General features: G+C 37.5%; 6 protein-coding genes across 7 annotated transcripts; 1 reads left to right on the plus strand and 5 right to left on the minus strand.

Annotated features, from left to right (window-relative positions):
• Positions 1–10,177: 10,177 nt before the first annotated feature.
• Positions 10,178–12,139, minus strand: LOC149381326 (uncharacterized). The gene is made up of 2 exons (XM_089601712.1): positions 11,474–12,139; positions 10,178–10,495 (listed from the first exon to the last, which is right to left on the minus strand). Exons 1-2 carry the CDS (start codon positions 11,880–11,882, stop codon positions 10,317–10,319), a joined length of 588 nt encoding a protein of 195 aa, XP_089457838.1. The 5' UTR covers positions 11,883–12,139; the 3' UTR covers positions 10,178–10,316.
• Positions 12,140–21,765: 9,626 nt separating this feature from the next.
• On the minus strand, positions 21,766–25,797 carry EMB1211 (MORN (Membrane Occupation and Recognition Nexus) repeat-containing protein). Its single transcript, XM_089630579.1, has 11 exons — positions 24,934–25,797; positions 24,797–24,868; positions 24,630–24,719; positions 24,361–24,534; positions 24,174–24,264; positions 24,037–24,099; positions 23,871–23,937; positions 23,670–23,773; positions 23,452–23,578; positions 22,311–23,011; positions 21,766–22,218 (listed from the first exon to the last, which is right to left on the minus strand). Exons 1-11 carry the CDS (start codon positions 25,653–25,655, stop codon positions 21,823–21,825), a joined length of 2,607 nt encoding a protein of 868 aa, XP_089486705.1. The 5' UTR covers positions 25,656–25,797; the 3' UTR covers positions 21,766–21,822.
• A 6,518-nt stretch (positions 25,798–32,315) lies between these two features.
• LOC149381328 (uncharacterized) lies at positions 32,316–43,017 on the minus strand. The gene is made up of 6 exons (XM_089601334.1): positions 42,133–43,017; positions 41,564–42,029; positions 33,081–33,279; positions 32,716–32,859; positions 32,478–32,588; positions 32,316–32,346 (listed from the first exon to the last, which is right to left on the minus strand). The coding sequence occupies exons 1-6, from the start codon at positions 43,015–43,017 to the stop codon at positions 32,316–32,318; spliced, it is 1,836 nt and encodes a 611-aa protein (XP_089457460.1).
• Positions 43,018–45,165: 2,148 nt separating this feature from the next.
• Positions 45,166–51,631, plus strand: LOC149381329 (DNA glycosylase/AP lyase ROS1-like). Its single transcript, XM_089630227.1, has 20 exons — positions 45,166–45,584; positions 45,959–46,501; positions 46,597–46,710; positions 47,131–47,397; positions 47,487–47,577; positions 47,690–48,152; positions 48,378–48,457; positions 48,559–48,643; positions 48,751–48,842; positions 48,919–48,987; positions 49,086–49,122; positions 49,206–49,288; positions 49,371–49,757; positions 49,854–49,890; positions 49,985–50,042; positions 50,229–50,371; positions 50,467–50,532; positions 50,641–50,755; positions 50,910–50,948; positions 51,235–51,631. The coding sequence occupies exons 1-20, from the start codon at positions 45,320–45,322 to the stop codon at positions 51,369–51,371; spliced, it is 3,171 nt and encodes a 1,056-aa protein (XP_089486353.1). The 5' UTR covers positions 45,166–45,319; the 3' UTR covers positions 51,372–51,631.
• An 840-nt stretch (positions 51,632–52,471) lies between these two features.
• Positions 52,472–57,408, minus strand: LOC149381330 (G-type lectin S-receptor-like serine/threonine-protein kinase At4g03230). Of its 2 annotated transcripts, XM_089630230.1 has the most exons (9): positions 57,386–57,408; positions 56,012–57,135; positions 55,504–55,641; positions 55,217–55,324; positions 54,931–55,142; positions 54,645–54,855; positions 54,249–54,486; positions 54,013–54,166; positions 52,472–53,085 (listed from the first exon to the last, which is right to left on the minus strand). In XM_089630230.1, exons 1-9 carry the CDS (start codon positions 57,391–57,393, stop codon positions 52,789–52,791), a joined length of 2,490 nt encoding a protein of 829 aa, XP_089486356.1. In that variant the 5' UTR covers positions 57,394–57,408; the 3' UTR covers positions 52,472–52,788. The 2 variants fall into 2 exon arrangements, with proteins under 2 accessions (XP_089486356.1, XP_089486355.1); XM_089630229.1 differs by lacking the exon at positions 57,386–57,408 and having other exon boundaries at positions 56,012–57,364.
• Positions 57,409–65,712: 8,304 nt separating this feature from the next.
• Positions 65,713–70,816, minus strand: LOC149381331 (G-type lectin S-receptor-like serine/threonine-protein kinase At4g03230). Its single transcript, XM_089630228.1, has 8 exons — positions 69,508–70,816; positions 68,706–69,215; positions 68,438–68,545; positions 68,153–68,364; positions 67,867–68,077; positions 67,471–67,708; positions 67,234–67,387; positions 65,713–66,260 (listed from the first exon to the last, which is right to left on the minus strand). Exons 1-8 carry the CDS (start codon positions 70,709–70,711, stop codon positions 65,964–65,966), a joined length of 2,934 nt encoding a protein of 977 aa, XP_089486354.1. The 5' UTR covers positions 70,712–70,816; the 3' UTR covers positions 65,713–65,963.
• Between the last annotated feature and the right edge of the window lie 275 nt (positions 70,817–71,091).

The following is a 71,091-nucleotide window of genomic DNA, read 5'->3' on the forward strand; positions in this document are numbered from 1 at the left end:
TCTAAAGGTTCTGTGTTTTCTGTATGTGTGGTAAAAAAACTGGGTATTTTGAAGGTTTTATAATCAAAGATCATTATTTGTTGACAATGATGTCAGAAAATGACATTAATTATTGACAACTATTGTCAACAAATAATGAACTTTGTAGGGTTAGCAAATGATGTAATTTATTGACATCTAAAGTCAACAAATAATAATTGTGCCTATGATTTTTTGTTCGCATTGATGTCGGAGATTTATTTATTATTCAAGTACAGTGGTACTTGGGTTGAACCTGGTATGTACGTTGAGGGAGGATCTTTTGAAATTATGGTGTCGTATGCAGTTAAATTCCATAGTTTGACGTAAACCATTTTCGTGAATATACGCAAATCACCATCCACTCATGATCATACCGTTGGTGTTGCATATGCGATGACTATTGCGGTGAAATCTGTTGAGATTACCAATGATGACACATTGAAAGGTTACTTATATTTAAGGAGGATGAAAGATGACACAGATAAATTCCAATTGATATTAGAATTAAATGAAAAACCATGTCAACAACTAAATCTGTCGGGGCTCGATTATCCAGGGGTTGGATCCACTCGCAACATCCGTGATAGTGGTTGTGCTGGAAATCCGCCTAAAATAGTTTCAGACATGTTGTGAGGTCCCAACTCTTAAACCGGTGATTCGTTCTATGTTGGGATTGGATGGCTTGATGTTCGACGAGGAGACACAGCGATAACGATAATGCTCTCCACCACGAAATTTCACTCCACCAAGAAATTCTCCTTGTCACCCCCTGGAAAAAAGGTGTTATTATGAACTATAAATAAACTAATAAAAAATCTACATAAATGTTTCATAGTTCATACTCAGCTGATTACTTTACAAATAAATAAAAAAAACTAAAAAACTTGAAAATGTAAAAAAAAAAAAAAAAAAAAAAAACACATTACGAACCCGCACTTGTTTGTAATGTACACTAGTCTTCAACCAAAACACTGACGACTCTAAACTCCAAGGTCGTCTAACTCCTAACCCTCCTTCACCTTCTTGGATTATCAATGATTTAAAAGAAAACAGGGGTAAGCGAGACGCTCAATAGGTATTATAATATTGGTTTGAGTAAAAAAAAATCAAAAATACTTTGTAATAATAATATTCGTATACAACTAAATCACCATACACGTACAAGTATAATTGCATAAATTTAAATGATAGAAATTTAAATGTGTCACTAGGGTAGCTAAACGTGTACTATTTCTTGAGCCCAAGCCAGATTTCAATTTATTGACAACTATGTCAATAATTTTTGTAATAGTTGACGTCTATGTCAACAAACAGAGAATTATTACTTACACATGTCAACAATTATGAGTATTTGTTTACATAGATGTCAACAATTGATATTAATTATGGACATAGATGTCAACAAATGATATCAATTGTTGACATATTTTGACACAGATGTAAACAAACACCCATAATTGTTGACATGTATGTCAACAAATGACAACTTTTGATACAAGTTTAACACACCAAAATACATACAAAAAAAATACATAATAAGGTTTAACACACCAAAATAGAGTCTGAAATGAGTGCTTAAATATTACATATCAAACAAACCAAAATAAAAAGTTTCCCAATTTTCAAACATCATTAATCTCCATGTCTAATCCCAATTCAATCGCTATTTTCACTGTCCCATGTTGGTTGATGATGAACTTCTGTCGGTACATGGCCATGTCTTCTTGTCTGACCTCCGAGTGATCAAAGTTATGAGTCATAAACTCAATAGTCTTTATCACAAACATGTCATAATCACCACTTGTTTGAAAAAATCGCATTAGAAAACTTGTGTATTAAAATGTTACTAACAACAATAGTCATATACGTACCCATTATCCTGTTGTGGCATGTTGTTAAAAGATTCGACTTTGAGAGGGGCTGAACTCGTATCTTCAATTCCCAGCCGATCAAACGCATGAATAGAATATATGACTAACTGGATGAATTTAGTAAGATGTTGGACATGGAGTCATAGATCGTTCCTGAATATTCACGACTAGAAGAAGCCAATGCAACCTGTATGCAGAACAAACTGTAACATATACACATCGACGATCACCCACGACCAAGAGTGTTTCAGCGATTTATTGGTGGTAGTGATGTAATCAAAGATTCGGGACTGATTGGTCCATCAAATCGATCCTTATTATTTTACTTCATCCAAGCTTCATACCCTAAGACGTAATAACGATGAAAGAAAATGTTCAATATTGTGAGCGATTCTTTCAATTGATCGCACATCATCTTCTTCCTTAGAAAGTAGGAAATGACATCTACATGATGCAAAAACAAATGAAAAAAATTAGGATTTGACATGTAACAAGTACCCACACTTGTTGGAAATTATGTCAACAAATATATATATAATTATTGACAAGTATGTCAACAAAAAGAGACCTATTACTTACATATGTCAACAATTATGAGTAATTATTGACATAAATGTCAACAATTGACATCATTTGTTGACATAGATGTCAACAATTACTCATAATTGTTGACATCATCAATCAGAGATTTATTACTTACAGATGTCAACAATTACTCACAATTGTTGATATCATCAAACACAGAACTATTACCTACAGATGTCAACAATTATGGGTATTTGTTGACATAGGTCAATTGTTGAAATCTATGTCAACTTATACCCATAATTATTGACATCTATTTCAATAAATACCCATAATTGTTGACATTTATGTCAACAGACATAGAACAATTACTTAAAGATGTCAACAAATTTGGGTATTAGTTGACATATTTGTCAATAGATTATAAAAGGGTACAATTTAGAGAGGGAATAAATCAGATTATATGAATGGCAGTCGTACTTGATCGGACCACTCTACCGACGTCCAGAGTGTGAAGAAAAATGTTTTTATTCTAACTTCTAGTTTCGTATATTTTCATGCCCAAGGTAAAGTTTCTTAAGATTTCAAGTACCAAATCCCGTCATCACTCTTCTTCTTCTTCATCACAATTTTAAGCCAAGTTTCCATTATAAGGACATCTATAAGGGACGTTAGAGAGAAATAAGAAGGCAGAGGTATCTTCTGGGGTCGATCAATGTTTTTTTAACTTCATATCTGGCCTCGACACCAGAGTTGGAGTGTATTTCTCTGGAGATCGAGTGATTTTTTGTCTTTTCGGTAAATCCTCTATGTTGATTGGAATATTCTACCATGACTCTCAATTTTCTTTATCCCCTGCATCATTAATCTCCTCATCCATGTTTTACAATGATTCGATCTCCAGAACCATGCCAACATAGATAAGTTGGTTGTCATCATACGCCTCTTCGTCCATTTGTTCCCAATCCAACTGTAACATGTGTGCTCTTGACTATGCTTCAGTGATTTCTTGGCTTTCTTCTACTTGGATGTCTTCAACCGGCCTTTTATTTAGAAGAAGTGTAAGGTAATCCATATAAAAGTATGTATAATTGTTGGCAACTATGTCAACAAAACCCGGAAATTTTTGACATTTATGTTCTTGTTAACTCTTCACATTCTTGTGGGACAGTTCCAACAATTGATCATTGATCTCCATCTTAAATAACATTTATTCTCCCTTCAAAGGGTTGATGTGTCTTCCACAGACTTCAACCGAGCATGTGTAAAAAAATTGATGTTAGACAATGTTATTTTGATGAGGCAGATGTCAACAAAGGTTAACATGTGTTGACATCTATGTCTACAATTGATGGTATTTATTGACATAGATATCAACAATGGATGCCTAAAGTCAACAATGGATAACTCTGAATCGTTGTTGGGGCCTGAATGAAGAGTTCTTGACTGAAGAGATGTGTCTCTAGTAGATTCAAACCGTGCCGGTAATAACATATCAACAATTGATGTTAGATGTCAATAAAAATTAACAGATGTCAACAAAAGATGTCATATGTCAACAAATGATATTAATTGTTGACATCTATGTTAACAAAACCATTAACTAACAAATAAATACCTCTGCTTTGAGCTTTTGGTTTTTCTTCTTTGTTGACTTCACAATGTACTCTTCTCTAATTGGTTTGAACTCTAAATCATCGGATTGAAAATCGATGCTTTGAAACGTGTTTTCAAAGACATGAGTCACCGATTTCCACGAACGCATAAGTGGTAGAGCCGTGTCAAACAATTTCTCGTAGTACGCGAGAGATGTGAACACATGCATGCTCTTAATCACCCAAATTTATAGAGAATACATAAATGAAGGAAGGTTGATCTTTCCGTTTGACTCGGACTTGGAGTCTATCTTCTTGACATACTTGTGCGTGCTTTCAAGGAAAAACTCTCAGACCACATTACCCCACGAATGCGCGTTAAATTGGTCTAAGTCCTCAACCAACCGAACGAATGACCAATATGAAATTCTTTGACCTGCAAGGTCAGCACATCTCGATTCTTCAACGTCCCATTGTTGAAGATGTCTTCATACAAACCACCGGCAATAACCTCAATATAGTTGAGGGTAGTTATCGACGAAGCGAAGACATGTGATCTCCGCAAAGTGTTTTCTTGTGAAAGCCCGTGGTTCACCACCAAGCTCTATATAAAGAGCATCTCCAGGCTCCTTCCCAGCAAAGTTACCAACCCTCATCAACAAATTAATGATAATCTTTGAAGATCGGTTGATTTTAGACAGTTGAAGAAATTGACCAAAATAGGAATTGCTAAAGAGAGCTATCTCCTCTTCGGTCATTCTCATAGCTTCTTCAAACTTCTCGAGCGACCCAAAATAGTGAAATTATGGTAAGCAATGTTCTCTTCATGAACATACCTTATCCATCCCTGCAAAATCATTACAAACCATAAACTCAAATCATGTAAAAAAAACAAGAATGTAATCAGAACAATCATACACTAGCATTTGTTGACAATATACTGTGGGTATTTGTAGACTTAGATATCAACAAAATCTTACTATTGTTGACATAGATGTCAAAAAATACCAACGGTTGACATCTATTATCATCAAAATGTACAGTTTAAGTAGTTGCAGACAGCGACGGACCTACATAGGGCCCAGGGGGGTCACATGACCCCCCTCAATTTTTTTTTGGACATTTTTAGCCCATTTTTTAAAAAAATTTAAAAAAATTGCCCTAAAAATTTACAAATTAGCCTCACTTGAGATTTTTTTTTCAAATTGGCCCCCCTCCCTGATTTTTTTTCTTTCAAATTTGCCCCCCTCTGATAAGTTTTTCTAGATCCGTCACTGGTTGCAGACATAGATGTCAATAATTGATGGTATTTGTAGACATCTATGTCCACAACTGATGGTATTTGTTGACTATTTTAACCAACGCAACGATTTTTTACAAATCTACCAAGAAATCAAATTACCCAAAACTAACCCTAACTCACAATCACAATCGTACAAATCCACCAATAAATCAATAAATTACCAAAAACTAACCCTTAATAAGAATCACAATTGACAAATCCACCAATAAATCGAAAAAATTACCCAAAACTAACTTCACTTTATTTGGAGCTCTTTTACGGGATGATCTATTCACTTTGATTTTGGAGATTTCTTCCTCCCCGGTATTAGACGGAAGCATAGCGGGCTTCAACTTACGACGCGGCTTCTTCGTAGTGGTCTTCGTCTGCAACTTGGGTGACCTGGTGGTTTTTTTTCTTCACGATGGATTGGGCAAAATGGGTGGCGTTGGGCTTTCCGACTATTTCGGAGTTTTATTTTTCGTCCTAAGATTCCTCCCCGCTGCAGATGGTGGATTTGGGTCAATCATTTCTGAAGTTAGGGTTCGCGACAGAGAAATAGAGGGTCAGCAAAAGAGAGAGAGAACATAAATGACGAAGGGTGAAGATGGATTCGTGATTAAAAGGTTGCGAGAGTAAGATTGTGGTGGTTTCATACGGTTTTAGAGAGAGAGAGAGAGAGAGAGAGAGAGAGAGAGAGAGAGAGAGAGAGAGAGAGAGAAAGAGAGAAATTGTAGGCGGTTTTTTTAGAGAGAGAGAACAAACGATTTTGAGCTAAAATTAAAATGGAATTGAATTAAAAGTGGAAAATGTGGTGGTGATGTTTTTGTGTTTGAGAGGGAAATGAATTAAATGACTCAATTGCTAACAATTAAAAAGTTGATGGCAAAATGTATTTATACATTGGGCCTATTAGTAGATTTGTCCAAATTATAGTTTGGTGCAAAATGGTATGAAATAGTAGTAGATTAGTCAATTTTTCATAAGTTTATTCCATATTTCCGAAAGCAAAGAGGCTCGGTTATTAGTTCAAACTTAGAGAAATATAAATTTTGACCTGGAGGATTCTGACATCAAACACTCGCCGTTTTTTCATTTGTTTTTGTCTTTTAACCTTTTTTTTCATTAAGCTTGAGGCAAATTTATTAGGAAAAAAAGCCTAACTCCGAGCCAAAAAAGGAAAAAACAAGAAAAATGGCGTAACACCTAAAGTTATAGACAACAAACATCTTCGAACACTGTTAGGTTATACATCAAATAATAGAAATTTAATCCTAGCACGGATGAAAGCACAACGCGTGTGATTTTCCGACAAGCGAAATATAGTTCACACTGAATTTTGAGCGACTCAAAGACTCTTTTAACATACCCTCTGAGATTAATTGTAAAACCAAAATGCTCGAAGAAGACGTTCAAGAACATGTACTACCATAATACCAACAACGAGCCCGAACTCTTAACCTGAAAGACGACTAACTCATCTTCTCGACACACAAATCAGTTTAAAATAGTGGAACAAACAACAATATTCAAACACATAAAGCTATTATATATCCAAACAGAAATAAAAAGAGCTAAACCTTTAACCTCATTCCCTCCTTTCAGAAGCATCTCTTCAAGCTCAATTCTGACAACTTCTCTCATTCGGTCGTCGAGGTGGAATAAGCCTACAGCCTCTGTTGTCATAAGTCCCCCGAATAAAAGGGCAATCGCCTCCAAAGACAAGGACCACCCGAGGTCGAGGACGAGTACAACCGCCATCTCCGATAATGACCTAAGGACGAGGACGACCGCCATCTCCGAAAACCACCTAAGGACGAGGATGACCGTCATCTTCAACAACTATAACAGACCACGTGACGACGAGGATGACCATCAATTCCGACAGCCACGATCAAATGCATTCCTGTAAGAAGAGCTCAGATCTGCTTCGAATGCGTTCCTGCACAAAGAGCTCATATTTGCTCCGAACGCGTTCATGCACAAAGAGTTTAGATCTGCTCCGAACGCATTTCTGTAGAAAGAACTCGTATCTGTAGGAAAACAATGAAAAACCGAGATCTTCGACAGCCTCAGCAATCTCAAGCAGTGCCTGACCACCACCGGAGAAAGACACCATATCTCTACTCAGAGCAGATGAAGAAAGGTGAAGCTCACACAAGAACTGCGACATGCGGCCGAAAAAGGATTGGAGGAAGAAACGCCAGAGAAGAAAGCAAGGCCCAAGAAAAAGCTAAAACGCCATCCCACCGGATCGTAACTGCGCCTCTGAGAAGTCTAATGGTGGTGTCCGGCTCCCAGGGGGCGGCGCTAATTTGAAAAGTATTTTAAGGTTTACTTTGTTTTTTTAGAGAGAACATATGTTTCGCTAAGAGTCTCTTTAACTCTTTAAATTCGAAAGTTTATTGTCGTATCATTTTAGTTGCATTTAGCCAATTTGTGATTTCAAACTTGTGACGTCAAATAATTATATTGTTTATGACTTTGTTGAACTTTCTATTGTTTATGATCGTTTTTATTCTTCTATTTGAAAATCGTTCATGAATATTTACACTTCTATTCGCCTCGATCATCTAAGTATAAATATTTATAATCATTGTTGAATCAGTAATATGTAATTATTTTAAATCTTAGTAAATTAAGCACATATATGAGTGATTTTTGTGATGGTATATGTGATTTTCGTAAGGAGTATAAACCAAAATGAATTGAATCATACTTGTTGAACTTATATTGTTTTCATAATTTCGCTTTCTAATCAAATTTGCTATTATATAGAGATGGGTGGCATATATGTTTGCTAAGTTGTTTAGCAATTAGCGCTATTTCTCGATTGCCTACATTAATTTTTTTGTAGATGCTGATTTTATATTTAGATTTAAAGGTTTTGTCAAAGACGATATTTGAAATAATTATCATGTATTACAAACAATTTTAATCGTGCATTTTCCCATTTGGAGGTGCTACAGCAATTTGTGTCTTTCACTTTCTATCGCGATTGTTTTGGGTAATTTGTTTTGCGTGTTTTAAATCTCAAATACTCCATCGATCTTACCTCAAGATCTTTAAAAAAATGCATCCAAATTGAATCAAACACATTTTAAAGCAAGTTGTTTAACTCGTTTCTAGATAACTTGTTTTTTGCTCATAACATCACCCACGTGGAATTTTTTTACCTAGGACAGTGAAAAGGCAAGGCGAATATTATTTGTCAACCGTTTAACTAATAGCCTCCAATTACTTTTTTTGTTCCTCGGACAATTAAGGGTAGTCTAGATTTTTTGTTTCGAATTGGTCGAGGCGCAACATGCGATTATGCCAAACTTTTGGAGGATGAATGTGAGAAATAGAAGATAATACCATTACCAGGTTGACCAAGCTTCCTAGATGATGCACTTCATGGAAATCCCAATAGTAAGCATGTGAATATAATTATACTTAGACAATTCAATCTACCTTAGAAAAGTTAATATGCTGATTTTTGGAATTCTCCAAATTCCACTTTAACATCCAAATTTAGGAAAATACTAGAAAAACAACGGGGGACAAGTTCTAGCGCTAAACCAATTGGAAGAGCAGTGCAAAAGAAGCATATACCGAGTTGGTTATATGGAAGAAGGTTTGTTCTGATACTCATTTCATACGTAGAAGTAGCTCAAGCTAAAAAAAATATATTAAATCATTTCTAAAAAAAGGTTTAGACTTTCAAATGTGCTTGTTCAATAAATTCTCTTATTTTGGTCTAGAACTAAGACCTAATTGGCCATATGAAAAATCTTATGAACAAAAGTTTGGACTAAGTCCACAAACCTAAGTTATTATTTCTTTTAACTCTTTCATTGTTTGTAAATAAGGAAAACATTTTTAATGAGATGTACCTAACATGTCACAGTGCTGCAATCAATGAGTTTATTCATTGAGTATCAAACTCATTTATTCATTCACACTATAATAGAACAATGCATGAGATAAAATATATTTCATTTAAGCAATCTTATAGACGAATTCCATATATGCAAGTCTCAGAAGTCCGACGTAAGTGATTCCTTACACCAACCACCGATATGCTAGTTCATCACTATGAATATGAAGTGTCACAATTAGTTGTGTCTCATTTCATAATTGAAACAATCAAGAATGTATCCTTACGTTTGTGACATTAAAACTTCTTATATTGCAACATAGTCTCCTTTGATGAAGACGATATGAGCTGGTCGAGTGTCTCCTCGACTTACAGACAAGACTTGAGATCTTTAGTCGAGATTTAGCGGGACTTTGAGGTCGAAATTAGTTCTTATCGGTTGATTACTTGATAAATATTAGTCCTCGTCGGTTGACTACTTGATAAATATTTCATTGAACATGTTTTGGATGACCTCACCTAAAATTACCGAACAACTCTTGACTCCACGGCGGATGCGCTGTATCCTTTTCATATTTGTCGAGTTATGATTATAGGAATCAACAATTGGCCTATAATCAATAGCCAATTTTCTTTATTTTTATTTTAATGGATCAATTAAAAGCCAATTCTTATGCATGCATGTACATGTAAAACTGTAGATTAATGTTAACTGATCAATTGTTGCACCAATTATTGATGCGTAAGTCACAAATCTGTTTACATACGACACGCTTTGTCCACGAGTTATAATAATACGAAGAAAGAAAGCCCCAATTATTATGGTCCTTCTGTTGTGCCAAACGAAGTTTCCCTTGTCAATTTTAGAAGAGTGGACAAAAATATTACTCTTTATTATAATTGATTATAAACAACCACTTCATTCGTGGGACCAGTTCGTCACTTTGGATTTCACATCCATTTACATCTTGTAATTTCTAGCTATTGTCTGCCGTCTACTATTTTTCTTTGAACATCGAAAAGGTCCAAGAGAAAATAAAATAAAAGAAGAAAAAAATGAAATCTTAACAAACTCGTATGATTAAACACTACATATATAGAACTAATTATTGACGTACCATACTTGAAATAATAATAATTTTAATAATAAAGAATGAAAATCAAAGCATGAAGTCCATGAATTTGAGCCAAGTGAAGCTAGACTTGGAAACAATTGAATCTGCCTGAGTGGAGCATGAAGACGACGTCGTTGCAACACTATCCGACGTGGCAGTATTCGTTGGGCACATAAAATAATTTCTGGATCCTAATCCCATCAGCTTCTCTTCTCTATCCAAACCTGAGCCCACCACAAACGACAACCAATCAGTCACTCTCCTAATAATAAACATGCGTATTAATCGTTGCAACTGATCAATACACGTAACATCATTTATTCAATTGGAGAGATAAGTTTCGCCGGTGTTTCAAGTTTCAACCTTTTTATTGGGAATTTCGAAGTTCAAGCTTCAAACTATGTAATAACTTTTCTATATATATATAGATAAGAGTATGTAATAACTAGTGTAATTAAACAGAATTAATATTTGCAACCTTTCTGAGTTATAGCAGTTTTTTAATAATGTAACTTGTCATAGTCACGAGTCACATAACTTTATGAGCAGTTTAATAATATTTCTACTGTAATGATAAATAATTATAGCGTGTATTACTTTTCAAAGATAAAAAGGATTGCTAATCACAGAAGTTTTTTTTTTATTTATTTATAGTAAAATCAATAATTCTTCTGATTTGTTACCCGAAATGTTGGTATATCTATTTTTGGCTAAGATTTGGTACCCACGCTATTTATTCTCCCAAATTAATAAATAACTCGTAATTTTTTCGTTTCTTATCTTCTTTATTCAAACAAACTTTGCTTCTAATAAAAAGCCATTGAACATGGACTATTATTCGGACCATAAGTTCGAAAATAGTCTTGAAGGGCTGAATATAAAGAAATTATCAATAGTACCCAAACTTGTTTGGGACAAAATGTTAATATCCTTCTCGGACGCGAGATAAAATCTCGTCGAACATTTTGGATATTATTAATTAAGTTTGAGATGTGTTTGTGTGGTAACATGATAAATTCTCCTATCTCATATTTTTGTATATATCTGTTATTATTATATATTTATATCAGCAGCATCTACAACTTAAATAAAATAGATAACTGTAATTTGTAAATTTGAATTTTAACTGTAGTCATAAATAATAATAATAATAATAATAATAATAGTAATAATAATAATAAGAATAAGATATGCTTACGCACATTCCAAGGTGAACTGAGAGTAATGGAGATTGAACATGGAGGGCTTGGCGTTGGGCATAATCGGACGGCGAGCTTCCTTGCCGTACTGAATCAGCACTGCCCCGATCAGATCTCCGACCGTCGATTCCGGCGAGATCAGCACGTGCATAGCTCCGACGCTCCCCTGGATCGTCACGTTGATCAGGACCTTCGTCGGCTTGGCCGCAAGCAGTCGTTCCGAAGAAAACGACGTCGTTTCGAAGGGAACTCCTCGACCGATGAGTAAATCCGGCACCGTTTTGGGCCTCCGAAGCTGAGAATTAAACGAAGTCGCTGACGTGGCATCGACGGAACCGGCCCGGCAGTGAAACGACGACGCTTTCTCCGTCAGCCTTCCTCTCCGGTTTGAGCTCTTGGTGGGGCTTGGCATTTTTGTGGATTTAGAGAGAGTAGAAGGGCAGAATAGTAAAAACGTACAACGTTTTCACTTCACACCGTGTATTATTACCTCAAGCGCCTGTACCGGAAGAACCTGAAGCGAGGGAAGCCGAGAGCTTTGGAGTCGCGTTTGCGATCACTCATATAACGTTGAATGGCAAACCCGTAATTATTAGGTCATCGGGAAAGAAGATAAAGGGATTGACTAGTTCAGGCGACGAACAAACTCTTAGAGTTCTCACTGGTTTTATACGGAAAAACCAAGCGTGATTAATTTCCTTCACGACCGGGTAATGCCGGTGGTATATAATGAGAGTTTAAGGGTCAAACGGTCAATATGGGGGTATGAGACTGGCTATAGCCGGGACCGCTTGGCTACTTGGGCTTTGAATAATTTTTCGCGTTTGGTGGCTGTGTGATGAAGTTAGGAGTGGACACGTGGAGCGGGCTGAGGTGTGTGATTTTTAGTCTGTTGCGTAAGACATCACGTAGCGAATCATTGCTCTACATGGGGAGCTGTGTGCTACGTCATGTTGCATGTAGGGCGGCGTCTGGGAGGACAAAAACATGAAACAAGTTGTGTTGCTTCATTAACGAATAGCGTTCTCACTCCCTGCAAATTCTGTTCATATTTAGTATTTTTAATAAAATTTATCGTTAATTTTTTATAATTTAGTTAAAATTCTTAGTTTATCTAATTTTTTTCAATTTTTCCGTTATATCCGAAAATATAGTTTAGATTTAAATGTATTTATGGATTTTTTGTTAAATTAATTGTAGAATATGAATTTTTATGTATAATTAGTTGATTTTTAACATGAATATTATCATAATTTTGATTTTGTACTTTGTATTGAACTATGTCATTAAGTTTGTGTTGAATTTTTGTTGAACTATTATTGTAGATTTTTTTCATTTTTATGATATGTTATGTATGAATTTATTTTAAAATATTTTTTCACTACATTTCTCTCGGTAAGTACGGTATTTGACAGTATTTCTCGACGGTAACGGTATTCTCAACAGATACAGTTTTCCTTTTCATTTTATGAATTCCACAGTATTCTTTTGGTTTACCTTCAGATACCAATAAATCTGAGTCTCAGAACAATAACGGTATTTCGATCATTGAGCCCAACTTGAAAATTAAAATTTAAAGATTACAAAAATAAGAAGGTAAAATCCTAGCAACATACAAGCACAAATTGAAAAATAAAAGTTAAAAGATTACAAAAATTATAAGGTAAAATCCTGAGTTTGTTTATATTCGTTTTGGACAAAGAAACTTGGATTTCATTCTATGTTCTAAAAATATGTATCCAAAACTTTCCATTGGTTGTGCAAAAAAAATAAAAATAGGGTGTGTTTGAGAAAATGTGTGGGAAAGGAGTCTTACATGAATAACAAATTCAAAATTCGTTGGTAATCAAGCTCGATCTAAGAGGCTCGAGAGCTACTAAACAGAGAAACACATTTAGCTCATAAGGTAACAATAAAGACCATCGAGTAGACTCAAGAATATCAGATAAGTTGTCACTTATGTAAGACTAGTCAAAGGATAAAGAACGTTGCCAGAATAACATTCAAGGCAATTTTTATTTTTTGAGAAAAAATGCACGGAGGTTTTATTAGATATCGAATATAATACCTTTAATTGCAAGAGAATGACAACTAACACGGTAAACCAAAGACTTAACTTGAAGTAAATGTAACACTAGCTATATGTAATCGCTCAATTTTGTGCTCATTTTCGACAAAAGAAAAAAAACGAAAAACACATTAACCTTCGAGCACTCATAATGCTCTTTCAATATTCTCACTATGGTTTGTGGAAATATTCAATCAATCGAAGTTCGATGATCATGAAGATGAATCTTTAGCCTGTGTAAAATAATATCTAACAGGAAATTCAAAACGAGCAGGGGGATCACAGCTAATCCGTGTAACATCAAAGCAAAACCAAGAAACAAACAAACACATAATAAAATGTCCAACCAACTAAAAAAGGGAATAAAAGAACAGTAAACACCCTATCCAACAAAACAAAATAGAAATAAAAAAAACAAAACTAGCCACCATAAATCCAAAGCCCACTATATTCATGTCGTCGTCGATTCTCCGGCATTTGTCACGCCTTGCCAGTGACTCTATCCTTGCAAAACATCCCAACTTACTGGATGCCCGATGCGGAGCACCACCACAGTGAGAGAGCCGAAAGCCAACGAGAAACCAATCGAGGGTATAGACACCACAACTGAGGGCCACTGAATCCCAGCCGAAATTGTTGTACGCCACCGTTGGATGCACCAAACTGAAAAAGCAGGGAGCACCAATGAAGACAGTTGAAGACGAGAAAAAAATGGGAACAAATAAGAAAATCGAGAGAATGAGACTATGGCATTCAGGAAGAGGAGCAGTGAGGGAAACCATGTCAAGGGAGGAGGGCCCCCCATAGGGTAGATCTAGCAACAATGGCAGCAACCAGCACCCAAAGGGGCGACGCATATAAGAAATTAAGATTTTTTTTAATTTTATGTAGAGAAAGCAATAGGGAGAGAATAGCATAGCGTTATTATTGATGTGATTAACATTCAAGGCAATTAACTTGACAATTGATACAAAGTAAGTGCACCAAATGTCAAACCGAAATTATGACAACGAGTAACCAATAAATCGTGAGTATAGTAAACTCGTGAAGAGTGAAAATGAAGGCCATAAAAGATGAGTGAGAGGCTCATACACACACATATACTCATTATAATTTATACGTATCATCGATGCCCCTTTGAAAATCGGTAACAAAATCACTTATTTTCTTCCTCTGTCCCATACAAAGTTTTGTATGTAAAGAGTTCTAATAGACACTTAATTGGTAATATACTTGATCTAGACTTATATATAGAATGCTAATTATAATCTTTTGATAATATGTGCACCACGACTTGGCCTCCACACCTTTTCTTCGTACTTATTGCTAAGAAAGATAATTTGTTTTAGCTCTTCCCTTAAAATAAGATCATTAGTCTTAGATAAGATGATTTATTATCTTGACTGAGATTGCCTAGACATTTCAAACTCGATTTAGAAAAGTCCTTTATGAATGACTCAAACAATGATTCAATTTCTTACACAACTTGGTTAGAAATATCACTATACTAAATAAATTAGTGTGCCGAGGCAAACAAGTCGGCATGCGTGGCTTGACAAAAGGTGTCATAAATCCAAATTAGTCTATTTTTTTTTTTTTGAGAAAAAATTAGTCTATTTTTGTGACTAGTGATGTGTCAACTGGCAGATATACAATGAGATAAGGTTTTGTCATTTGTGTCACTGCTTCTAAGACCAAACTCCTATTATCTCGCTCTTCAACAGTTTGACTTAACAGCAACAAATAACAATTTGATGTCCAACTTATCCAGCGTAAAAGAGAAATAGAATAATAATAAACTTTGATGCTCAATTTTCGGTCTCCTCTGATAGGCCCTTGGTGATAATCACTGAGAAATATCTACAAGTAATAAATTTAGTTAACGAGTCAACTTTATTTTAGAGAGATAAATAAATTATTTTGCTGTATGGTTTTACCGTCTGGTGTGTACGCGTGGCACGGTGGCAATGAGCTGATTAATCATCAGGCTCGCGCGCGTTGCTGCGAGAGTTTGTCTTTTCATCAACGAATATGAATTGTTAAAAATTTAGAAAATTTGAAATTAATTTTACCCAATAAGCTACTTTGAAATTAACCTGGTAGGCTATTTAAAAATTTAAAATGAATGAGAGTTTGTCTTCAGTTTGGTGGGTTATTTTGCTAAGTAAATTTAATTAACTTAATAAGTTAATTAATTTACTTCGATTTGATGAACTATTTTTTTTAATAAAACGAAATGTTAATTATTTTTTTAAAAAAATAAGTTGATCTATGGAGCTAAACGTGGCTTGGCGGTATATCCCGCCGCTCCCGCTCCCGCCAACAACGGACTCTCGTTATTTGGCCAAACGGGAGTCCCGTCCCGTTAAGTAACGGGACGGGAGCGGGAACCCCGCCTAACGGGATTCGGACCCCGTTAGGCATTAAAAAAAAAGGAAAAAAATAAAAAAAAAATGTTTAAAAAGATTATAAATAGTTATATAGAATGATGTAATTGAAAGGATTTTAAACTAAGTGGGTAGAAAAAACAGAATAAAGAAGAATGTAAATTTAAAAATGGGACTCCTAAAAAACCTCACCGACCCCTAAAAAGGTGCGATGGCGAGGAAAAATAGCATCTTTTCCTCGTTAATTATTTGAAAATTTATCCCGGACAAGGGCCGGGATATCCCTTAGTTATACAAGTTAGTCTAACTATTTATGTTTACATTTGCGAAATCAACTTCAAAATCGTCAAGAATATCGAAGCACATGAATGTTTCTTGTGCTCGATTTCTATATTGAATCCAATCCTTACCACACGTCAATGCTTCGACCATCTCCGGTTTCAAGCTACATCTTCTATCGTCGATGATGCGGCCCGCACTACTAAAAGCCGCCTCAGATGACACAATTGAAACAGAGATGGTGGGGATGTCTTGTGCCATAGATGACAAGACCGGAAACCTCCTCGCATTATGTCTCCACCAAACCAATAGGTCGATGACTTCGTCATTCGCTTTGACCCACTCGTTGTGATCGTACTCTTGGATCTCCGGATGGGACCGTGCGTCGGCTGGGCTCCACCTCGTCTGACTTGTCCTAGCTTCTTGTTGTTGAGGTGATGGGCTGTAAGCGGGCGCGTTGACGAAAACATTCGTGTATTGGTGTCTTCTTGGATACTGCGTCTGTGATTGAGATGCTTGTGCTCGATATTGCGGTATGAGTTTCGCCTCGTATACCCTGAAAAGATCATAAAAAGCTTGCACGATCCTCGCAAGATCAAGTGCAACGTAATCTTGGTCCTCGAAATAGTTTCTAATGTACTTAAGAAATTTTTTTAAACCACCAATTTTACATCGGCAGTCTAGAATGGCTCCAAAACCGTATAATAATGGAACCTTTCCAGCCCCTCAATATTTTAAAAACTTGGCTGTCATTGCTTGAATACAATCTTCAAAAATTGTTTGGTTTTTGTATTTATCAAGATGCACAGCAATTGCGGTCATAGTATGAAGACCGAGAAAAGAAGTACGAGTGTAAACAACAAAGAGATAAAAAGTTTATTTTTAAAAAATGTCGAGAAAAGAAACAAATGATTCAGCCATCCTAATATCAACTTCGGTGATAGCGTCATCGCCATGTTCGCTGTTAATGTAAGAAACAATAACATCGACATAATGCTCGGATAAAAAGTTGGTCAACGTGAGAAATGTAGAATTCCACCTAATTTTGTTATCTAGGTGAAAGGTGCGCTCTTGGAGACCGTTTAGTCTAAGGCGTTTCTTAAACTCATCTATTCTAGAGGTTGAACTATTTATCCAACTAATGTAATTCCTAATCTTGTTGATCGAAGGGTCATAACTAACGGCTCCAGCTTGAACTATGAGGTTTATGTTACGGGTAGCACATCGTTGATGCAAAAGGGTATCGTCACAATGAAGTTTCTCCTTTAACTCTCTAATCATGACGTTTTTGCTTGTGGCATTATCTAAGGTTACATATATAATCCTATCGGTCAAACCCCACTCAGCTATAACACTAACTATGATGTCTAAGATGTTTTGACCAATGTGAGAACCTTCTATCCTTCTAAAGGCTATGATACATTTGTTGATGTTCCAATCGTCGTCTATATTATGCACTACAATACTCATGAATTCCATCTTTGATTGACCAGTCCAAGTATCTGAGGTTAAGGTTATGTTATACCTACCAGATGATATTGTGTCTTTCATTTGTTCCTTTTCTCCTAAAAACCATTTTAGGATATCGGATCTTAAGGCTTTCCTAGACATTATTTGAACGTTTGGAATTATAGAACTCATGAATCTAACGAAGCCTTAAGATTCGATATGACTAAAAGATTGATCGGTGGAAACAAAATATTATACTAAATCACGTCTAAAGCTTACAGGATCGATGTGACTTACCTAGTTTGACGAGGCTCCAGATTGATTCCCCTGGCAGTGCTTGTGATGACTCCACAATAGCGACATCCTGACTCTTGTGTTGTGAGCGCTGAAGATTTTGCCACAACTGTGATATTTTTCGGCTTTTTCGTCGTTCGCAATCACCTCTTCAAAGAAAGTCCACACAACGGACCCAGCACGACGTCGTGGTGGTGGTTGTTGTTGTTGTTGAGGTGGTTGTTGTTGTTGTTGAGCACCTTCATGTTGTTGTTGTTGTAGTTGTTGTCATGCTCGTCGTTGTCGTCGTTGTTGTGTCTCCTCTTGTTGTTCACGTTGTCGAGGTCGTGGAACTTGACTTCGACGTTGAGGTGGTGGTGGTAGGTCTTCTTCTTCCTCCTCCTCTTCCTCTTCTTCATTTGGATTTTGGGTTTCATCGTCATCTTCTTCTTCATTTGGATTTTGGGATTCACGATAATGTTGCTCGAATTCTTGAAATGCTTCATAAACCACTTCAGATGGCGGAATTTGAGCTTGATAGGCTTGCTCGGGATCCATTTGAGGGTAGTATGGAATTTTGGTGTTTGGAATTTTGGTGAATTCCGAATGGCCGAACGTAGGAGCAACATAATTTGGATCGAAAGAGTATTGGGTGTTTAGGTCGGGGCCGTTTTGAGACAAGTGCAACCAATTTTCTTCAAAATGGTGCATTCGTTCACCTCGGGAAGCTCTTCCCCTTCGACCTCCTCGGTTGTGGGATGAAGATGCCATGAAAAATTGAAAGCGGTAAAGAGTATTAGAGATTGAAATCTAGAGAGTTTGAGAGTATTTGAGATTGAGATTGAGAGAATTTGAGAGTTTTAGAGAGTTTGAAGGAAATGTGTGAAGAAAATGAATGAAATAAGGGGGTATTTATAGATTTTAGAAATAAATGGGTAAAAAAAAATTAAAAAATTCGGCCGAAATGAGTATAACGGCTCTATTTAAAATGGCTATATTATTAACGGCTATTTTTTTTTAGCTGTTGGATCAAAGATCCAACGGTCGAATTTTTTTTAAAAAAAAAATTACCGGGACTAACGAGATCACCGTATCCCGTTAGTCCCCTTAACGGGACTCCAGTCCCGTCCCGGTATCAGTAACGGGAGTCCCGGTCCCATTACTGTTCCTAACGGTATCGGGGATCCCGTCCCGTCCCGCTACCGTTAGGCCACGTTTATATGGAGCTATTAACCTAATTATTATTATTATTATTATTATTATTATATATATATATATATATATATATATATATATATATATATATATATATATATAGAGGAGAGAGTCTGTCAGAAACTTGTTAAACTATAAAACTTATATGTATTGCTTTGTTTTTTACTTAAAAAAAAACTGTACTGTTCACGTACAATATATTAGAGTTTACTTTTAGTTAGATAGGATAATATATAGACAGCTTTTGTACATATAGAATAATGTTTTTTTTTAATTGTTTACATTTAACTTATTTTTTTTTATCAATAGATTGATTTCGTTTTTACTATAATCATTTGATTTATAAAAATATCTTTGTTAAAAATTAAAATTACACTATTTAAAATTAACTGTTAAATATAAAAAATGTTGTATACTAGTTAATGTGGCATTTCTTAGTGGCTTTGAAAACAGAGGCCACTACACAAGTCACAAAAACATCGCACCACTATAAAAAAATGATGTTATTGTTAAATAGTCAATTAAATTGAATATATCTGAAAAGTAATTAAACTTTGTTTAGAGTTAGTGCAATAGTTAAAATGTGCGAGTATTAAGTTTCAATAATATATATATATATATATATATATATATATATATATATATTAGAACTCTTGATGTCCCATAATCAGACATCATAGATTCTCCTAACAATCGTACTGAGGTCAATCTCATCAAGCGTCAAGACGAAGAAGGGGACAAGCTCGCAAAGGAGAGAATTCAAGGAAGTCAGGAAACAGATACCAATTTAAGGTAAAACTTCATAAGAATCCCAAAAATCATGCCCATTTATAATCTGATGAAGAATAAAACGTTTTTGGCTTCTTAACCATCTCTTCAATTGCTTGGATGATGAATTAACCATTTTGCTTCTGGAATTGTAGATCTGCCCATGCCAAGATTTATACTTTTTCCATTCATCCTGGGTTAAACCATGAAAGTCTTCATTGAAGTCTTGAACTATTGTATTTGGCATTTTGTGATAATTTTTTTAAAAGTGATAAATTATTTATATAAATTGTCAAATACTGTAATAACAATATAAAATAATATTTGACAATGCAGCTTTTACTATTTTGCTGAAAAATTATAATTTTATTATTTTACTAGTCAATTAATTTCAAAATAATTAAGATAATAAAAAAAAAAAAAAAACTACTCGTAATCCATATTTTCATCATCTCCTTAGACGTCACAAAAATAAAAAAAAACACTCGCATCCATTATCAGTTATAATCAAGTGGGTATCTGAATGAGCTGCAAAGTTGTCTCTTTTAACTTTATTCATTGTATACAGAGTTTGTAACTAGACCTTGACACGAACATGCCAAATTGGCGCGTATTTGTTGATCTATTGGCTTCCCCGAAATGCACTGATTTTACGTGCTTTTGACAACAAAAAAAACAAAGAAAGAACAAAAAATATTTTAGGATTAATGACGTAAAACCCCCCCGAACTCTTGCTTCTAACAAACAATCCCTTAAATTTTCGAAATTTTAACCTATCGATATGTTAAATTTTCTTTTTTCTGTCTATTTTTAGACACATAAGAGAAAAGTGATAAAGAACAAACAGATGTTTCTCTCTTTATCTTCTTTCTCTCTCTCTCTCTCTCGTAGTCTTTCATTACAACATATGCTCTTGATCGATGAGGTGAAGTCTTCTATAGGGAAGATTCGGTCGGCAAGGAAGTGCATCCACGCTTTGGGTAAGACGAGTATATTTGAATTTTGAACAAGGTTTTCCGATAGAGACCACTTTTGAGTATTTTAAGGGCCGTCATCTTTGGTCTGAAGTGGCCTCAACAAGACGTACGAGTAACAAAAAGGAAGAAAGAGACACGTACCTTTAAATGACTTGGTCGAAGCCTTGTTTCCACGTTCATGGATCGCTATACAAGTAATGCTTCAAGTCACTCTTGAGCTTGCTGCTTTAGGCCTTGGTGAAGTTCTCCATCGTCCTCGTATGGAAAATATGTTCACTGTATTGGAATACAAAGGAGTTGCGTCACCGTCGCTGATGGCTAAGAGCTATTCATTAAAGGATTGGTGGAGTGTTGCATTGTTGCACCGTAAGTGATTGACCACTGAATTCTTGGTTCATTTCTTGCCTTTGATTCCATTTTGACCTCTTGCAATAGGCAGATCCACCTATTGAGACTTGGCATACTTCAGTGTAAGCAAATACCTAAGAGTTGTATGATCAGATCATCAGGTTAATCAAAAACTTTGGAACCAAATAGTACTACTGAGTTAAGCATCATCAAGGAATATGGATTGACGACTTTACCGACTCGAAACCCTAATATTGCTCCTCCTACGACATACTCTTTGTCGTACTTACGCTCGGATAGAAGTTCCTGGACATAGTCTGTCGTTGTGTTATATATATTGGAATGGATTTTTTTTTTTCTTAGTTTATTAAACTAATATATCTGTGTTATCAAATCATACATGAATCAAATAGGAAGAAATAAACTCTTTACATGGAATTGCCATGTAACGACCCACAATACTAAATAAACTCTTGAACTATTTTTGTCCCTCTCCCATGAAACTGGAAAAAGAGCAAAACATTGCCTGGATATGTAAATGGAAAAATGAGTGTAGCGATGTAGCACTGCAAATCTGAAACGATATTGTCAAACAGGGTTTGAAAGTAACTTAGCATCATCATTAGTCTCTTCCAACTTTTCCAAATAATCAAGTGGTGTGTGCAGAGACAAAACAGAGTCCAGTTCGCTCTCAGGCGTTGCATTCAACCAGACGCAACTTCTGTGAGTTCCCCGTTTCCCGTTTCCCATTTTCGGCTTTGTCAACAAAGCTAAAGAACTGATCCGACACAGCTTCTCATTCGAGCGGTGATTCTTCTTTGCCCGGAGCTTGAGGGATTGGGTCTCGCTCCCGAGTGATAGAGCAGGAAAGGAAACCGAATCCACTCTGGGCACCGAGTCGCTATGGCGCAAGGAAGGAGTTGTCTTAGCCATCGAGCCACTCTTTTTCCACGACAGAAACGATCGTTGCAACAGCGATGGAATCTGCAAAATACGAAATAAGAGAGACCCAGTTTCAAACTTTACACATTTCAACCATCAAGTCTAAAGAGTAAGCTATATTGAGAATGACTTACCCCGGAGACGAGGGTACTTGTGGCAAAGGACAACGACGACGCTGAAAACGGGGACTGGCCGGGTTTGCCTCCCTTGGGATCGCTTTTGTTTGAATTCTGATTGCCGATGGCAGACCCAAAACTCGCCGGAGCGTCGTCGTCGTCATCGTCTTCATCGTCATCTTCGTCGTCCTCTTCGTCTTGTTTCTCCTCCGACTCCCGAGTAGGAGTCTCTTCTTTCCCCTCCTCTTTCAGATCCGACTCTTCTTTCTCTCGGATTTTCAGATTGTCTTCCACTTCTTTGAGGGCCTCTTCCAGGCACTTCTCAGCCTCCTCGAGATCGAGCTCTCTGTCTAAGAGCTCCATCTTCAGCTCGGAAAGCTCTACACCCTCGTCTACCCATTTCTCTATCTTGTCCAAAAGCTCCTTGCTCTTCTTCTCGAGCGCGGAACGAAACCGCGTCAGAAGGCTCTCCTTCGGGTTGGTGTCCAGTCCGAAAAACTCGTCCATTCCGAGGGGTAGGTATTCGATCTTGTCCGGATCCACAACCCCGTTTTCAGGTTCCCAATACAAGCGAACTCCGTGCTCTTTATCCACTCTAGAATTTATTATACGCCCACTTGGAGTGTGTAGGATTCTGGGTTCGGCACTCTCCTCCATTGACCCCTCTTCGCCATCAGGCTTTGGTTCCGAATCAAGGACAACAAACTCTGGGGTATCATCTAATAACCGGGGAAGAAAGATAAAAAAAAGTAAAAAATATAAATTAGACTAACCATTTACAATTTGAAATACCCTAAAACTGAAGAATGATAATAATAATAATAATAATAATAATAATAATAGAGCTTTCTATTTATAATGAACAAAGGTAAAAAAAAAAAAAAAAAAAAAAAAAAAAAAAAAAGAACCGTTCCACCTTGACAAATTCCACGCTCTGTTAAAAAAGCAGCAGTTTTCTTTCTATATACTTGATTTTTGGGCCCAAAAATGGATCATTTTTTGTCTTACAGAAGGAACGCCGAAACAATTACAACATATTTTAAACGAGAATATGCCTGTAAGAGAAGATGCTTCAAAGGCACATTACAAACTCGAAAAGAAACTAAAATAGCCACTCTAGCAATAAAAAAAAAAGGAAAAAATACACACACACACACACCTTGTTGCCACCAGTACTCAAGCTCAGCAGGCATAGGCAGTCTCAGCGGAGATCTATAAAAAGAGTTTAGCCACATTTGCCGTTCTTTATCCACCTCGCCCACATACCTTTTCCAATAATCAGGAACCTGAAGAAAGAGTACACCCAATGTTTTACTTTCGTAGAATAAAATATTTGTAGGATTTTATGAGATTGATCACGAGTCCTAAAAAAGTTACTTCATAGAATTGGTTGATAAAGCCCGGTGCCATCCACACATCGTCTTCCTCATAGAAATATGGATGCTGGGGATCGCTATACGGTCCCCTCATTTCCCTCACCACTGAAAGGTAAGAGCGACAAATAGGCTCATATGATCAGTACAAGAACGATTGGAAAATAATCTGAGCACGAAGGAAGGAGAAAAGTGTGTTACGTACTTCCATCGGGTTTGTTTATGAACATGCGAGCCTTTGCAGCAGCGACTTCTGCTATACCAGCATGCATCTGAAAAGAAAAAAACAACAACCCGACAAAATGAATGAGAAGAGACGGCTCAGCCATTTTCGGAAACACGCATAATACAAAACAAAACAAAAAAGAGACCGCTGCAATCTCGCCCTCACAGCCATAAGGCTCCTCCAATAGCTTCCCGAAGTAGAACCTTCCCTGTAATATGCAAGGACACGGGGTGGGTGAGAAAAAACTCGATAATGGAAAGAGGAATAAGCAAGGAGACATACATAGATAGTTCGCTCATTGACTTCATATTGACCGCATCCGTGCATTCTCCCATGCTTGAACTCTCCAGCGTATCGGTACCGACCTTTCTCTCTGGCAACGCAACATCAAACAAACATCTACACGAATGAACAAACCCCGGTAGACATTCATATATCATTAATGATGTTTTGAGTAAAAATGACCCACGGTTTCCTCCCATAGTAGGTGATCCACTCGTCGCGCTCGTACCAAGGGATTTGATATTCCCCATCAGCCAAAAGAAGACTGTCTTCAATATCCATCTCCAGCCATTCTCTGTCTTCGGGGCTCATAAAGTCTCTGTCTATCACCCTTCCTTCTGCCCGCATCTGCGCTTCATGCCTGACCACACAAACCCCACTCGATCAGGCCTAGCCTAGCCTAGCCTAGCCAGTAGCAGAGAGAGAGAGATTTTTCAGAAAGGTATCGGAACATACTCAGAACCGGGTATAGGCTCATCCGTGGGTATCTCGACTTCGACAACTCCGTGTCCCGCCATGTCGTTTTGAAACCACTCCCCTTCGTACCTGTCGATATCTTACATTACACACTTCCGTCTTCTTCCAATGCAATACAATAAAGCGAAATGCCCGAGGAAGCAAACCTGACGAGGCCATTCTCAGCGACGAAGACGCCTCTGCCGTGGGCCATGTCATCCCAGACGGTGCCCTCGTAGCTGTTAAGAGTTGAGAGTGAGATGTACATACATATATATATATAGAGAGAGAGAGAGAGACTGACGTGCTTTCGTCGGGGAAGATGAAGCTGACCCATTTGAGAAACTCTTCAATGCGGTCGAGCTCGTGGATGACGTCTTTAGGGGTGGCGATGTCGTAGTGGTTGTCGGGGATGACGGGGTACGGCTGGCGGTAGGGGACATAAAAAGGCTTGATGGGAGGCTCCCTGCCCTCCTCGGCCTCTTTTCGCATCACCTTCCAGTCGTCGTCGTCGGCCCAGTCCGGGTCCCACCCGGGCTTCGTGTACCCCAGCGGCGCGTCATCCCACAGCTCCCTCAGGCCCTCCTCGCGCCACTTTTCGGGGTCCTCCGGGAAGTCGAAAGCGTCCTCCGGCTCCTCCACCACATCTTCCTCCTCCTCCCACTGCTCTCTCAGCTTCTTCGGGTTCAGTATCTTCCCCAGCTTCCGGATGTTGTTCTCCTCCGTGTTCTCGTCTCCGTCTTCCCTCTCCTGCCCAGGACGCACGTACACCAGCGGCTCCGAATCCGACTCCGACTCCGAATCCGAATCCGAATCCGAATCTGATGATGATGAGGACCAGTCCGAGTCTTCTTCTTTTTCTTCTTCGTCGCCTCCTCGGCGGCGGCGGCGGCGTCGTCGCCGTCGCTTGACGCCATTTTCTTCGGCTTGTTCTGGTTCGTCTTCGTCTTCTTGTTCTTCGTTGTCTTTGTCTGCTTGTTGTTGTTGTTTCTCGTCGGCGGAGTTTTGTTCCTCGGCGGTCGTCATTGTTGTGGGATGGATGAAGATAAGGTGAGACGAGAAAAGAGAGAGAGAGAGAGAGAGAGAGAGTGTGTGTTGTTTGTGAAGAGCGAATGCAAATGAATGAGGGAGCGGAAAATAGAGACAAGGTTTTGGGTTTCTGATAATTCCAATTTTTGTCTCGTTGTTTTCTATGTAAATATTTGATTTTCGATGTTGAGTAGTTTCTCAAAGTCTATTTTTTTTTTTTTTTTTTTGAGGAAACAAAGTCTATTTTCTTACGCGCAATAATTACATATAAAAAAAAAAAAAAAACCATACTAATTTTTCTGTCTGAAACCCAACAAAAAATAAACGAAAACCTTTTATACCAATATATATAATATAATTATACCGATTTTGATAAAATATTGACATTTTAGTATATCAATAAATTCAAGTAAAAAAATCCACTATAAATCCAACCGTTTTATAAAAATATCACTAGTATACCAATTATCGGGAAAAAAATCGGCGTTCAATAGAAAACTTACTTTATATTTGTAAATAGTTTTATGTTTATTTGTCGTATATTATTATATAGGATTAATTCCTTTTTTACCCTCAAAACTCGTACCTCGATTTCATTTCACCTCTGGACTCGGAATTGTTGCAGAACTAATCTCAGAACTTAGACACGTGTTACAACTTGCCACTTCCGTCAGTATTTGAACGTTAAGTTTAATTTTTTGATGACGTGGCAAAATTTTAAAGGGTATAATAGTATTTTCTATTATTCTAGGATTTAAATATTGTTATTAGATATATTAATCATTAAATAAATAAATATTTCACATTACTCTCTCTCTCTCTCTCTCTCTCTCTCTCCTTTCTTCTTCTTTTCTTCTTTGCAGACCCAATTGACAATGGGATTTATTTATACAATAAATAAATTTAGTTGAAACATATTATTCTCAATTGAATTTGAAGAAGCGAGCTCGGGCGAATCTCATCCTCTTCACCGGACGTCGAGCAAGCATCGGACGCCGAATCTCATCATCTTCACCAAGAAATCGACCTTGGTCTCGATGTCCTCGATCTCGTAGATTATAGCCATCGGCTCTTTCCTCAGCACGTCGAACGCTTCTCTGCGAATCAGCCCGAGCCCGCAGAGGAAATCGACTCTGAGCTTCACGTCGAAACCCAGTACTCGAAATATCGAAGCTTTCGACCCCCAAATCCTCGCCCACGAGAAGAAATAGGGCTTTTAGGGTTCGTTCAGATGTCGGGTACGACCAGAGGACTCTGAGCCCCGATTCGGCCTCTTCTTTGCCAGGTAAGCTCTCAACTTCGACCAGCTCTCTGGCCGGGTTGCTACAGTTTGGGAAGGGACAGATTCCGACGGAGCTTTAGGCGGAGACGGAAGTCTGGTTGATGGCCACGGCGGGGCTCCGACTGGTTGATTCGCGTGTCCGGGGTCGGATTTTGGATTCGTGCTGTAGAGCGATTAGGGATTTCGGGTTCAAGTTCAGAGACGATTGGGCTTCGATGATCACTGGTATGAATGCCTTGAATCTTAAAACCCTAGCAATTCTAGTTTGCGAATTTTTTTTTTTTTTTTTTTTTGTATTGTGAGGAATTGGATTAGGGGATATATATAACAAATAATTGGCTGCGTAAGCCACTCAATGTCTAGCAATTTAAAATTGGCCAACGTTTTGTTAATAATCCGTAAATAGCCTAGATGATGACGTGGCAGCTCATTTAATAAGGTTTTTTTACTTATTTGCCCTTGTTTGACCGATTTTGGAAGTTTTTTTTGTAGGCAGTTTTTTTGTTTGAATTTTGAAAATAATTTGGCAAGTTTTAATTATTCAATATTCAAAATGGCAAGTTTTAATTTCAGCAAGGTTTAATTATTCAATATTTCAAAATTTCGGCAAGTTTTTAGGAAGTTTTTTTGTTTGAATTTTGAAAAAAATTTCGGCAAGTTTTAATTATTCAATATTCAAAAATGGCGAAATTATTGAAGAAGTGGATGCAGTTCAATATTCATATTTTCCAGAATTTTCGTGCTCAATATATTTCCAGAATTTTTATTTCAGATCAAATATACTGTAAATATACTGTAAATAAGCTTCTTATTTACAATGAATATACTGTAAATATGCTTTGTTTTTACAATGAATATACTGTAAATATACTTCTTATTTACACGAATATACTGTAAATATGTTTTCTATGAACAGCAACCAAAAAAAAAAAAAAAACTGTTCTTCTTATTTAATCATGTCTGTCTCTTCCTACGCGGACCTCGGAGGTCACCGGCAGTGATGGTGACGTGACCGCCATCAAAATGGACCGGCGATGGTGACTCGTTCGCGGCTTGGATCTTGGATCGGCTCGTGGTCGCTCAACAATGCTCGTGGACGCTCGGATATGCGCTTCACAGCCGTCGCCGGTCGCGATCTCCTTCGCGCGTCGCTCGCGGGCTTGGATCTTGGATCGGCTCGTGGTTGCTCAACAACGCTCCTAGACGCTCGGATCTGCGATCCCCAGCCATCGCCGGTCGCGATCTCCTTCGCGCGCGCTCTCCGACGGTCCGACGTGACTCGATCTCCGCCGTCGTCGGTCGCGGCTTCCCTCGCGTGCGTCGCCAGCCACTGCATGTTGACCCGGTTGAGGATCTCCTTCTCAGGCGCGACTCGAGCACCAGCCTCCATCTACGATGGACTCGTCTTCGAGGTCTGCAGAAATCGCTGCAACAAATCTCTCTCTCTTTTTTTTTTTTTTTTTTTTTTTTTTTTTTTTTTTCTGAAGAGCAGTAAAAATAACGTCCAAATATGTGGTTTGGATGTTTAAATTCGTTTGTTAATGCATTTATGGAGTTTTAAATGCTCCCTTGATTTTTGCAAGGTAGTTATGGTCGAATTTTTTCTTTCCATTTTAATTATTTCGCTGAAAATAATGGGCGGGAATAAGAAAGGGCAATCCCGTCCAAATTTGACTGTTAATAAATGACACTGGCTATTTACAGCTTATTTACAGAACGTTGGCTAAAAATAAATTGGCTATTTTCAGGAGGCTACTTAGCTTAATTACCCTATATATAAACTGTGTTTCATCGGACAGTTTGTGGACCAAACATGTATACATTAGAGCTTCAAATTTCCTAATCTGAGCATTGATTTATTAGACCATGAAAGAGCAGTCTTTAATTGGGTTTCTCAGTAAGGATTGCTCTTGATCATCTGGTATAATAGCTTATGTAATTATTTATTTACTGTGTTAATGCTGTTAGAGGGGTGATCCTCTTCCCACCACTGGAATTATCGAACTCGGCTCTCTCGGAGAAGGAGAAAGAGAAGAAGAGAAGAGAAAGAAGAGTTTTTTTTAATTTATTATTATAAAAATAATAAAACGAGGGTATATTGATAATTGCACATATTTTAAATCTCACGTGACAAAAAACGTGACATTTAACGTCCAAAATTAGACAGAAGTGGCAACGTGTAATAATGTCATTAGTTAAGAGATTCTCAATGCAACATTTCCGAATCCAGGGGGTGAAATGAAATCGAGGTACGAGTCCAGGGGGTAAAAAAGGAATTAATTCTATTATATAATTGAAGTTTTACTAAAATAATTTAGTTTATAATATCTATACAATAGGAAATACAAAATATAATCAACCAAGCCATTTGAAACACCAAAATTTTCGCATCCGAGCCCGAATTTTCAATCCTGCGATATTGCCTCTGAAATCTCCGTCGATTTCGAATCCTTCAATCATCCGATATTGCGTCCGACCTCCTTTTCCGCCACAATTTTAACCATATTCTCCGTTCTCAGACTTGGAAAAAATAGTAAGTAAATATTATTTTCAATTCGATTAACTCATAGAACACCATAATTGAAACCCTAGCACGCATCTCCGGTCAAATCTCTGTTAGATTAACTATAAAATATGGTAAATAATATTTCCAATTCGATTAACCCATAGAACACCATAACCGAAACTCTGAAACTTTAATGGTAAATAATATTTACAGTCGGGTCATTCGATAGTAAATATTATTTACCATTCGAAAAAGCAAAATATTTGTCTCCGATTTGGCAAACGATTCCGTGATTCAAATCTGATGATGAATTACTGGAAAAAAAATTTGGAATTAACAAACAAATAAGAACGAAGTTTTATGAAACCAAAGAACCTAAACACCTACACTAGACAAATAGAAACTAAGAAGGATAAAATGACTAACCTAGACGAACAGATAATATAAGAACAATAGAAGAACATCTACGAAATCGACGATCCTAAACATCTATTCCAAATGAGTCGTCGAATATCCTGGTTGCAAATCGCATGATAATTTTAATGGTAAATAATATTTACAGTCCGGCCATTCGATAATAAATATTAATTACCATCCGAAAAAGCAAAATACCTGTCTCGATTTCGCGAACGATTCCATGATTTAAATCCGATGATGAATAAGGAATTAACAAACAAATAAGAACGAAATTTTATGAAAACAATGGCAATTTTGAAAGTATGAGAAATATGAGCTATTTTCCTAAATAAATTGATAGTTGGTTGGGTTATAATTTAAAAATTTCCTATATAAGTAAGCTAATTGTTTACTAATCTCATAATATAAACACAAAACGAAATTAATTTTGTCCTTTAAAACTCGAAAGTTAACAAGAAAAAATAAATAGGAACGAATTTGAAAGAAAAAAAATGTAAATTAAAAATAAGAAAAATATGTATTAAAATAGAAGGATATAATAGTATATCAATTACACAAAAGCTACTTAAATTACTAAGAATGACTAGTTATTCATTAAATGGTATGTATGGTGTGATTTCTCTAAAATCAAATCTAAGATTTGTCCCATTCCCTTATATTATTATTAATAAGAAAAATGACAAAAATAATATTTTTTATGTGCAAACATTCTCAAAATAATGACAACACTCTCTCTCATTTGGATCTCAATCACCATAACCGTAACGCTAATAACAAATTATTCGGAGAAGAGCTAAGGCAATGAGCAAGGTCGACATAGAAATGACGAGGTGAAGCGTTGGTGCATTAATATAGAAATGGTTTGCTGGTTTTTTATGGTATTCAAGTTTTTTTCTTCAGATTTGCGTATATAGATTCGCTTTTAATTAAAGTTAATAGATTATGATATTTTTTTACTTTAGAATTTTTGTGTGATTCATCATAGTAAATTTTCTTTAGCTTTCGTTAATAGTTACTATTTTCTATGGTTAATAATTGTGTAAATTGGTTTTTTCTTCGCAATTGTTTGTATTTTTTTTCCTGAGTTATTTTTTTATGAGAGTTAATTGATTTGCGTTTTTTAGGTAAGCAATCACGTACCATAATTTGAGGGATTTTAATTACAAATAATTGGCTGCGTAGCCATCTTAAACACTAGCAATTTGGTTTTAGTAAATCTTTCGTTAATTTATCGTAAATAGCCGTCTTGCTTACGTGACAGCTTATTAATTGAAGAATTAATCCCATTTATACTCCCTGGACTTGTACCTTGGTTACATTTCACCCCCTGGATTCGGAAATGTTGCAGAACTAATCTCAGAACTTAGACACGTGTTACAACTTGTCACTTCCGTCAGTATTTGGACGTTAAATTATAACGGTTTGATGATATTGCATGATTTTAAAGGCTTTATTGGTGGAATTATGATTTTACCCCTGACTTAGTTTATTTGAAGTGAAAAAGAAATTGAAAACTAAAATCTAAATGAAATAAGCTGGAATAATAAATAGAAGAAGGAACTTAAATAGAAAATCCCAAATCAAAACTAAATCGCGATTTCGGCTGAACCCTAGATCGCGAAAAAAAAAACCTTCTTCCCGAAACAAAACCCTAATCCAATCTGCTGTTCGTCAATGGAGTCGTCTTCCACGAGTAATTTCTCTGACGGAGTCGACGATGGCCATTCCGATGACAAGCAGAGGCCGCGGTGTCGATGCAAGATGGCGTGTGTTCTGCGGACGGCGTGGAAAGGTGATCATCCTGGTCGGTGTTTTTATGGGTGTTCAAGATACAAGGTAATTGATATTTCCCATATTCTCGTCTTTGTTGTTGTTTTGGGTTACTGATTTCGTGTCCTTGTTTTTATAGCAGAGTCCCGACGATAGAGGTTGTGGTATATTGATTTGGGTTGATCCTGAGATGTGTAAAAGGTCTGTTCAAATAATTCATGGTTTACTTAAAAGGATTAACAATCTTGAAGCTGCTTTGAAACAAGTTGAAGTGTCAAAGAATTATGGTTATGGTGGAGATGAAGACGAGCTGAATAGACTGAGGGAGAAGATAGCTACGGAAGCGCAAAAGATCAAGTTTTATATGGTTCTCGTCATGCTTGCTCTTGTTTATGTCATCTGTTTCAAATAAGTAAATGTTTTGAATTGATTGTGGTTGTATGTAATTGTCAAATTATGTTGTAATGTTTTGGGGATTATGATAGTTGAAGTTTGGTCTAAACTTTGTAATTGGTATTTTGTAATGTAAATTGGTATTTTGTAATGGAATGCTGAATTTTCTAGCTTGGGATATGAAGTTTGGTTTTAGTTTGGCATTGACAAAAAATCTGATACCTTAGTAATGAATAAAAAGCCATTAAAATTGTCAAAGCCACAAATCTAATACATTGTCAATAAAAAGTCATAACAACTTGTCAATAAAAGCCACAAATCTGAAACATTTTCAATACAGAAAGAACTAGTTTTGATACACATAATTCATAGATTTTCCATCAAGTTTTGTGAACTTGTCACCCAAAAAAAGTACTCAGTTTTGTGAACTTGTCACAAAAAAAGCAAGTACATGATCCAAAAAGAAAAAGGCATTTCATTGTCTTTACATCCAATCTCCAAATAAAGTTCTTGGTAGAAGGCCGAAACGCTTGATCGGGACCCGGTTAATTCGAGGACTCCGCTGCAATCAGAAAGGTTATGAGTAATGACCACATACAAATAACATAATTGGGGTTAAGAGTTGTTGAGTTTACCCTTATCGGTGCTTGTTGGGCCGGTTGTTGAGTTGATTGCCTCGTACTAGTTACTTGCTGTGTGTGTTGTTGAGTTGATTGGCTTGATCCTCCACCACGTCCACGTCCCGTTCCACAGCCACGCCCCCTTCCACATTCTTCATCTTCAGCATCTCTAGCCTGTTGATGTGCATCCCTAGCTTGACGTTGTTCTTGTCTCTGCAATATCAAGAAATGTAACCACATTTATAATCTGCCAACAGAGTTATCAAAATGTGTACAATCTTACCAAATTTTCTTGTTGTCTTCTAAAACATGTAGTGAGGTTGTGGCCATACTTTCCACAGCCAGAACATTTGACTGTGACATGTTTCCTGGTCATTCAAGTCCCACGTGGTGGCACAACCTCATCGTGCTCGAGTCGTCTTAGTTTTTTTGGCCTTCCTGGTCCTACTCTGTTGAGAGGTATTCCCATAGGTGTCTTTCCTGTCTCGGGCCACTGCTCCATGGGATTAATTGCACAGATTTTGTGCTTATAGATATTCATGTATGTTGACTTCTTGTAGCATTCACTAATGTAGTTCTCTGGTTGCTCGTCCCTTTGCCAAATGCACTGGATTGCATGAGCACAAGGAATACCTGACACATTCAAGGATTAATAACATGAATAATATCAGTGCAATGAATACAAATTCAAGGTCATGACAATTAGCTGACAACTGAAAGCGACCACACGAGCATGTCTTCAATGCCAAGTCAATGTTGGAATTGATCTAGGGTTTAAGAAAAAGATTAAACGCTTCGGGAAGCGGCGGAATTTTAAAAAATTTCTTTTCAAGTAAAAACAGTTTTTACTAACCTAGACAAAGAAGCAAGTACATGTAATTAAAAATCATTTTTAAATAAGAGTTTACTAACCTTTCTTGAAGCTTGAACTTTGAAGAAGCTTTTGGAAAGTTCGCAACGCTCGTCTCCCCTCGCAGCACGTCTCTCTTTCTTTCCTCGGCACCTCGAGCAACCACGAAAGTTTCTATCACTAAATCACTCGAAAAGAAGGAATCAGTGAGTGGGCACTTTTAAACACTACGACATAAGAACAAGTCTCGAAGTTGCAGAGCTAAACACTAGGTCGAGTGAGGACCTAGGTGCCAAGACAAGAAAAAATCGAAAATAAACTAGAGAGAGAGGATTTTCGGCCAAGTTCTAGAGAGAGAGTCTCTCAATCTCTTAAACTTAGGATGAATCAAATGTGAGGAATGGGGCTCCTATTTATAGGAGAGGTTTTACCTTCAATAAGGTACCTTTCCTCTTCTATAGAATATCACATATTCATGAGCAAAAATCCCTTATTTCCCATTCCATGTTGGGCGCCCAAGACTGCCTCCTAGAGGCTTGGATTTGTTTCCTTTTTTGTTCCTTGCCTTGCCCATTACTCTCTTGGCCGAAATTCCTTGTGCATCTACATGCAAATTTGTTTCCTCTTTTTCTTTTGGCAAGTATCTAAATACATTTATGCACAAAATAAACTCTCTTTCCTTGGGTATTATGGGCGCCTATTCTCATCTAGAAGGAGCTTCTAGAAGCTTCTTCATTTGTTCATGACAACATGAGAAAAGCCCATTAAGAATTTTCAATAAAATTCTTATGAAACGAAATTAATTCACAAGGCCCAATAATCAAGTTATGGCCGAGTGACATTAAGTCATCAAATGAACTTGTCAAAAAATTTATTGACATTCATTTCATCATATGTCTCAAAAGACAAAAATACCCTTTTGACTATTTTCGTTCTTGTTTTGACTTAGCTTCCAGTTTAACTATTCCTATCGATGTGATTCGTGACAGTGACCTCATGGACCCAAATGAACAAAGCTTGAGCTAAAAACTTGGACTCAAAAGTTCACAAACCTTTTCCAAGTTTAGCTTAATGCCAACTGACTCCACTAAAGAGCTGACACTGAAAATCTCTCGGTTCAAATGAATTTGTTTTCTACTCAAGAATTCGACCTAATTATGATGAGCGGATCCACTGAATATTATCTATGTTTACCCTTCATGAATGTCATCAGCTAGTCGGGATTTACTAAATTACCATTTTACCCTTCTAGCTGTTATTTCCTCAACTCCTTTGTCGCTTGTGAATAAGTTAGAAACAATGTATTGACGAGGAGCTAACAAGTCACATTGTTTCATCCAAAAGAGTCAGGACTCAATTTGGACACTGGCCAGTTCATTTATTCGCACTCCAAGGAACAAAGCATGAGGTGACATACATTGCATTTCAGCAATCTTGTACATGAATTCCATATCTATGAGAACTTCACAAAGTTACTCATGACAGATTCACAACTTAGTACTTCACCAATAGGCCTTGTTCGGAATCACATAGTGAGTCTGAACTTTGACTTTCTCAAATGAGAATACTAAGGTGTGAAATGGCATGTCTCATTTCAGGATTAAGGTAAGCATGATGCAATTCATACATAGTGACTTCGAGACATAAGAGGTTAAATGGTTTGTTCTTATATTGTCTCTAGAAGTGCACTGGTCAATTCAGTACCTTCGGAAGATACCTAGAAGAACTATAGAGTCCCCAACTCTCAATGCCTCATAACCAGACATCATAGATTCTTCTAACAATCATACCGAGGTCAATAGTCCTTTGACCCTAAGATTGCGAATATATCGTTTTAAGCAAACTACGAAGAGTTTGTTCATGCAAATCTACATTTGTCTCTTCGTAAGTTGTTAAGTTTGTTTATGGACTAAAAGACTAAGGTTTTATCATAAAGCTTCAAACAAAGAAAGAATGAATGAACGTTTCAACTTTATTAATGAATAGATAGGCAATTAGAAGCAAGAGTCTTCATGAGACTTTATTACATCAAATGTACAAAATAAAGACTACAACTCTTCTTGTGGGCACCATTGACAACAAACTCCCACTTGACTCAAAGAAGGTGTGTGTAGTCCTTCATGCCTAATCCCTCACGATGTTGGTCGAAGACCTTGTTCGCTAGGGCCTTGGTGAATGGATCTGCGAGGTTGTCCACCGTTGAGATCTTCTTCACTTCCACGTCTCCGCGCTGCACGATCTCTCGAATCAAATGGTATTTCCTCTCAATATGCTTAGAGCGCTTATGGCTTCTAGGTTCCTTTGAGTTAGCGACAGCCCCACTATTATCACAATAAAGGGTCATGGGCTCGTCGATGTTTGGAACAACTTCCAAATACTTAAGGAACTTTCTAAGCCATACAGCCTCTTTGGATGCTTCACAAGCAGCCACATATTCTGCTTCCATTGTGGAGTCAGCAATGCAAGATTGCTTAATACTTCTCCACACAACAACTCCACCATTAAGGATGAACACAGATCCCGAAGTGGATTTCCTGGAATCCTTATCCACTTGAAAATCGGAGTCGGTATATTCCGTCATAGTCAGGTCAGTACCTGAGTATGTAAGCATCAAGTTCCTAGTTCTTCGAAGATACTTAAGAACATGCTTAATAGCAATCCAGTGCTCGGGTCCAGGGTTGGATTGGAAACGGCTAACTACGCCAACAGCGAAACATATATCAGGTCTAGTGCAAAGCATAGCATACATGAGACTTCCTACGGCAGAGGCGTAAGGAATCTTCCTCATGTCTTCAATCTCTTGTGCAGTCTTGGGAGACTGGTCCTTAGAGAGTGAAACTCCATGCCTAAAGGGTGTTTGACCCCTCTTGCAGTCTTGCATCGAGAAGCGATCCATCACCTTATCAATATAAGATGCTTGAGAGAGCGACAGGGTCCGGTTTTTCCTATCTCGAAAGATTTGGATTCCCAGAATGTATGCGGCTTCTACTAGATCCTTCATATCAAATTGCTTTGCCAGCCAGACCTTAACCTCAGATAACTTACCCACGTCATTACCAATGAGTGGTATATCATCGACATATAGTACCAGAAACACAACTTTGCCTTCGTGTATTAACTTGTGAACACAAGGCTCATCTATTGACTGTTCAAAGCCAAAGCTCTTTACAGTTTCATCGAATCTAATATTCCATGACCTAGATGCTTGCTTTAATCCATAAATGGACTTAAGCAACTCACGAACCTTGGTCTCTTGACCTTCTTCCACGAAACCGTCTGGTTGAGCCATGTAAATGCGCTCGTCAAGATTGCCATTCAGAAAGGCTGTCTTGACATCCATTTGCCAGATCTCATAGTCGAGAGCTGCAGCTATGGATAGGAGTATGCGGATGGATTTAAGCATCGCGACTGGCGAGAAGGTTTCTTCATAGTCAATCCCTTCTTGTTGGGTATAACCCTTCGCCACAAGTCGTGCTTTGAACGTCTCGACGTTCCCATCAGGACCCATTTTCTTCTCGTATATCCACTTACACCCTACGGGTTTAATCCCTTCAGGAAGGTCTACAAGTTTCCAGACTTTGTTGACATACATCGAGTGCATTTCAACTTTCATGGCGTCAAGCCAAAGGTTTGATTCAGAACAAGCCATCGCTTGGCCATAGGAAACAGGGTCATCCATGTCGGAGACGGCTACAAGAGAGTCTCCATAAGACATGTACCTGTCAGGCTGTTGAACAACCCTCCCACTACGTCGAAGTACTACTTGACGAGATTCTGATGAGTTAGGTTGTGTTTCAGTTGGGGTAAGAACAGTTCTTACAGATGAGGTAGAAGCTTCCTCACCCAACTTTTCTTCAAGCACAATTTTGCTTCTAGGTTTTGCATCTTTCATAAAGTCATCCTCGAGGAAACGAGCATTCGTGCTAACGAAAGTCTTATCGTCCTCGGGACTATAGAAAGTAAAACCTTTGGTTTCCTTCGGATATCCTACAAACAGACACAATTCTGACCTACTAGCCAACTTGCTAGTCTTTTGCCTCAGCACGTGTGCAGGGCAACCCCAAATTCGGATGCGGCCAAGATTCACTTTACGGCCAGTCCATCGTTCATAAGGAGTACCAGGAACCGTTTTAGACGGAACTTGGTTCAGAATGTAAGCGGCTGTTTCGAGGGCATATCCCCAAAAGGAAGGAGGGGAATGATGAGTAACTCATCATTGATCTAACCATCTCCATAAGAGTTCGGTTTCTTCTCTCTGACACTCCGTTTTGTTGAGGTGTGCCAGGTGCGGTAAGCTGAGAAGCGATACCTTCTTCTTTAAGAAAGTCATCGAACTCTCTAGACATATACTCACCACCTCGATCAGATCGAAGGGTTTTGATCACTTTGCCAGTTTGCTTTTCCACTAAAGCCCTAAAGACCTTAAATACGTTAAAGGTCTCGGATTTGTGTTTAAGCAAATAGACAAACCCATATCGCGAGTAATCATCGGTGAAGGTAACGAAGTATTCGTATCCCCCACGTGCCTGTTGGCTGAGCGGACCACATACATCAGAATGTATTAGTTCCAGCAACTCAGTGGCTCTTCGACCCTTATCAGAGAAAGGTCGCTTAGTCATTTTTCCTTCTATGCAGGATTCACAAGTAGGTAGTGAACCTATTGCAGAGGCTTGGAGTGGACCATCCCTCACAAGTCTCTTAATCCTTTCTAGACTGATATGACCAAGTCTTAAGTGCCATAGGTGTGTTGATTTTGTTAGATCGGAGGATTCAGAAAGTTTGATCCTCTTTGGCTCCCTAATTAGATCATAATCTATTTCGGTGTCTAAAAGAGAAGGTTGAGTGGGATAGATGTAGAAAAGAGCATTCTTCATACATGCATCAGTGACAAAAGAATTATCAGGAAACGAAATACGAATTCCATTCTTAATGAACTTTAAACAATAATCTTGCTCACGAAGACGAGCAACGGATATTAAGTTCTTCCCAAAAGTAGGAACAAAATATACATTATTCAAGTTTAAAGTGCGGTCTTCAAAAGACAGCGTCACGGATCCCACAGCCTTTGCAGACACCAGGCTCCCATCACCCCATTTGAAACAGAACTCGCCTTCCTCTAAGCTTTTGGTTTTCTTGAAACCATTCAAGGAACAACAAATATGGTTAGTAGCAGCAGAGTCAAGAATCCACGTTGATACATTATCGGCTACTAAGCATGCTTCGGTAACTAGTACAATACTATGTTCCTTTGCTTTGAGATTGGCATGACAGTTCTTTTTATCGGCCTTGTGAGGTCTCTTCTTAGTTCCAGAGGCGGAGGCTCTTTGCTCAGTAGCATGTGCCTCTCCTTGATTCCTCTTTCTCTTAGTGAGACCTTCAGCAGTCTGAAACTCCTTCATAAGCTTGGTAACAGTGTACTCCAGCTTGTTTATGGAGTAGTTCATCTTGGCGGTATCAAGAGATGCGGGGAGAGTTTCTAAGATCATATCTATGATATTCTTCCCATCAATCTCAGATCCTAGGATTTCCATTTTATTCAGAAAACTAATGATCAGTATCATGAAGTCTCCAACAGGAGTCCTAGCCTGCATATGACAGTTCATAAACTGTCGGACTGCTTGTAGCCTTGTTTGACGCCTTTGCCCTCCAAACATCTCAAGGAGATTGTAGAGCATGTCAGCGGCAGTCTCGAAGTCACGATGTTGCTCTTTCAGCATATTGTTCATAGATGCCAAGATATAGCACCTCACAATCTCATCGGATCGAAGCCAGGCCGCTAAGGCGTCATTGTCCTCTTGAGTTGAATCATCATTCGTCAGAGGAGGACACGGGGTGGTGAGTACCCATTTGTGCTTGTTAACGGTAGGTATTATGTCGAGGTTACGTTTCGAGTCTATGTAGTTTTCGTTTTCGAGTTTGTTCGAGGAAAGAATGAAAGAGAGAGAGTTGGGAGACATATTGCCTATAAAAGTTGAAACAAGTTTATGATTAGTCTTTAGTTTAGGATTTAAGTTTGTTTAAGACTTTATAAAATCCAAAGGTGTTATGAACGAAATGACACTTTACTCCTTCGAGGGAAGGCCGCAACGAGTCTCCTTTCATAAGTTAATGACTCATCATTAATGCATAGCCAAGATGTCAATACATCAATTTTGACTAGCCACCTTGTAAATTGGTTTGATCACTCACATCCTTTCGCAGGGCCTCGAGGGAGGATTACTAGGGATTGAGTCTAAGTGTGTAACCAACCACTTAGTCCAAAAGATTGACTTTGAAAAACAATCCGCCGATGAGAGGTCTTGTCATCATCGTCTCACTCTCGGACGTAGCTCATTGAGCAATGATCAGAGCAAAGTGCCCTTGAGTACTCTCATTTAAGAGAGGGCCACGAGGGTGACTCTTAGTCCGGCGACACTTGCACTTTTCATTAGTGTTGGGGATCGTGGGTTACAAACAACAAGTATAACCCTCCCACTTAGTTTTTGGAGATGGTTCATCGACTCTTATAACTTCGGAAACAGATTTCCTAGTTAGAGAGCGACAGAGCGGACAACTAGAAGAGAATGATCGACATGTTCAGAGCAGTATTAGTGCATAAAGGCACAAGGTACATACTCGATCTTTTCCTATTTTTTTTTTCGGGAAAGTGCGTGAGGGAAGTGTGAACTTCAACTCACTCGAACACTTGAAAGCTTGAGATTACACATCTTTTTATTTTTCGGCTTGTCTACAAGGAGACCTCCCACTCAAATTTTCAAGAGCATATAGATTTTGGACATATGTGATATAGATATAGTTTTGAAAACATTTTGAAAATTTATTTGATTTGGATGACAAAATATTTTCAAGTTTGAAAGTGAAAACGTTTTTCAAAATTCAAACTAGTTTTGTAAAAATTCAATTTCAATTAAACTTTCAAAAATCAAAACATTTTAATCTTACACATCATGTTTATAATCATATGAAAAACATTTTTGCTCAAGAAAATTTTCTCATTAGAGTTCTATAACTCATGGTAGTGGGGTTTGAAAATCCGGATTTCTAAAAAACTGGAGTTTCAGACAGCCGCGCACCTCGGAGTAAAATCGCCATATCTGGCGGCTCCGATGTCCTTTTCAGTCGAAACCGGTGGCATTGGACAGAGGACAGACAAAGCTTTAATTTGATTTAAGAATCATTAAATTTCGATTTCTGAGCAGAGAGTTATGCCACTTTTAATGCGGGTTTACTCCAGCTCGAAGAAAAAGAAATAAATTAAAGCTTGGTCCTTTTTAGGCGCGAACAAGAATCGAGTGTAACGGAACGTTTTATGAAGGTTGTTAAAGCTTTTATTTGTGTTTTATTAGCAAGGTAATAACATGATATAAAAGAAATAACAACAAGTATAAAACGAATCAAGTAAATAAACGAAACTAGCAAGACAATATAACTAGTCACAAAATTTTACTCGAAATTTCTCAAACCTTTAAAACACGTTTTTCAATATAAAAAATTAAAAACTTTTAGAACTGATTCTAATGTGTTTTAAAAACATCCCAAACTCATAGAAAATCAACATGCTTTTTAATTTAAAGACAAGAGCAATAACTAAAAAAAAATCTAAGATAACAATTCTAACTTGTCACAAAATTAGTAAACTTTCGAAAACGATTTTCAAGCTCATAATTTTAAAAACATGTACATGCTAATCTTTGACCATAGCTCTGATACCATTTGTTGGAATTGATCTAGGGTTTAAGAAAAAGATTAAACGCTTCGGGAAGCGGCGGAATTTTAAAAAATTTCTTTTCAAGTAAAAACAGTTTTTACTAACCTAGACAAAGAAGCAAGTACATGTAATTAAAAATCAATATGAGCTAAGAGTTTGCGAACTTTCCAAAAGCTTCTTCAAAGTTCAAGCTTCAAGAAAGGTTAGTAAACTCTTAGCTCATATTGATTTTTAATTACATGTACTTGCTTCTTTGTCTAGGTTAGTAAAAACTGTTTTTACTTGAAAAGAAATTTTTTAAAATTCCACCGCTTCCCGAAGCGTTTAATCTTTTTCTTAAACCCTAGATCAATTCTAACAGTCAACTCTATACATGCGACCATGCAGATGTGTAACTTGATACAATGAATCCCCACACCATTCTGCAATGTTTTCACCACTCAAGGACTTGTTCTTCTCTATGATTTTGAAGATTCTAGGTCCTATGTCCCCATGCCATTTCTCCACAGCGAGGCGTTGTTTGGTCATCCTCTTCATTAAATACATCCTAATCCTCTCTAGCATAGACAATATGGGTCTCTGCCGAGCTAGTAAAATAGCCATGTTACCATTGAAACACTCACAGAGGTTGTTAAGAAGTATATCACATCTTGGGGTAGTTCTGAAGTTGGCTCTTGCCCAACGCACTGGATTCTTCTCACACAACCAGTTGTAGGCTTCCTCATCCTCATCCTTGATTAAGTTCATCTCTTGGTGAAACTTCTCCACAGAATATTGCTTGGCTGCGACCATGACCTTGTGTTTCAAGAACTGTCCCTTAAACACCTAACCAAATTTTACAAACAAACAAGAAACTGTTAACTTCTTATGCAAGCTACTGAAATCATATTTCAAAATTCAAAATAGAAAGTGTTAGAAGTTACTTTACCCGAGTGAAATTGCTTTGCAAGTGACGAGCAAAATACCTATGCTCAGCTTGCACAGAACCCTCCTCCCACATACCATTGAGTGCCTCTATCAAACCCTTCTGTTTGTCTGTTATGAAAGTCCAATGGCATCCATTGTAGATGTTGATGTCATCTCTCAAATAATTTAGAAACCATGCCCAAGACTCTTTACACTCTGACTCCACAACAACAAAGGCCACAGGGAACATGCCATTGTTAGGATCAATTCCTATGGCCGTGAGAAGTTGCCCAGTTTGGTGTCCCTTGATGAGGCAACCATCCAACCTAATCACTGCCCTACAGCCAGCTTTGAATCCTGCCTTACAACTACCATAGCAAATGTAAACTCTCTTAAATACTGGATTACCTTCCTCGTCTGCCTCTGTTAAGAACTCGATTGTTGTTCCTGGATTGGTCTTCTTCAACTTTGCTTCATAGTCCCACAACCTGGCATATTGGTGAGCATAAGAGCCTTCAATGATTTCCAAGGCTTTTTTCTTAGTCCTCCAAGCCCTAGTCCTTGAACAATCAAGTATCAAGTCCTTCTGGATTTTATTCATGAACTTGATAGATGACCAGCTCTCATTGTCCTTGAACTCCTCCAGGTACTTCTTGGACATCCAAGAAGCAGTACAAAATTTGTTCTTGTTTGTTCGAGCACATGTATGCTCTGGTACATAGGTCCTGATCTGGAATGATGTGGTATCTTTCATTTCAGACGCATAGCACACCCACTTGCATGACTCGTCCTTGCAAACTGCTCGAACTCGGTTTCGATCATTCACTTTGAACTTCAGTTCTTTGTCTGCCTTGATAGAATACTCCCTTATGGCATTTTTTAAGACTGCCCCACTTGAAAATACCATGCCCAAATTAGTTTTACATCTTTGCCCTTATTTAATTCGGCCACTATTTTTAATTAGGCAGTTTTTTTTTAATTTTGAATCAAATATTGAAACCGAATAGTGAAGTTTTCACATTTGAAATTTGAATTTTCCAGCAGATTTTGAAAGTTTCCAGCGCATTTTTATTGTTGATTTGTTTTCTAATTTCGGTAAATAACATTAAATTACAAATTGAGAATATTTTCCATTTATTGGAAATCTGTTATTTATTTTGACTAGTTCTTTCTTGATCCAATTTTACATTCAAAATTTATTCTTTCTTAACGTGTTTTTTTATTATAGAATTTTAGAACGTCCATAATTTGTTATTTGTTTTCATAATTTTAGAACGTCCAAAATATTTCCAGAATTTTTTTAAGTTTATTTACACGAATATACTGTAAATCATCTTTGTATTTACAATGCATTTTACGATGAAACAATTGGTATTAATTGTAAATCTACGTCGTATTTGCAATACTGGATAAGAATTCACCATAACCAAAATCTCAGCAAATTCACAATCACTGAAACAAATATCATACACTCAAAACCACCAGCAATTCCGATGAAAAAGAAGAAGAATAAGAAGAGAGAAAAAATCATCTTTGTATTTACAATGCATTTTTCGATGAAACAATTGGTATTAACTGTAAATCAATGTCGTATTTACAATACTGGATAAGAATTCACCATAACCAAAATCTCAGCAAATTCACAATCAATGAAACAAATCTCATACACTCAAAACCACCAGTAATTCTGATGAAGAAGAAGAAGAAGAAGAGACAAAAAAAATGAAGGATCATCATAATACAAGAAATCTTGTAATCCTTCCACCAATCCAATCTGATAGGCACAACCCGTTTTCCGTCACCATCGACGAGCGTCGACCAATGTTGCAGAGGGTGGGCGAGTGTCGGAGCCGATGTTGCAGAGGGTGGAGCGTCGGCCGATGTTGCAGAGTAGTTAATGGGAGTAGTTATGGCCGAATATTTTGGTTCAAATTTTTTAATATTTGGTGTGTAAATGAGCGGGAATTATGTGGGACATTTTGGTATTTTATTAGGCCATAAATAGGTTACTGTGGCTATTAATAGGAAATTAACAAAACGTTGGCCATATCCAAAATCTCTATAACCGTGTGGCTATATAGCTATATAACCCTTTTAATTATCATAATTTCTATTTTTTTTTATTTTGGGTAAGTTCATACGAGACAATGACTATTTAACTAAAACGTTTGAAACATTAGTTAAATTAAAATTACAACGTTGATAGTTTGCTAGAGTGTTTTTTTTAGATGTGTAAACAAAAAGAAAAATAATTGTTTATAACTTAAGATATATTATTTTAGTTATAAAAATTTTAAACTAGCTATTTTCGCAATAAATTTTTTGAAAAACATTATCCGATATATATTTTTTTTATTTCGGGCCTACTCTAATGTTCGGCCCGATTCTCAGCTCGTCAGAAACTAATACATTAGGTCTCCGCGGCGATTACGACGACACATGCATAGCAGGCCCGACCCATCATTTAGGCAACTTAGGCGGTTGCCTAAGGCCTCACCACTTTGAAAAAAATAAAAGGCCTCAAAATATCGTCAGATTAACAGATACGAACATACATGCGTCACATGTGTGGAAAAACTCGTTCTATTTTATAGCACTATAGGCTTACTTTACCCTTGTCTTTTGCCCGATGTGGGACTTTGCCCATGCCTCAACAAGATGTGGTAATGCCAATTATATGACCATATGGGAAAAACAATATTTTTTATTTTATTTAGTAGCCCTAATTTCCACATTATTCTTTGTTTTATTTTCTTTTCCTTAGTATAATATTCAACACAAATAATAATAATGCATGATAACTTTAATTCATATAAACACCCTTAAATGTGTACCCAAATCAAACATTAAAATTATAACATATGAAATCTATTATTAATATTTCTTTTGTTTTTTTTTTTCTTATTTTTTTTATGTCTGGCAAGTTTTATCTTTAATATAAGGAGGACACATTTTTTATTTTTTTTATTTTATTTTTATTTTATTTTTTTTTGCCTAAGGCATCGGGCCGGCCCTGATGCATAGACGTACTCAGTCTGTTCCGAGTATGACTAGATCAGCTTTGAATAAATTCTCTCAGTGATCGCTGAGTGAATATTCTCAGAATTTCACAAACTAATTTTTTGTTTATTACCGAATAAACTCCAATTAAATTGACCACTTTTCCCGTCATTACTTATTTTTCTGGTGTGACGAGGCTCGGCACATTAATGGCGGCGAATTGCATGAGCGAAGTCTGTTTGGGTCCGGAAACTCCGGCGAAGCGAATCCAATTGAGGCCAAAGCTTGTGTACTCGAGAAGACGATTCACAGAGAAGAAATTCAGTCACATACTCATACTCCCCTCTCTGCCCCACCGCCACGATGGACACTTTTCGCCGTCCACGTTGGACCCGCCAACTGCTGACGTGGCGTCCCCGCCGGAGATCGCTCCCCCGGCGACTCCTTATCCACCGACTGATTTTCACCGTCCAGGTTCTTTGCACTAACTCTTCTCAATTCTGCTACACACTTTGTGGAGCAATTTGTATTTACAGCTGATTGAAAATATTTCAGTTGGTACAGTAATGAGAGAGAAAACTGTAGAATTTATTTATTAGTTTTAATTCAGGTAACTTGTATTTAAAGCTATATTATTGTTGATGAATGTTTTTTCTTTTTAGTGATAGTTTTGGTATTTAGTGTAATGTGTTGACTAGTCTTATAAGTTAGAAGTTAAATTTGATGATCATTAAGCTATATAGAGCTCAAAAGAGCTAATATTATTGTAGCTCAGTAGACAAAGAGTCTCTTTGACATAAATTGCTTGTTTTCTAATGCACATTGTGTTTGTGTATATACCTCAACAGCTCATGAACAAAGTGAGCTAAAGAAGAGAGATGAGAGCAACGAGAACAAATCTTGCTTGGAAAACGTTATCAATGGTGTCGATACAGACACGAAGAAAAGGAAAAATGATGGCGTAGATTCGAATAAAAGGCCATTGAAGATGCCCAAAAATAAGATACACCGCCCAAAAGTCGTCGGCGAAGCAAAGCCGAAGCGTCCGAGAGAGCCTAAGACTCCAATGCCTAAGACTCCAAAGCCTAAGATCCCGAAGCGCGCTTATACCAAGAAGAGCTCGAAACGAGTTGGTGTCGAAAACGTGAGGCGTGCACTGAACTTCGATGATGTTGCAGAGGAGAAGCTTTCAGGAAATCGGAGCATCGTCGTTGTTGCTCGAGACTTAGTGCTCGATCTTAAACCATTGTCTATCATAAAGAGAAAGAGATCAAAGCAGAGGAAAAGAACATCTTCGTTTGTACAAAGCCCGGATCTTCAGGCTTGTGAAGGAAAAATAAGCGACGCTGCTTCGGATCAGAATCTGATCCCCTGCACCTTCAAATCAATAGGTACTTTTATTTTGTCCAAGTTAGCTAATTCTGTTTTAAGATTCTCATAAAGTTTATATGCCTTTTGTTTTCTTCTTCGTATTGTGTGTTTGTAGGGTATAGCGAAGAAACGCTTATATTATGCAACACGATGAAGCCAAATTTGATTGATCTGCACGTTCCTTACGTCGAAAATGAAAATGAAAGGAGCGTTGTAGGGCAATCAACAGGTAATAAGAGTACTAATTTGACTTATCCTTTTTTCTTTCAAGTCGGCTCCATTTGGAATCCATAAAATGTGAGGGGAAATTGAAAAATATAAAGAAAAATTAAAATTCTATGTTGTTTTTGAAAGTCATGGAAAATGAGAAGGAAAGAAGAGGCGAAAGTGGGAAAATAGACATAAACGCGGGCCCCACACGTATAAATTTGGATGGATTCCATTTTCCGCCCAATTTTCTATAGTAAATGGAATCCTACTTTCGTTTTTAAATTTCCTTTCCCCTTCTATTTTCCCTCAATTCAAACAACACAAGGAAAATAGAAGGGATTCCATTTTCCTTTCTCTCCTATTTTCCGCTTTCCAAACAGTGCCGTAGAGTGAAGAGAACAAAATAAGCAATAATTTCTGATTTGCAAATTGTTCCCAGGGAAAAACGATAACGGCACATTAGTTCCACACACGACTGTGGCTGTTGAACAAGCACAACAAGGACAGCTTTGTGTGGTGAAGAAGAGCAGAAAGGAGCTCATGCTCGAACTTTACAAGGACGAAATCAAGGCATGGAAGGTGGAAGCGAAACACATTGGCTATGGAAACGCGGATGGGGAAGCATCAGAGGAAAAGCTAAAGAGCGAGAGAGCAACATTTCGCGATCGGATTCGAGTTTTTACGTCTTGCATGCACGTTATTCTAGGTCAAATATCAATCCATTTATCCAATGTTTACATATATGTATGACAGCGCAAACACGAGAGAAATATTTATTAATCTTGATCTGAGCAGGAGATAGGACATTTTCAAAGTGGAAAGGGTCGGTGATCGACTCAGTGATTGGAGTTTTTTTAACTCAAAATGTATCCGACATTCTCTCAAGGTAAGAATCTTCGGGTAGATATTATTTTTCCCCAAATACAAAATGATATGAATCCTAAATTTAGTTGAGCACATAATATGCGAGGTTCTAATTACTCATCGCCTCATTGCAGCTCGGCCTTCATCGATCTCCGTGCTAGATTCCCGGTCCAATCAAGTAGTTCTTACGAAGATGGTCCAGTAGGTTTCAAGCTGCTAGATATAGAGGACTTTGTGCCGAATAGTAGTCAAGAAGATTTGACTTGTAGCGATTCGTGTCTGACTGATGAACAAAAGTTAGAGGAAGTAGTGAAGATGATGGATACATTGATGACGGACGGAAAACGCAAGAGCCCGAGTTCGATCTCAACAGAACCACTCTTTAGCGAAACAAAAGAGAGTACGGTCAAAGAAGTAAATAGTGAAGAGAAAACTGACTGGGAAGAAGTGAGGAAGAGGTATCAAAGGCACGAGAAAAGAAGCAATGAACATAAGGATTCAGTGGATTGGGAAGCTATCAGACAAGCCCCGGTTGATGAGATCGCAGACACCATTAAAAAACGTGGCCAACACAATAACATTGCGAAAAGAATTAAGGTACCTTAACATGTTTTGGATCACTGAATTCTTATATGGAAATCCCTTTTACACCACTTGCTTTCGTTATTAAGTACTCGAGTACAATATAAACAAGATGGAAAACAAAGGGAGTTTAATTGAGCCACTTTTCCATGATGTTTTTGTCTCTGAAATTGGTACGATATTATAAAGATTATACTTATATATATAAAAAAATTGTGGGGATGGAATAAAATTGTGCAGGAATTTCTCGATCGTGTTGTTGAACTACACAAAACCCTAGACCTGGAATGGTTACGAAATGTCCCGGCTGACCTAGTCCAGTAAGTAGCCATATATCACACCAGAGAAAAATGGTTCTATATATTTTGACCACTTAAATTTCATGCTGATAATCCAAATATTCGATTTTTTTTCTTCACAGGAAGTACCTTCTGGAATTTAAAGGGCTTGGCTTGAAAAGTGTCGAATGCATTCGACTTCTTGGGATTCAAAATGTAGCTTTCCCGGTAAGGGTTCCATACCATAGCAGAATCGAATTTAAATATTGATCACTTTCTCTACATGTTTTAGTTTTGCATCCACAAACTTAAAACTTTGATATCTTATTGCGTAGGTGGACACAAATGTTGGCCGTATCGCAGTTCGTTTGGGTTGGGTTCCTCTTGAGCCGTTACCCGAGGAGGTTCAAATTCACCTTCTACAACAGTAAGTGTCTACGAAACATAACAAATATTTTTACATATTACTTTGCACATACATATGTAATTTTTTTTTCATTTAGGTATCCAATAATGGACTCTATTCAAAAGTATCTCTGGCCGCGACTATGTACCTTAGACCAACGACAACTGTAATAATAGAAAATCCTACAACTTTTTTAACGTTCTCAATACACTATATTTCTTTTACTTAACTCTATACTTATATTTTTTCTTGATTATGATGTAGATATGAACTACATTATCATCTCATAACGTTCGGAAAGGTGCGTAGGATCCTAAACACGGTTTTGATTGTTACGGTACGTGTATTCATTACGCTTATTTTTATCATTTGCGTTCATCGTAGGTGTTTTGCACAAAGAGAAACCCGAACTGCAACGAGTGTCCAATGAAAGCGGAGTGCAGGCACTATGCTAGTCATTACGCCAGGTAATGCACATCGCTAAGCTTCCGATCTCTTCTTAAGCTAAAAAATGTTGTTTTTGATGATGACTATATATATTCTTTGCAGTGCAAGGAAATCTCTACCGGCAGCAGCCCCGCGGAGCAAAAACCAAAGTTCATCGCCCGTTGAAGTGGTTATACATTCCCTGCCTCGTCCACCTCCTCTTGAGGTCGAACATTTTGAGCCGACAACACAATTCGAACCCAAAACTTGCGAACCGGTCATTGAAATGCCTCAGTCGCCCGAACCCGAACGCGGGGAACCTGTTGTTGAAAGAGAGGTGGAGGAACATTACGCTTTCGAAGAGGATGACGAAGAAACCATTCCCACGATAAGACTCAATGAAGAAGAGCCTCGATTGTCGTGTGCTATGGTTCCTTTGGCACCCGAAGTTGGTTCCTACCCTATCCCGAAACTAAAAAGCGTTAGTCGTTTGAGGACGAAGCATCTAGTGTAAGTCTTATTTCATTGGTAAAATTTTCAATGGTGCGAATTTGGCTTTTTTCCCCCTTCAAATTATGCTCACTTTTTTTATTTTCTTGCTTTCAGCTATGAACTACCAGATTCACATCCTATTTTAGCTGGGGTAAGTTATATTTGCACCTCTAGAATCCCTTTTTTTTAATATATATATATATATAATATGTTTGACTTGAGCAAGAAGTAACTGATTTTTGCAGCTAGACCAACGAGAACTTGATGACCGTCTTCCGTACCTTTTAGCTATATGGACATCAGGTACAACGTGTTGATTATACATATAGTTAATGTCATTATATATACATGTGCTTCATTGCCAAAAAAAAAAAAAAAAAAAAAGGTCAAGATTATACTTTTTTGTTGTTGTGCCAAAGATATCTCGACATTCAATTTGGATTTTATAGCCTTTTTCTAATCGAAATCCTTGCTAACTTTGATATCTAGATGAAACGACAAGCTCATCTCAGCTGTCTGGCAATCCATGCTGTACCATCGAGTTAGGAAAAACCACTTGCAACAAAGAAACGGGCGGTTCTTGCACCGGATTTAGGGAACAAAACCAAAACACTGTTCGTGGAACAATTTTGGTCAGCTCCAAAACTATTTTAGCGTATCTTTTTAGTGCACCAATCATATTAATATATCCGAAAAGATGCTCATTTGCAAATAATTGCTTGAACAGATACCATGTCGAACAGCAATGCGCGGAAGCTTTCCACTTAATGGAACTTATTTTCAAGTTAACGAGGTAAGGCTACTCGAGTTATTTGCATTTGAACGATAAAACTAAACTTTCCTTTCATAACGACGAGTAAAAACGTGAAGCGGATTTTTTAACCGGTGTATAAATGTACAGGTATTTGCTGACCACGAGTCAAGTCATAATCCAATTGACGTTCCAACACAATCATTATGGAATCTAAGGCGGAGAATCACTTATTTCGGTACATCAACGACCTCCATTTTTAAAGGTAAATATAGCTTTTACACTAACAATCCCTTATTAATTATTATAAATAATTTTCATTTTGTTTAACAGTTCTTTCATCTACTTGAGAACTTTTAATTTCCGTGTGGGACTCTTAAATATCTCTAAAAGAATCACTACACATTTTGTCTTCTCAGGGCTCACAATTGACGAGATAACGATAAACTTTTGGACAGGTACGTGGTTTCATGACGTAATCAAACTACTTGATCAAGGCTTCCCTTTTAAATTTTTCCTAGTACTTTATAACATATAAAACTCGACTTTTTTTTTCAAATATTTTTTTTAATAAAAGGACATTACCGTCAAAGCTAAGAACACAGATAGTGCTAATTTTCCAAAAGTCACAAACGCTTCCATAAAAATAGAAGATACCTATTCACAGATGAGGATGAAAATCCATTTATTACTTCTCAGTCTACAATATTTGACTAAAATCAAAATGAGCCATCTTTGATGCAGGATTTATGTGCAACAGAGCATTTGATCGGAAAACCGGCATCACGAAACCACTCGCCCTCAGGCTTCACATGTCGGTGGCCCACCAACAAGCTGGGACTCGAAAGAAGAAAGAAAAAAAAAATGGAGTGATTGATTAACTTAGAAAACTTGTACTGCACTTTACAGTTTCACGTGTAAATAGAATTCGATATATAATAGTATTAGATAATTGGAATATTTAGATGGTTAGGATATTTAGATAGTCTCTGATCTTACACTGATCCACTTATTTAGGTAAACCTATTCCTGATATTTAGTAGCTATTAGCATCGCTCCTGTACAATTTAAAGTGCTGATTGTGGCATATAATAACATACAATCATTCATCGGAAAGTCAAATGGTATTTCTCATTAATCATTTCAGTCCTTATCAAAGTGGTATCAACCTGAATGATGGCTTCTCAGGATGGAAGCTCTGGAAGGAGAGATCGGAGCTGTGAAAGAATCTGTTGGAGCAGTGAAGGAATCCATTGGACGGAGGATTTCAAAGCTATGAACGAGAAGTTCGAACAAATATCCAATGAGAAGTTTGTACAACTCATGAGCTTGGACTGGGACCCACCGTTTCAGCTGGATTCCAGCTCTAGACTTCTAAGATTTAGACCTGCATTTCAACCTCAGGACTTGGATCAAGACGAGTAGTAGACTTTGATAACAAAAGACAATAGCGTAACGGTTACTTGGTTAAGGCCTTCCGTCTTTGAATGTCTGAAGTTACTAAAAGCTTTGCTTAATTGGACGTAGCCTTTCAACTCGTACACGAGATGAACGAGGACAAAAGTGTGGACTAACTCGGTACTCACTAAAGTTCAACGGCGGAACTGATTAACCTAGTATGTCTCTGGGATAAGGAGAGTTAGAAAATAAGAATTTTGAAAAATCACTTGTTTTGTCCTCCTGTTGGGAAAAAATTCTTATAGAATTAGGTCCTCATTCCTATCTTAATTATTCAATCTCAACTTCGACTAACATATCAACAAATTTTAACTTCGAACTAGAGAATCAACAAATTTCAAGAACACTGATGTCAATTCAAATCATGCTCACTCTATTCATACCAATCATAATCGATTCAAACTTAAAAAAAACAAGCAAATCAACAATTTGATGCAGTAAATTTTAATTCTTACTCCATGAGTCATACAAATACTACTCAATTCAGACTTCAACAAAAACGAGCAAAAAAAAAAAAAAAAAATGATAATTGCAACTAAATTTTCTTCATAAATATAACATCATAACACTTGGTGTGCAAGCACCTGAATTTCACCAGTAAAACCAAGTGCTTCATAAACAGACGCTTTAAGCGTCTACAAGATAAACGTTTCATGATGAAGATTGTACAATTCTTTGTCTTCTATTTTATTATTACAGAAGTCAATCCATAATGACCTCTTTCCAAACGAAATTGCACTTTACGTGCCTTAGACAGAAAAAATTCAAAGCAATCGTTACACAAACTACTTGGAGTGAAAATGGAAGCCAAAAGTGAGGATATCAACTTGAAAGCGCCGACTATCGACCATGTTCAAGAGTTACCGTTATTTCAGCTCGTGTGTCTGCAGAAGAAGATGAAGGAATTGAGGTTCCAGTTTTGAGGACAAAGGCTGGCTGCAGAGGATCCGGAACATTTGCTGAGTCGCTATCGAGCATCGTCACCACTGTCGACATTGTTGGCCGTTCGCTCGGGTCTTCTTGAACACATATCAATGCAATTTTTACACACTTCATAAATTGCTCACTGTTGCAACTCTCAGTCATAGTGGGGTCCACTAATTCCAGCATTTTGTTCTCCGTCCAAAGCCGCCATGCCTGTGTATACATGTAAATCAACTTTAATGCGAGTGACGACTGATTTTACAAGCAAAATAGTTATCAAACTATTAATTTTGGAGTATATAGGTCTTTTCATAAAATAAAATATAAACTACATAATTTTAATTAAATTCAAGACTTAAAACAACCTAAAACCGTATTTCAAAATGGTTTATAATTTTAAATTTTTTAATTATAACACAATCTTACATTTACTGTCCAAAAATGTTCAAGTTTTATTTAGTATTTACGAGCTTGATTACATGTGCATTGCCGTGGGATTCAACTCTTACAACAATAAATAAGTTAAATAAAGGGATAAGCTAATGAAACGTAATAATCTTGTAAATCAGTGTCTAAAAAATCTTAAAACCAAACTGAATTCTAGAATAATCTTGTAAAGGTATTAACTTAAATAAGTCGATTCTGTTCTTGGATATATAAGTTGAGAAGCTTATTTGAGACAGAAAACAAGTATTCTAACCCAAGTAACACCCTGCCATCTCTCTCTCTCTCTCTCTCTCTCTCTCTCTATATATATATATATATATATATATATATATATTAGTAGTGGGTATATAATTTTTTTTTCCCGACAAGACCAAAAATATAATATAATTCATAATATTATTGACTTATACTAGAGCTAAAAAAAAATGTAAAGAGCTAGACAAAAAATTCCTTCGCTTATAAATCACCATATATTAATCATACAAAAAAATAAAGAAAGGAAAAATGTGAAAACCGCTTTTTTGTGATATTAGGATGATCCCGTTTTAAGGTAACCTACTTAATCACTCTCTTTGGAATCATTTTAATTGTTAATGCATGTCAAACAAGATAATCAAATGATTCCCAAGAATGAGATAAACCTCGTACCAAATACGTAACTTTATTTTTTTGGCTTATGAAATATAAACTTACGTAGCCTAGGAGACTAAGAGGCCGTCCCGATGATTGAGCAAGTCTTGTGTTCCTTTTCCCGCTGATTATCTCGAGCAAAACAACGCCAAAGCTATACACGTCAGATTTGACAGAGAAGAGTCCTTCGATTGCATACTCTGGGGACATGTATCCACTGTAAACAACATGGATAATTGTTATGAACTACGAAGAAAAGGCCAAAAATGGAAATTTGTTTTTGCGTACAGGAGACTTACTAAGTTCCAACCACTCTCTCTGTGTTTGCCTCAGTTTGTTTGCCTCCGAATATCCTGGCCAGACCGAAATCGGATATCTTTGGCTCCATCTCTCGGTCAAGAAGAATATTGCTTGTTTTCAAATCTCTGTGAATAATCCTCAGTCTTGAGTCTTGGTGAAGATAGAGAAGCCCGCGAGCAATCCCGATAATGATGTTAAACCGCTTTTCCCAATCCAACGTCTTGCTTTGCTCTTCATCTTTCAAAATCAAATAACAGTTTTAGACAGGATTTCATGTCTCAATTTTGTGCGTCCTTCTATTTTTTTAATGCGAAAAGGATCAAATTCATGGTTCTAGAGTATTCTAAATCAGCTCAAAAGAACATGAGAAGATTCCAAGTTCCAGCCATACATACCAAAGATAAAGGAGTCTAAACTCCTATTAGGCATGTACTCATAGAGTAAAATCTTTTCGCTTCCTTTGACACAATATCCTCGGAGTCTAACAAGGTTCCGGTGCTGGAGTTTGGCAATCACAACCACCTCATTCTTAAACTCTTCTAATCCTTGTACCGATATGCTAGACAGTCTCTTAACAGCTATTTCTTGACCGCCTTGAAACGTACCCTACAAATAACCAATAAATGTTGATTAGCCAATTGTAAATCATTGAAAGAAAAACAAAACAAGTTCTTGTATGACCTTGTAAACAGGGCCATAGCCACCCTGTCCAAGTTTGTTATAATCCGAGAAACCATCGGTTGCGGCGATAATGGAGTCGAAATCGAAAAACGGAACATCTATCCCTTCTCCGTCCTCTTCCTCAAACTCGCCGGGATTCATGTAGTGTTTTATACGCTTTTCAGTGTCTAACCTGAGCAAGTCTTTACTTCTTTGATCGGATCTCTTTTTTCCTGGAGTTAAAGAGAAAAATATGATCATGGAGTTTTTAGTACTACACCCGAAAATAACCAGCAGTAGTGCTCACCTTGTTTTTTCAATTTTTTCCTCCTCCAAATAATCAACCATGTAGAAGCACAAAGCAGACCAACAGCACATATAGATGTTAACACAATAACAAGAGGGAATGATGATCCTGCAAACAAACAGAGTTTTCATTATATATATATTATTAGGATTGGAACCTCAAACAAACCTGCTGAAAATCAATTAGAAGCGCAAAGATTGTGGCAAGAAATAGCAATGGACGATAACAGACTCCAGAACTACTATATTGTATTCTCGTCTTACAGAGATCTGATTTATAACCGTCACCTTGAGAGTGGATGCAAACTAAGTTGAGGCTGTCCCACTTGTAGCCAGTCTTGCAGAGACACCTGTTTCTGCCGTCGCTTTTTGCAGGACCACAACTAGTGTTTGGCAATTTATCGCAGTCCAAGTCTGAACTACAGACTGTAAACCAAATTATATATTAAAAAAACAAGAACAGGTAGATTTACGTGGAAAACCTAAATTGGGTAAACACCACTGGCAGAGGAGAAGTTTAAAGGCCTATCGGCTTAATCAACCATGTCTCATACGTCGTCATTCAGGGTGTGTATATATATATATATATATATATATATATATATATATATAACGTACCCTGGCACTACTGAATACCCCAGTGGCCCCAATTATTGCGTTGAGGGGGGAATCAAACCGGGGATTGATAAGGTCCCAAGAATAACCATAACCATAAGACCACCCCTTGGGGTTATTTATATATGAAAAAAGACATATGCATATATATATATATATATAGCAGAATGATTTTTGGTACCTGAATCCTCGGACGCTTGGCGGACAGAGAGGGTAATGCCACGATCGTAGTCCTTTTGTAGATCATACAACTCGGTCCATATTAAGCACGTGCTGTTCGAACTTCTATATGTCCCAGCTCGAAAGGAATACGCGTTGCACTTGCAACTCTCGAGGCAGCTCTTCATGCATTCCGTCTCATTGCTAACCAGGCTCTCACCAGATTCCGGGTTCCTCACATACATCAATGTTAAGTTCAAGAACGTCATGCCACATTTCACTCCTGCCTGTTTACACCCGACGGAAAAGTCTTCGAAGATTGGCGTGAATCCTGGTAAGCATTTGCACCTCGGCGAGTCTCGAGCGTTGCAGACGCCGAAAACCCCGCACGCATTATCTACGCTGCACCGATCTACCGGCTCAAACCATAACGAAACAAACTCCATGCTGCTCTTCCTCTGGTACTCAATTGTTCCGTTGAACTTCATAACCAGCCTCGTGCCATTGTAATCTCTGATCTCCGGTGAACTATATATGGAATCTTTCGCTATCTGATGCTTGCGAAACGAGATATTCGACAGCATCCTAGTTAGCATATCGGGCATTGCGAGTTTACCTCCACTTTTCCAATACGGCACAGAACTGTTCATGATGACATACCGTTGTTGATCAATTAGCTTGAATATGAATCTTCCGAGGCTTGGATCGTCTTTTGCTTTCCACGAAGTCAGATTCAAGCCTGCTTGCATCTTCATACCCGGAAGGAAAGTGTCAGTCGGTGCCTTAAAGCTCTCCCATAGAGAATTTCCCAGCACAAGGTTCCCCGAATCCATGAGCTTCGCCGTCAAAACATCTTGCGATGTTTCAATCCCCGATGACCAAAGAGATTCTTTCTCCCTTTCATCCCAAACTTGAAGATTATGGTCAACAATTCTGAAAACTCCATGGCCAGATCTCGGAACCGGTTTCTCTCTGTTGGCCACCCAAACGACGGTCTGCGGAGAAGACCTATACCAAATCCCGACATATGTCTTACCGGACAAGCTTCCTTTTGGAGTGAAAAATCCCAGCTCAAACGTTCCTTTTCCAGCTGAGACGAGAGTCTCTCCATTGTCCTTAAGAGGGACACCTTGTTCAATAAAATCTCTGCAAAAACAACAGCATGGAAATATAGAGAGTAAGAGTAATCGCTGAACGTTGAATATGTACACTCTAAAATCCATAATCCAAGAAAATTATGTGTGAATTTTGTGTTCCAGCTGATAAAGCCGGGAAGCTAAGTGTGACGACGACGACTTTGTCAAATTCCAAAGTCGTTTCTTTCAACCAAAACTAGTCCATGTGAACCACTGGCCTACCAATAGTAATATTCATAGCAATAATAAGACATACATACATAAACATATATCCTCTATATATAATTGTGGCTCAAAATGGTCATTGAGTTTGTTGGAGTCGTTTTGGTTTATAAAGTTTTTTGAGAAGCAAAATGGTCCTCGAAGTCACAATCATCTAGTGTCCCTCCAGTGTCCGGTTCGGACTTCGGAATTATCACGTGGCTCGTACGTGGGGATTTAATTGCCAAACAAAAACAAAAAAATAGCAGAAAGTTTTGGGTATTACCCTATTTCTCATTCACCATTGCCGCTCCTTCATATTCCTTCACCACCGCAACAACACCCGAATGTAGATGACGTGGCAAAGCTCTCCTCCCACCAATCGGAGGCCGACGCGAGGAAGAGAATTTCGCGGAGATGGCCCCCATATTCTGTGCATGGACGTCGAGTGCATAGCCCGTGGTGAAAGAAGATTAAGGAGAAATTGGATAGTATTTTATTTATTTATTTTTTTGCTTTGAGGAGGAAAAGTAATTTGCTTCTGTTTTTGCAATTAAACCCTCACGGGCGGATCACGTCGCAATTCTGTCCAAAAAAATATATATAAATACAAGAGCCAAATTTACCATTGATGTTGAACCGAATTTGAAGTAACCAGTGAAAAGAGAAATTTAAGAAGTATCTCAAACTAGACTTGTGTCATATTTCGGACAAAAATACCTTGTATTCTATTTAAATTTAATTTTAAAAAAAATATTTTTTCATTTTAAATTATATAATTGAAGAGAATATTGAATTTCATCATAATTTTTTCGGGAATATCAGGAATTAATCAAATTAAGATAAATTAAAGAAACAACAACTCTTTTGACAAGAACGACTACAAAATGAGCCTCTGTTATTTTTAATTCAAATTAATCCAATTAATTACATTACTTCCGATGATATTCAAAGATCATCGGAAGTCATAAAAAATAATCGAAATTATAATTAGTCAATATTAATTTGAATTAAAGGTAATAGCGATTTCTTTTGTGGTCTTTAGAGTATGTGTTTCCTTAATTTTGATTAATTTCGATAAATTTCAATGAAATTCAATATTTTCTTCAATTATAGAGTTTAAAATGAAAAAAATATAATAAGTAAAATACTCAGGATTAACCGCTAACTTCTCTTATCTTTTTTGTTCTGTTCAAGATTGATCAAATCCTTACTTATGATATTTCTTGTTTCTCAATCAGTATGGTCATTGAGCATTCAAATCGGCCCATTTTTTGGAAGGTCGGTACCAAATAGTGCTTACTCTGTTCTATCTTGATTTTTACCTTTTTAACAAATCATATTTGATTGTAAAGACTACTTAGGATGCATGTATACCACAGGTAAACATCTACCACAACTTGGATATTTGTTGATTTAGTTGTAACTCATAATACATATCGCAACACATCCAATCAACTATTCCTAATATAGGTGAAGTGTACCTAGGGCCTGAAAAATTCTTGTCAAAGAGACATCATTTTCTTGTAATAAGTGTTACATATCTTCCTCCTTGCTTGAATTTACACAACCTCGTCTTGAATTCAAAAATTTGCGATGAGTTTCAAGTCTGAGTAGGTCTCCAAAACCGAATTCCAGACATTGTTTTGTAGTCTTTGTGAGACTTTGCAATTGATGCTTCCATAGAGTTGAGGACCCATGTTGTGACCAGTGAGTTCTCATGCCTCCAGATGTGTATCCATTGTCGCCTTCCTTCAAGCTTTTTATGTCGCCAATTAAGTATCCCAACTTTTCTGTTATGTCGACCACAAGGTTGCAGCTGAGACCATTCCATATAATTCCCTCCATTCAGCCTATGCCCGGCGATGAGCATAGAATAATGGATGGATGAGTATGACGTCTCCCTGTTGGTGGCTTGGATAATCGAGATGAATCGTATGTTAGACTTTATTTTATAAAACCCACGTATGTGTATGACCCAAGTGTAATACCAATTAGTGGACTTAATATATAATCAGATTAAATCTTATTGGTTAACTAAAATAAAGGTAATTTCCCTATATACCATGATGGTGAGTCTATATAAGAAAAACCATAGGGATTGGTCATCTCTCAACCCATTACGTTGTTTTCCTCTGCCATCAAAAGAAAGCTCTCAAGTCAAAAGAGGTCAAGAGAGAGAAACCAATTCCGGTGATTCTGCCACCGCCGTTGTCGCTCACGCCGTTGTCGCTCACGTCATGCATCACCTAGTTCTAAGATCTTTGCTATTTAGAATTGTCTAAATTATGCTTACATGTGGTATCAGAGCCTTGATTGTGAACGTGCGATTTTCCAATTTACGATTTATTTATTATGCGATGAAGTTCTTTTATTATTTGAATCCGTGATGTTCACATTTATTTTATGTGATTGTATTGACCTTTTGAATTCCTTACCACCGATCAAGATTATTGGATAGAATGTTTTGGTTTACGCAAATATATAAAATATCTTTGACTTTGTTGCGATATTTCTGTATGCAAGTGCACGTAGATACTCAAGTAGTAAAGTTCGTAAGAACGAGTCGATTCCACGAGAACTATGCTTAACCGATTATTTAAACCAACCAGCAACGAATTGAACTCAAATAAACAAAGATGATTATTAACTAAAACGACAAATTAAACTAAAGCACAAAGTAAATACGGGTGAACAGATGAGTAGAAGGCAAGGGTAACAGGTTCGCTAAACTCTTCTATGGTCAGGATTCCTAGAACTATGCACGATTTTTCGGTTATCTCTCTTCACTAATCACACTCACGTAATCATCGCTAAATCTCTCTTGAGCATCTAACAACCTATGTCAATACCGAGTTTTTATCTCTCAATCTCAAACTCTAAAAATACGACAAACATTACAAACAAGAGTGTACACACATCTCCATAACAGCCTAACTATGTCTAGCATAAGAATGTATTATGGTGAAATAATTATGCACGATCAACCTAATCTTTCTCAAGCCTCAAGTCAATCTTAAAAATCATGAATGAGGTCATGAATCTCAAACAAGCAATAAGCACATAATTAATTCAAGCGATAGAGAAGAAGAACATGAAAGATACTTCAATCAATAAATAATGAATCCACAATCATAATTAAGCAAAGCTAAGCCATCACTCGTAAGGGGTTCAGTTCATAACGACGAAAGTAACAAAAAACATAAAATAAATAAAAACAATCCATAAAAACTAGCGGGTTGAATAACTGATTATTTTATGCAGATTAATAAAGATGATAACCACCTAAACAATCAAACAGAAAGCAGTAAAGAACACAAGACAATTGGTAACCGTGTTTGGTATAAACAACCTATTCAGGGGGACTGATACGTCCGGGTGAAAACAATCCACTATAATCAATCAGTAGGAATATGAATATTAAGTTTGATGACTCCCTCACAAACACCTTCATCTTTGACTATCTTCAATGGATGTGAATCTGAGCTCCCCTCAGATCTAGGGACTCCCTCTCTATGTTTCACACAATCTTCTCCCGAAGATTATCAAGCATGTTAATGCAAACACACGCACTCACAAACTTTGATCAAATAAAGAAACAACTGTTGCAAGCACCAAGAACCAGATGTCAATAAAGATCTCCATAATAGATCGAGAGACTGGCTCAAGGTATAAGGCGGCATGATTTACCTAACAAAAAGAGACAATGACCTAATTCGACCCCGAAGGAGCTTTATTAGATCCAGCCTCAAATCTCTCGCGAATCTCTCAGAATCGGAAAATAAATATCCGATAATATATGTCCAATATATTTTAAACTGAAAACAAGAAACTTTCAATTTTAGTTCGCGCGAGAGAACAGTGTAGAATGTAGAAAACTCGTTAATTACCTAGTTTATAGGTATCGGTTTCAATTAGGTTAGAATTAAAAATAGGAAGTAGTTTTTTGTTCCTAGAATTGAAGGATTTTATTTTAATCTTTTTGTGTATAAATAGGCTGTTTAGCCGCATGGAATAATATACAATTCTAATTCCTTCTAAAAACTTATATGGTATCAGAGCCACGGGCTCTCTTACCCTAATTAGATGGAAATCACACCGAATCCCAGAAATTCCTCATCCCAAATCACTCAAGCAAACAATATGAAGACATCTCAGTCATTCATCCATTCATCTATGCTCATCACCGGGCATAGGCTGAATGGAAGGAATTTTTCTGGAATGGTCTCAATCAGTAAAGCTAGGTATTGATGGAAGAGGAAAACTAGGCTACCTAATCGGCAAAGTGAAGAATCTGAAGGAAGGCGATGAAGGCTACCAGATTTGGAGATCTGAGAATTCACTAGTGATGGCGAGGCTTCTCAACTCCATGGAAGCATCAATTGCAAAACCTCGCATGTTCATGAAGACGACGAAAGAAATCTGGGAATCAGTGAGGGAAACCTACTCTGATCAGGGAAACTCCTCGCAGATTTTTGAATTGAAGATGAAGCTATGGTAGACCAAGCAAGGAAGCAGAGATGTGACGATCTACTATAACGAGATGATGTACTTGTGGCAAGAACTGGACCAGTGCTACGAAGACACATGGGAGAGTGCCGCTGATCACGCGCGGCAACAAAAACGCGAAGAAAACGATCGTGTTTACATGTTTCTTAATGGTGTTAACAAGAATCTCGACGAAGCAAAGGGGAGGATCCTAGGAAGGCGTCCACTGCCCTCAATGAGAGAAGTCTTCTCCGAAATCAGACAGGAGGAAAACCGGAGGAAGATCGTGATAAACACTAAGGAGCCTTCCTCAGCTAAACCCTTTGCACTCTTCACACAGGGCAGTGGACAAGAAGGAGAGAGGAAGAAGCCATGGTGCGATCATTGCAAGAAGCTATGGCACACAAGGGAAACCTGCTGGAAGATACACGGAAAATCACCAGGAACAAAGAAGAAGAACGAGAAGGCCTTTCAGACCACGACTGACTCTTCACAAAAAGAACAAGTCAACTCGGGACAGCCGAATTTCACAAAGGATCAGATTGAGCAACTCCTGAAACTACTATAGTCCTCACAAAATTCCAGCCCTAACAATCCTTCATGTTCCTTCGTCCAAAGTGGTAAAATAGTATCCATACTCATCTCTTATCTATGTTCAAAAGACAAAATTACCTGGATCATTGACTCAGGAGCAAGTGATCACATGACAGGAAATTCCACCCTATTCTCAACCTATAAACCTTCTGCCGGAAATAAGAAAGTAAAAATTGCCAATGGTTCATTCTCGGCAATTGCAAGGAATGGAAACATAATTCCCTCACCTTTTCTACCCTTGAATAAAGTGCTACATGTCTCTAACCTTTCATGCAATCTCTTCTATATTAGCAAAATAACCAAAGATCTAAATTGTCGTGCTATTTTTGAATCTTCTCACTGTATATTTCAGGATCTGGAATCGGGGAGGATGACTGGCAGTGCTAGACAAAGTGACGGACTCTATATCCTAGATGAGGGAACGGACTCACATAACGATCAAGAGAAGACTTGCCTACAAATTGTCTCATGTCCAAGTAATAAAGAAATTTATTTGATGCATTTTCGTCTAGGACATCCTAGTTTTTACTATTTGAAAATGTTATTTCCTGATTTATTCATGAATAAATATATTTCTTCTTTTCACAGTGATATTTGTGCTTTAGCAAAACATCATAAAAACTCCTACCCACCTATAGCTTATAAACTAACTAAACCCTTTTCTCTTATCCATAGTGATATATGGGGTGCTTCTAGAGTCCCGACTTGTTAAGGAAAAAGATGGTTTTTTACTCTAATTGATGATCACACACGGGTAACATGGGTGTTTTTGCTAAAAGAAAAATCTGAGGTAGAAACTGTGTTTAAATTTTTTTATAATATGATTCAAACACAATTTAATACTCAAATACAAATGCTTGGGAGTGATAATGGGCGTGAATATTTCACACACACATTACATAAATTTTTTGAAGAAAAATGGATCATTCATCAAAGTTCATGTGTTGACACACCACCACAAAATGGCATAGCAGAAAGGAAAAATAGACATATCCTTGAAGTCACTCGGGCCCTAATGTTTTCAACCAAAATTCCGCATTATCTATGGGGGGACAGTGTTTTACATGCAACTTATTTAATTAATCGCATGCCCTCAAAGATATTATCCTTTAAAACACCCATTAGCATTCTCCAAAATGAATTTCCAAAATCAAGGGTGTTTCATTCTATGCCATTAAAAATTTTTGGGTGTACTGTGTTTATTCGAAATCCTAATAGGAATGCGAGTAAACTTGATCCTAAAGGAAAGAAAATGTGTTTTGTGGGAATAGAGCCGACTCAAAGAGGTTACAAATGTTTTGATCCTGTCACACAAAAAACAACAATTACAATGGATACCAACTTTTTTTCGCATAAACCTTTTTTTACAACTCATCTTCAGGGGGAGAATAAGTTTGAAGATTTGGTTTCGATATTTACAGATTCTTCCCTTGATAGTGTACAAGGTCATGGCTTAGAAAATGAGGAAATAATTGTTGAAAATGTTGAAAATGGAATCGGAAATATAAATGAGGAAATAACTGATGTTCAAATTGAAAGTGATATTGAGTCCACGATTTTAAATAAAGAAAATCAATCAAGTATCACCGAATCTGGAAGTAAATCAGGAAACAATACTAAGGACATATACAATAATCGGGCAAGTAATCTCTTTGAAAAGGTGTATGTGAGATCGGTCTCAACTCAAGACATAGAAGCCATTACTTCTCCAGCAAGTCAACAATCCGAACCGGAACCAAAATCTGAAACCAGTAAGTATATTTCAGACTCCGATCTTCCTATTTCTCTTAGAAAAGAAAAACGCACATGTACCAAATATCTTTTATATCCTACATTGTCCTATGTGTCATACTCAAAACTCTCTTATGCTTTTTCCACATTTACCACAAATACATCTGAGATTCATATCTCTAGTAGTATTCAAGAGGCGTTAGCTCGAATCGAGTGGAAAAAGGCTGTTTTTGAGGAGATAAGTGCTTTGGAGAAGAATCAAACGTGGTCGGTGGAAGAGCTTCCAAAGGGAAAACCCATAGTTGGCTGTAAATGGGTATTCACACCGAAGATGAAAGCCGACGGAACCCTTGAACGACTAAAAGCACGACTAGTAGCCAAGGGGTCACTCAAACCTATGGGATAGACTATACAGAAACTTTTTCTCCGGTTGCTAAGCTAAACACTATGATAATTTTGTTGTCTATTGCAGCTAATCTTGACTGGCCGCTGAGACAATTCGACGTGAAGAATGCATTCCTTAATGGAAAGCTTGAGGAAAAAGTCTACATGAGTCCACCGCCAGGATTTGAGAATGAGTTTGAGTCCAAGGTTTGCAAGCTAGAGAAGGAATTATATGGACTGAAACAATCACCTCGCGCCTGGTTTGATCGCTTCACTCAGTTTGTGAAAGGGCAGGGTTACATTCAAGCTCAATCGGATCATACTATGTTCACAAAGTTCTCAAGTGATATGAAGATCTCGGTGTTAATCGTTTATGTCGATGACATCATTCTTACAGGAGACGACTATGGAGGACTAGAACAACTAAAAGAGAAGCTGGCTAAGGAGTTTGAAATAAAAGATCTAGGTGAAATGAGATACTTTCTCGGCATGAAAGTTGCTAGATCAAGAAAGGGAATTGTTGTTTCTCAACGAAAATACATTTTAGATCTTTTAAAGGACACCGGGATGAGTGGATGTAGACCTGCCGAGACTCCAATAGATCCAAACCAAAAGCTCGGGAATATTGTTGACGACGTTCCAGTCAACGTTCAGCAGTATCAAAGGTTAGTAGGAAGACTGATTTACTTAGCACACACAAGGCCTGATATTGCCTTTGCTGTGAGCCTAGTAAGTCAATTTATGCATAGTCCATGTGAGGAGCACTTGGATGCTACACACAGGATCCTACGATATCTGAAGAGCTGTCTAGGAAAGGGACAGCTATTCAAGAAAGGAGAAAACAAAGCAGCTATCAGCATTGCTCAAAACCCGGTGCAGCATGATCGAACCAAGCATATAGAGATCAATCGTCATTTTAACTACCAAAGAGCAGACATCGGATATTCTGACTAAGGGGTTATTTCGGCCAGTTTTTGAATTTTTTGTAACCAAGTTGGGCATGTATGATATGTATGCACCAACTTGAGCGGGAGTGTAGAAAACTCGTTAATTACCTAGTTTATAGGTATCGGTTTCAATTAGGTTAGAATTAAAAATAGGAAGTAGTTTTTTGTTCCTAGTATTGAGGGATTTTATTTTATTCTTTTTGTGTATAAATAGGCTGTTTTGCCGCATGGAATAATATACAATTCTAATTCCTTCTAAAAACTTATATAGAACAAGTAACCCGGTTCTTGAACGTCTTCTTCCTTTAATACAATTGTTTTGCCAAATTAAATCATGCTACAGAGGATCCAACAAAGTCAATCCATAATGACCTCTTTCCAAACGAAATTACACTTTATGTGCCTTAGACAAAAAAATTCAAGCAATCATTACACAAACTACTTGGAGTGAAAATGGAAGCCAGAAGTGAGGAGATCAACTTGAAAGCGCCGACTATCGACCATGTTCTAGAGTGACCGTTATTTCAGCTCGTGAGTCTGCAGAAGAAGATGAAGGAATTGGGGTTCCAGTTTTGAGGACAAAGGCTGGCTGCAGAGGATCCGGAACATTTGCTGAGTCGCTATCGAGCATTGTCACCACTGTCGACATTGTTGGCCGTTCGCTCGGGTCTTCTTGAACACATATCAATGCAATTTTTACACACTTCATAAATTGCTCACTGTTGCAACTCTCAGTCAAAGCTGGGTCCACTAATTCCAACATTTTGTTCTCCGTCCAAAGCCGCCATGCCTGTGTATACATGTAAATTAACTTTAATGCGAGTGGCAACTGATTTTACAAGCAAAGTAGTTATCAAACTATTAATTTTGGAGTATTTAGGTCCTTTCATATAATAAAATAAAAACTACATAATTTTAATGAAACTCAAGACTTAAAACAACCTAAAACCGTATTTCAAAATGTTTATAATTTTAAATTTTTTAATTAGAACACAATCTTACATTTACTGTCCAAAAATGTTCAAGTTTTATTTAGTACTTACGAGCTTGATTACATGTGCATTGCCGTGGGATTTAATTCTTACAACAATAAATAAGTTAAATAAAGGGATAAGCTAATGAAACATCATAATCCTTGTGAATCAGTGTCTATAAAATCTTAAAACCAAACTGAATTCTAGAATAATATTTGCGTAACCACAGATCAAAACTCTAGGTATTAACTTAAATAAGTCAATTCTGTTCTTCGATATATAAGTTGAGAAGCTTATTTGAGACAGAAAACAAGTATCTAACCCAAGTAACACCCTGCCATCTCTCTCTCTCTCTCTCTCTCTCTCTCTCTCTCTCTCTCTCTCTCTATATATATATATATATATATATGTATGTATGTATATATATTAGTAGTGGGTATATACTTTTTTTTTCCCGACAAGACCAAAAATATAATATAATTCATAATATTATTGACTTATACTAGAGCTAAAAAAAAATGTAAAGAGCTAGACAAAAAAAAATTCCTTCGCTTATAAATCACCATATATTAATCATACAAGAAAATAAAGAAAGGAAAAATGTGAAAACCGCTTTTTTGTGATATTAGGATGATCCCGTTTTAAGGTAACCTACTTAATCACTCTCTTTGGAATCATTTTAAACGTTAATGCATGTCAAACAAGATAACCAAATGATTCCCAAGAATGAGATAAACCTCGTACCAAATACGTAACTTTATTTTTTTGGCTTATGAAATATAAACTTACGTAGCCTAGGAGACTAAGAGGCCGTCCCGATAATTGAGCAAGTCTTGTGTTCCTTTTCCTGCTGATTATCTCGAGCAAAACAACGCCAAAGCTATAAACATCAGATTTGACAGAGAAGAGTCCTTCGATTGCATACTCTGGGGACATGTATCCACTGTAAACAACATGGATAATTGTTATGAACTACGAAGAAAAGGCCAAAAATGGAAATTTGTTTTTTGCGTACAGGAGACTTACTAAGTTCCAACCACTCTCTCTGTGTTTGCCTCAGTTTGTTTGCCTCCGAATATCCTTGCCAAACCGAAATCGGATATCTTTGGCTCCATCTCTCGGTCAAGAAGAATATTGCTTGTTTTCAAATCTCTGTGAATAATCCTCAGTCTTGAGTCTTGGTGAAGATATAGAAGCCCGCGAGCAATCCCGATAATGATGTTAAACCGCTTTTCCCAATCCAACATCTTGCTTTGCTCTTCATCTTTCAAAATCAAATAACAGTTTTAGACAGGATTTCATGTCTCAATTTTGTGCGTCCTTCTATTTTTTTAATGCGAAAAGGATCGAATTCATGGTTCTAGAGTATTCTAAATCAGCTCAAAAGAACATGAGAAGATTCCAAGTTTCAGCCATACATACCAAAGATAAAGGAGTCTAAACTCCTATTAGGCATGTATTCATAGAGTAAAATCTTTTCGCTTCCTTTGACGCAATATCCTCGGAGTCTAACAAGGTTCCGGTGCTGGAGTTTGGCAATCACCACCACCTCATTCTTAAACTCTTCTAATCCTTGTACCGATACGCTAGACAGTCTTTTAACAGCTATTTCTTGACCGCCTTGAAACGTACCCTACAAATCACCAATAAATGTTGATTAGCCAATTGTAAATCATTGAAAGAAAAACAAAACAAGTTCTTGTACGACCTTGTAAACAGGGCCATAGCCACCCTGTCCAAGTTTGTTATAATCTGAGAAACCATCGGTTGCTGCGATAATGGAGTCGAAATCAAAAAACGGAACATCTATCCCTTCTCCGTCCTCTTCCTCAAACTCGCCAGGATTCATGTAGTGTTTTATACGCTTTTCAGTGTCTAACCTGAGCAAGTCTTTACTTCTTTGATCGGATCTCTTTTTTACTGGAGTTAAAGAGAAAAACATGATCATGGAGTTTTAGTACTACACCCGAAAATAACCAGCAGTAGTGCTCACCTTGTTTTTTCAATTTTTTCCTCCTCCAAATAATCAACCATGTAGAAGCACAAAGCAGAGCAAGAGCACTTATAGATGTTAACACAATAACAAGAGGGAATGATGATCCTGCAAACAGACAGAGTTTTCATTATATATATTATTAGGACTGGAACCTCAAACAAACCTGCTGAAAATCAATTAGAAGTGCAAAGATTGTGGCAAGAAATAGCAAGAACAATACTATATTGCATTCTCGTCTTACAGAGATCTGATTTATAACCGTCACCTTGAGAGTGGATGCAAACTAAGTTGAGGCTGTCCCATTTGTAGCCATTCTTGCAGAGACACCTGTTTCTGCCGTCGCTTTTTGCAGGACCACAACTAGTGTTTGGCAATTTATCGCAGTCCAAGTCTGAACTACAGACTGGTTCCGGCGGCGGGTCCCACTGGATTTCAACCTCGCGCGCCTTTGGAGACGACCCTTGAAAGCTCGAGCCCTTGCACCAATTTGTTACAGTAAACGGTAATGATTGGTTGAGCTGCAATATTTTGCTTCTGAAACTCTCGGACTCGCATTTATGGGATGTACTGTCAACTTGGACGAAGAATTTACGCGTGCTTTGGTCGAAGCTGACAACTTTGTAGTCTCCATCGAGCGCCTTGAAAGTAACGCTCTGGTCGGAACTGTTGCACCGGAAACTGAAGTACATCGGGTCACCGCAATCTGGTTGTGTGCTCAACGGATAAGGGATCACGATTGTGCCACAACTTTCACAGTTCTTCTTCTTCATTGATCCTGCATCAAAATAGACAGTGTAGTGTTATAAATCGATGACTGTAAACCAAATAATATATTAAAAAACCACTGGCAGAGGAGAAGTTTAAAGGCTTATCGGCTTAATCAACCATGTCTCATACGTTGTCATTCAGGGTGTCTATATATATATATATATATATATATATAACCCTGGCACTACTGAATACCCCAGTGGCCCCAATTACTGCGTTGAGGGGGAATCGAACCGGGGTTATTTATATATGAAAAAAGATATGCATACATATATATATAGCAGAAGGATTTTTGGTACCTGAATCCTCGGACGCTAGGCGGACAGAGAGGGTAATGCCACCAACGTAGTCCTCTTGTAGATCATACAACGGCTCGGCCCATATTAAGCACGTGTTCGAACTTCTATACGTTCCTGCGCGAAAGGAATACGCGTTGCACTTGCAAGTCTCGAGGCAGTTCTTCATGCATTCCATATCATTGCTAACCAGGCTCTCACCAGATTCCGGGTTCCTCACATTCATCAATGTTAAGTTCAAGAACGTCTTGCCACATTTCACTCCTGTCTGTTTACACCCGACGGAAAAGTCGTCGAAGATTGGCGTGAATCCTGGCAAGCATTTGCACCTCGACGTGCCTCGAGCATTGCAGACGCCGAAACCCCCGCACGAATTATCTACGCTGCACCGATCTACCGGCTCAAACCATGTCGGACCAAAATCCATGCTGCTCTTCCTCTGGTACTCAATTGTTCCGTCGAACTTCATAACCAGCCTCGTGCCACTGTAATCTCTGCTCATAAAAAACGATCTATATGTGGAATTGTTCGCTGGCCGCCGCTTGGGAAGCGAGGTATTCGAAAGCATCTTAGTTAGCATATCGGGCATCGCACGTTTTCCTCCACTTTTCCAATACGGCACAGAACTGTTCATGATGACATACCGTTCTTGATCATCTAGCTTGAATATGAAACTTCCATGGCTTGGATCGTCTTTCGATTTCCACGAAGTCAGCTTCACATTTGTTTGCATCTTCATACCCGGAAGGAAAGTGTCGGTTGGTGCCTTAAAGCTCTCCCATAGAGAATTTCCCAGCACAAGGTTCCCCGAATCCATGAGCTTCGCCGTCAAAGCATCTTGCGATGTTCCAATCCCTGATGACCAAAGAGATTCTTCCTCGCTTTCATCCAAAACTTGAAGATTACGGTCGATAATTCCGAATACTCCATGGCCAGAGCTCGGAACAGGATGATCTCGGTTGGCCACCCAAACGACGGTCTGCGGAGAAGACTTATACCAAATCCCGACATATCTCTTACCGGACAAGCTTCCATTTGGAGTGAAAAATCCCAGCTCAAACGTTCCTTCTCCAGCTGAGACGAGAGTCTCTCCATTGTCCTTAAGAGGGACACCTTGTTCAATAAAATCTCTGCAAAAACAACAGCATGGAAATATAGAGAGTAAGAGTAGTTGCTGAACGTTGAATATGTACAATCTAAAATCCATAATCCAAGAAGAATGTGTGAATTTTTTGCTGCAGCTAATAAAGCCGGAAAGCTAAGTGTGACAACGACGACTTTGTCAAATTCCAAACTCGTTTCTAACAACCAAAACTGGTCCATGTGAAACACTGGCCTAGCTGTAGTAATATACTAATATTCATTGCTATAGTAAGTACATACATACTGACATATATCCTCTATACTAGACAGTGACACGTTAATTTATATATTAATTAGCAAAGGTATAATAAAGCCGGGAAGCTAAATGTGACGACGACGACTTTATCAAATTCCAAAGTCGTTTCTAACAACAAAAACTGGTCCATGTGAACCACTGGCCTACCATAGTAATATACTAATATTCATTGCAATAATAAGTACATA

Source organism: Urtica dioica, chromosome 11, assembly GCF_054948205.1.
Source record: "Urtica dioica subsp. dioica isolate 48M chromosome 11, U.dioica_male_clone48M_v1_H2, whole genome shotgun sequence".
NCBI classification, from domain to species: domain Eukaryota; kingdom Viridiplantae; phylum Streptophyta; class Magnoliopsida; order Rosales; family Urticaceae; genus Urtica; species Urtica dioica.

Bases quoted from the DNA above. Each gene is read 5' to 3' on its own strand.
- LOC149381328 (XM_089601334.1), bottom strand. From the start codon at position 43,017: ATGGTATTTTCAAGTGGGGCAGTCTTAAAAAATGCCATAAGGGAGTAT. The intron at 42,030-42,132 runs GTAAAGTAACTT...AAATTTGGTTAG, and splicing joins TGCAAAGCAATTTCACTCGG to GTGTTTAAGGGACAGTTCTT. The intron at 32,347-32,477 runs GTACTTGCTTTT...AAAATGTTTCAG, and splicing joins CCTTTTTCTTTTTGGATCAT to ATTTGTGGCTTTTATTGACA.
- LOC149381330 (XM_089630229.1), bottom strand. From the start codon at position 57,212: ATGGATTTTAGAGTGTACATATTCAACGTTCAGCGATTACTCTTACTC. The intron at 54,856-54,930 runs GTCATACAAGAA...GGTTATTTGTAG, and splicing joins GCTATGGCCCTGTTTACAAG to GGTACGTTTCAAGGCGGTCA. The intron at 54,487-54,644 runs GTATGTATGGCT...TGATTTTGAAAG, and splicing joins TTTAGACTCCTTTATCTTTG to ATGAAGAGCAAAGCAAGACG.
- EMB1211 (XM_089630579.1), bottom strand. From the start codon at position 25,655: ATGACGACCGCCGAGGAACAAAACTCCGCCGACGAGAAACAACAACAA. The intron at 24,265-24,360 runs GTGGGTCATTTT...TTGCGTTGCCAG, and splicing joins ACCTACTATGGGAGGAAACC to AGAGAAAGGTCGGTACCGAT. The intron at 24,100-24,173 runs GTATGTCTCCTT...TGCATATTACAG, and splicing joins TCAATGAGCGAACTATCTAT to GGAAGGTTCTACTTCGGGAA.
- LOC149381331 (XM_089630228.1), bottom strand. From the start codon at position 70,711: ATGGATTTTAGATTGTACATATTCAACGTTCAGCAACTACTCTTACTC. The intron at 68,546-68,705 runs GTGACGGTTATA...GTCTGTTTGCAG, and splicing joins AGTTTGCATCCACTCTCAAG to GATCATCATTCCCTCTTGTT. The intron at 68,078-68,152 runs GTCGTACAAGAA...GGTGATTTGTAG, and splicing joins GCTATGGCCCTGTTTACAAG to GGTACGTTTCAAGGCGGTCA.
- LOC149381326 (XM_089601712.1), bottom strand. From the start codon at position 11,882: ATGCCAAGCCCCACCAAGAGCTCAAACCGGAGAGGAAGGCTGACGGAG. The intron at 10,496-11,473 runs GTGCGTAAGCAT...TGGTGGGCTCAG, and splicing joins CTCTCAGTTCACCTTGGAAT to GTTTGGATAGAGAAGAGAAG.
- LOC149381329 (XM_089630227.1), top strand. From the start codon at position 45,320: ATGGCGGCGAATTGCATGAGCGAAGTCTGTTTGGGTCCGGAAACTCCG. The intron at 47,578-47,689 runs GTAAGAATCTTC...GCCTCATTGCAG, and splicing joins GTATCCGACATTCTCTCAAG to CTCGGCCTTCATCGATCTCC. The intron at 48,988-49,085 runs GTAATAATAGAA...ATTATGATGTAG, and splicing joins ACCTTAGACCAACGACAACT to ATATGAACTACATTATCATC.